The sequence below is a fragment of the Lottia gigantea genome (genome assembly GCF_000327385.1).
Source record: "Lottia gigantea unplaced genomic scaffold LOTGIsca_120, whole genome shotgun sequence".
Classification (NCBI taxonomy): domain Eukaryota; kingdom Metazoa; phylum Mollusca; class Gastropoda; family Lottiidae; genus Lottia; species Lottia gigantea.
Genome location: NW_008707226.1, coordinates 801,941 through 874,029, shown reverse-complemented (window position 1 = coordinate 874,029; position 72,089 = coordinate 801,941). Strand labels below are relative to the sequence as shown.

At 34.5% G+C, this 72,089-nt stretch overlaps 6 protein-coding genes across 6 annotated transcripts; 4 read left to right on the top strand and 2 right to left on the bottom strand.

Moving 5' to 3' along the window:
• The first annotated feature begins 2,301 nt into the window (after window positions 1–2,301).
• LOTGIDRAFT_224684 (hypothetical protein) lies at window positions 2,302–9,330 on the top strand. Its single transcript, XM_009048377.1, has 15 exons — window positions 2,302–2,846; window positions 3,377–3,421; window positions 3,864–3,992; window positions 4,402–4,499; window positions 5,123–5,255; window positions 5,515–5,610; window positions 5,838–5,934; window positions 6,231–6,348; window positions 6,571–6,663; window positions 6,973–7,033; window positions 7,295–7,400; window positions 7,732–7,823; window positions 8,169–8,342; window positions 8,686–8,849; window positions 9,184–9,330. The coding sequence occupies exons 1-15, from the start codon at window positions 2,352–2,354 to the stop codon at window positions 9,296–9,298; spliced, it is 2,016 nt and encodes a 671-aa protein (XP_009046625.1). The 5' UTR covers window positions 2,302–2,351; the 3' UTR covers window positions 9,299–9,330.
• A 3,395-nt stretch (window positions 9,331–12,725) lies between these two features.
• On the bottom strand, window positions 12,726–21,032 carry LOTGIDRAFT_137999 (hypothetical protein; the record flags this gene model as incomplete). The annotated part of the gene is made up of 14 exons (XM_009048376.1): window positions 12,726–12,840; window positions 13,221–13,384; window positions 13,907–14,080; window positions 14,417–14,496; window positions 14,907–15,012; window positions 15,219–15,279; window positions 15,598–15,690; window positions 16,505–16,622; window positions 17,016–17,112; window positions 17,332–17,427; window positions 17,914–18,046; window positions 18,332–18,429; window positions 18,882–19,010; window positions 20,562–21,032. The coding sequence occupies 14 exons, from the start codon at window positions 21,030–21,032 to the stop codon at window positions 12,726–12,728; spliced, it is 1,935 nt and encodes a 644-aa protein (XP_009046624.1).
• A 4,891-nt stretch (window positions 21,033–25,923) lies between these two features.
• On the top strand, window positions 25,924–41,863 carry LOTGIDRAFT_171808 (hypothetical protein; the record flags this gene model as incomplete). The annotated part of the gene is made up of 13 exons (XM_009048375.1): window positions 25,924–26,406; window positions 30,001–30,129; window positions 32,106–32,203; window positions 32,454–32,724; window positions 33,046–33,142; window positions 33,668–33,785; window positions 34,127–34,219; window positions 39,383–39,443; window positions 39,747–39,852; window positions 40,078–40,169; window positions 40,567–40,740; window positions 41,026–41,189; window positions 41,749–41,863. 13 exons carry the CDS (start codon window positions 25,924–25,926, stop codon window positions 41,861–41,863), a joined length of 2,001 nt encoding a protein of 666 aa, XP_009046623.1.
• Window positions 41,864–44,356: 2,493 nt separating this feature from the next.
• Window positions 44,357–47,943, top strand: LOTGIDRAFT_171807 (hypothetical protein; the record flags this gene model as incomplete). Its single annotated transcript, XM_009048374.1, has 6 exons — window positions 44,357–44,452; window positions 45,010–45,011; window positions 45,731–46,107; window positions 46,668–46,761; window positions 47,126–47,300; window positions 47,791–47,943. The coding sequence occupies 6 exons, from the start codon at window positions 44,357–44,359 to the stop codon at window positions 47,941–47,943; spliced, it is 897 nt and encodes a 298-aa protein (XP_009046622.1).
• Window positions 47,944–52,802: 4,859 nt separating this feature from the next.
• Window positions 52,803–53,000, bottom strand: LOTGIDRAFT_60038 (hypothetical protein; the record flags this gene model as incomplete). Its single annotated transcript, XM_009048373.1, has 1 exon — window positions 52,803–53,000. A coding segment is annotated over one exon (198 nt), but the record flags the coding sequence as incomplete, so codon positions are not given.
• A 9,773-nt stretch (window positions 53,001–62,773) lies between these two features.
• Window positions 62,774–67,479, top strand: LOTGIDRAFT_171806 (hypothetical protein; the record flags this gene model as incomplete). The annotated part of the gene is made up of 5 exons (XM_009048372.1): window positions 62,774–63,272; window positions 63,350–63,827; window positions 64,351–64,556; window positions 66,045–66,286; window positions 67,408–67,479. The coding sequence occupies 5 exons, from the start codon at window positions 62,774–62,776 to the stop codon at window positions 67,477–67,479; spliced, it is 1,497 nt and encodes a 498-aa protein (XP_009046620.1).
• Between the last annotated feature and the right edge of the window lie 4,610 nt (window positions 67,480–72,089).

Genomic DNA, 72,089 nt, shown 5'->3' with positions numbered 1-72,089 from the left:
ACTTCACAATGTGCGTTTTGAAAGTTCCGAAAGCCTTGCAGTAACTGCACTATACAGAGTGCAAAGGGCTGAATACAACACCTATTTAAACTGAACAGAGTGAGATAGATGGAATTGTAATTAAAGGTACGGAACTCTATTTAATTAATGATATATTTAATTGTGTTATAGAGGATTCATGTAATCGGGATTTTCTGGTATTTTCCTTGAACAGTAATAATCAACTCGTCCCTTAATTCAAGGCGGAGGTCTACGCAGCAATACAAAACTTTCCAAGAAATCCCGATTATAATCGGGATTGCTGATATTTTCCGTAAACGGATTGGAAAACTCGACAATGTATTCAAGACAGAGGTCATTCCGAAAATTACCGAGAAATCCCGAGACCTCTGTCCACATTTTTTACCTCATTTTCCTAAAATCTGGGGTTCTGGGTGTGTGTGTGTGTGTGTGAGTTTGGGAGGGGGGTTTAGTGAGGGGGAAACTTTGCAATTTGTCGCTCTCATTGCCTGTTGAAATGCCAATGGCAACAAATACAGGCGAGATGGGATAAGAACAAAAATTACCCTTCGAAATGACAGTGTCAATGAGAAAAATTAGATAGAACTACATTTTTTACCCCAAATTTTGGACATTTGTGATATGTATGTGAATTTAAATAATTTACAATTTACCCTGAACTTCATCAATGTTTGGGGTCCTTTCCAAATTAAATATATTTAGATATATTCACTAGGACTATCTGGACATGACAGAACTGAAATATCTGCCATAGAACAGAAAATAATTTTTGACATTTTTTATGCATATTGGCCATCGAGGCAAATATGGCCTATAGCCAACTTTTTCAAATACACCTTTTTGGCTCAAGTTTAGGTCTTTTACTACTAATTAGACCCACAAGGACTTCAAAAAACACAAGAAATCAAATCAAAATTTCTAAATTTTCAAACTAGCTATATGCAGTCTGCATATTGGTGCACAAGAAGTGGTGAAACACAAATAAATTTTGTGCGTGAAAACTTACAAAGCTACAATGCTGAAATTTTACACCAATAATCACATGGACTATCATAAAAAACAAACTCAAATATCTGCAATAGAACAGAAAATAATTTTTGACATTTCTTATGCATATTGGCCATAGAGGCAAATATGGCCCATAGCCAACTTTTTCAAATACGCCTTTTTGACCTTTCGGAAATCGATGAGACAGGATGATGAAATTTACACTGCAACTAGTTTGAAATCTTAGCTTTGCAATGCCACAAACCGCGATTCCATATCTGCCATACTTTGTAGTTTTATCCATGAAAACCTGGATTTCTTGGCACTTTTCCGCCAAAAAAAAGTGCTCATAATTCACTTTTATGCACATTGGGGGGTTAATATCTATTAACAGAATTGCACTACCAAAACATAACTTATTACATTCTCATCACATAATGGCTTCTTCCATTGATAAACCATAATGCTTTCACGCCAGTGCCATTTGTTGAATGTGATGTATTGTACACTACAATAATAATTCTTCACAGTGAGATTAAAATATAACTTTTCGAGCTCAAATGTTGTTAAAAATAAAAGGAGATCAGTTTTGACTGATTGAATCCCATAGTATCACGAATACGGGTTTTGACATGGTCTTATTAACGAAGAAGTATGACGAATGGATGTGTGGTTTGGACACGATGATTGAATCCAAAGTCCTGATCTTCGGCAGTCTTCAGGCACGTTTTCATATTGGCCTATTTGAGGACCTCTCAATCCATCATCTAAAATTCAACTTCCAATACTATCATAATATACTTTTATTAATGTTATTCTCATGCCCTGCATCTCATTTTATGAATTATAGATATATATCATAATCTGATCCATTTTTCTCTGCAATTAAAGGGGTCGTAATGGAAATCTACTTTATACCCATAAAAGCACGCCCGATACACGGCATGGCTGGAAACAAATGGAATTGCTGTATAAAATTTTGTAGTGTTGAGCGTTACCATAACCAAATTAACGTCAGCGTTGTAGAAAAAAAAAAAGTTTCTTCATCGTCTTTCAATTTTGAAATTACAACCCATCGTTTATGTACTGAATTCAAACACCATGAAGTAAATGGTGTGAAATAAACGTGTTGATATACAAATTATTCGTGAAAAAGATTATCTGTAGTAATCTGATTACATTATGTAAGTTAATATACGTTATTTAATTTATTTCAATGACTTAATTTGCCTTATATAACAACATAATCTGAACGGGTAAATGTTTAAGAAAATATGTAATCATTCACTATAACAAACAGCTGGAAGGTACGATATACTTAATAACTCACAGCAGTTTTGAAAATGGGGTCCGGTTGTAGTCAACCAGATTCAGACTATATCATTTATGTCGTGACGGGGGATAAGAAAAATTCAGGAACAGATGCTAAAGTGAAAATCATCTTACATGACGAAAATGAACAACAGAGTGAAGAAATCAAATTGGATAACAAATGGTCGGACGATTTTGAAAGTGGTAAAGAGGACGTGTTTCATGTGCCGCATAAACAATCCGCAATGCTCCATGGCAGTATCTCTAAAATTGAATTCTGGAGAGACGATGATGGTATTAGAAGTGATTGGTTCGTGAACATAATTTCAGTGAAATGTTGTAAGAGTAAAGAAATTTACATTTTCCCAGTATTTAAATGGATTAAAGCTCTACAACATTACAGAATTATTCATTTAGACACATCGCTTCCTCAGTTGGACGAACATTGGAAACAGAGACAGTTTGAAATGGAAGAGATTAAAGATGTTTATGAATATGGACAAAAGCAACCTGGAATGCCTGTTCAGGTGAGTCTTGAATAAAAAATCTGTCAATCAAAATCTCGTCCAAAGCATGGCAAACTCGGGGTAAAAATCGAATAGTTGTGTATCCTGCAAGAGTAAGCATGGTCCGCTTCGCTAGCGACACCCGCCACTACTAATAACAATGAAGCCAGTACACGCCTTACTTATTTCCCATATTGTAGTTTGGAATTGGAAGAAAATGAAATAAGCTTGTTACTTTGTCTTAGACAGACCATTTAGATCTTGAATTTTGCCGCAACATTGGATTGACCTTTTTCCTAAAAGTGCATCCTGTATTCAGAAAAAAAGTAAATGTTTGCGTTCATCACTCGAAAAATTGTCCATTATTTAAGCTTTTTCTTACTTTTTTGGCGGTGATTTTGATGAAAATACGAATTAAAAGTGATTCTTCTTTGAAAATCACCATTGTATTAATTCTCTTTGATTCACTTTGCCAAAGAAAAGTTAAAATATCATTGTCAACTTAAATAGAAGATCATAAGTATTGTTCACGATGGTAATTTCTCTTTAAGATCAAAAATATTCCAGACGATGAGCAGTTTTCATTCGACTACCTGGTAAGATTAATCAAAGTTTATATACTACGCCGTCTATATTCACGCTGTTGACAAAGAAAAAAGTGAATAAGTTATTGGTTGAGTATGTGTTTGGAAAATAGCCACTGCACATCCAAGAATTGAAATGTGTTAGCCTATACTAAATCCCGATTATTGTAATGGTTGTTATTGATTTAATTTGACAACACTTGGTAGCTCACATGGAGAATGATATGTAAAATTGAAACCGTAGAGTTTCATAACATATGGTACTGGTATATCATATAAGATTTGAACGACATATTATGTGCCCAACCTTATTAAAAAAGTGTGTTATATAATATTGTTTTTTTGTTATACTGGTATATCATGTAAGGACAAAATCTGGCGATATAATGAAAATCTTGCATGTTTTTTTTTTAAAATTACGCTGCTAAACACGTCTTCTTTCTTCCATTTACAGTGGGACATAGTAGTTACGAAATCTAAACTTATTGCCAAATCAAAACTGTCTGCTCTAACGGCAGGACGTTGGAAGTGTCTGGAAGATTTCAAAAAGCTCTTCGACAAAAATATTCTTCCGTTACCAAAGGTAAGTAATGGATTTAAGAATTAATATGTTGCTGCGAAGTAGTATCTTAGTAGTTGCTTATATCTGTGAATAGTATATCTCATAACCAGTTAACGCTATCACGGTGTCATGGTGTTAAGATGCTAGCTTGCAACCTGTGGATTCCAGGTTCCAGTCGGTAGGTCGTAGAGGCTGACAGTGTATTTCGGATAGGAAAAGATGGCATAGAAAAAATGAATATGCCATTGCGCTGTCCTGGTACATTTCCCTCAGCCTCAGTTATTGTTTGCCATATTTAACGTAGAAAAATAGGAGGCACGTCTCGAATCTCCCTTGTATTTCATTTTGAAGGCAAAGTTTTAATCCAATATTGTGTATTTTACTGGCTATTTTTTCATATCAACTAAATCCTTGCTATTGTATTTTGAAGGCTGCAAACACATGGAAAGATGACGTTCATTTTGGACGACAAAGGCTTACTGGCTGTAACCATTCCCTGATTAAGTTGTGCACAGTTATTCCGGACAAGTAAGATATAATTATTGTCATCGTATATTGTCGAGACTCGATTTTAATTTCATAATTCTAAAACACTTGAGGGAATTGTATTTTTCAATTAGCATATACAATGCCAGGAATGCAAATAACCAATTTACTATGGCAGTTTTAGGCCACACGGAGATGGTCAAAGGAAACATTAGACACAACAATATCTTGGTAGCAGTTATTTTGTCTAAGGGTAAACTTGTCACAGGCACTCTTATCGCAATGTCACAAAGTATGATACAGGTAGTAGGTTTCGTTGTAATTTGGTATGCAACAAACGTCACATTAATATGTCACATGGTAGATTGGTCGCAGTGATATAATCATGATGGTCATGTTACTTAGTGATAAGGTTTAGTGAACATTTTACATGTTGATCTTGTTATTATGACCAATGTACATTGATCATGTTGCTGTGGTCAAATCGCGTTTCGATCATGTTATTGTAACCAATGTACCTTTCCACCATACAATTTTGATAAATTTACCTTGTGATCAAATTTTTGTGATCATTTAACCATGCAATTATGTGGCCATATTACTGAAAACTTGGTAATGGGCGACATACTATGCTTTGATTGTGTTTTGTTTGTATATTTATTTAGGTTGACAGTTACAGATGAAATGTTAAATCCGATATTGGAAGGCAACAGTTTACAGTATTTGTTGGACAACAATCGCATTTTCATATGTGATTTCAATGTTCTAGAGAAAGCGGAATCTAAAGAAGGTTATTGTGTAGGTATACTCGAGCAGCTAAATCTTTGAACCGGTTATTCGAATAATCTTTCGTCTGAATACTTACTTAACGTGTATTTAACGGACCTTTCGTTAATGATTTCAGATTTGTAAAACCCGCTTGAAAAATAGTTATGATACATAATTCTTGAAATTAACATTTGTGTATCCTATATCATAAATTGTAGATATGTCTTGTTACTGTGTATTCATTATATATTGCTATAAGTTTTAAAACCTCTTAACAACTATGTTGTAGGTATGTGCGCCCATAGCACTGTTCATGATTGATAAAAACCAGGATTTAAGACCAATAGCCATTCAGTTATATCAAGATCCAGATCCTGATAATCCGGTAAGTAGTGCTTAGGTAGTGATATTGCCATGACGTCCACCGAATCAAATTCGAAATCCCAAGGCGACTTTGGTATTACGACTTAAAATATATTCCAAACAGCCTCAGAACAAACTGGTCTTTCGGTTGATAGAGCCATTTAAACCAAAATTGATGATACATGGTAGAAAGGGGAGGGCTGTCTCGACAAAATCAAAAGATTCAACATTTTTGTTGGATTATTTCAGATCTTTTTACCATCTGATGATCCCAATTTATGGAACTTGGCTAAAATGTGGTTTAATAATGCTGACGCGGCTCATCATCAATCTCAGACACATTTAGGTATGAATGAATATTTCCTCAAATAAGTTTGATCTCCAAAGATTTCAAAAGTTTCCTGCTGCGAAATAAACAAGAATTTCTAAAATCTACTAATTAATATAACATGCAATCGATCCCGTAATATATTTCCACGATTGTGATAGTGGCGTCTGCCAGAAAGCCGGATGGTGCAAATAGGAACTTAAGTGTGCCAAATTTAACGACTAGAAAACCTCTTTGGAATACCTATAAATCTACTTTGAACGCCTGTAATTTCCTGAACAATATTCAGTATTTCCCATGCTATCTGATTTCAGGGTTTACTCATCTGCTGATGGAAGGTGTGTGTATCGCAGTTCACAGATGTCTTTCACAATCTCACCCATTGTTCAAACTGTTGGCTCCACATTTCCTTTTTCTCATTGCTATTAACACGTAAGTATGTCTACCTTAATTGCCGACGTCAAAATAGTTATCGGAAGCACGAATATCTACATAATATAAGATACTTGTCGATTATTTTAGTTTGCAAAATTCTTTTTTCAAGTTCTGGCATGTGTTGAAATAATGGCTTAGGCGCTATCGTTCTTACATTAAACAGTATTTTCTGAACATATTTTAAAAAAGGATGATTCATTTTATCGAATTTCATTTCAGACGAGGTCTAGACGTTCTTATATCCGAAGGTGGCTGGGTTGATAAGGTTATGAATATTGGTGCTAAAGGAATGTTCAAACTAATTGAAAAAGGGTGAGGCTATGTTTGAAATACAGCTAAACACTTAAAAAGGCTCTGGATAATGACATTTTAATTCGCATAGACTATGTAAAACATGCTCATGCTAAACAAAATAGCATAGACGTCGCATAAAGTGATTTGGCAGTGCTTTTATAAGTTCTTATTGAAAAATGCTTATATGTCGAAAGGCGTCTGGTAATAAATCTATATTGTACCAAGCCTGCTTATACAGAAATATTGTCCTTGTGGGATACACTGTTGCAATCCTTGTTTACACTTGTTTGCGCTCTTTAGTCAGACTGAATTATTCACTTATTGCAGATTAGATGAATGGAGAATTGATCTCCATGGTACCTTACCAAACGATTTTAAATCAAGAGGGGTAAGATATATTTTGTGTATATACTACTTCTCGTATCAGTTAAACGTTTAGAAGTCAATCGTTACCGTTGAATTATTACTGCAATAAGATAAACGTACAGTTTTGAGTAATGTGCATTTAAGCTTTTTATATTATAATGTATCTGACAAAAGGACCATCATTCTTTTGGTATCTTCATATTTATGAAATATGACACACATAAAATAACATGGAAAAAACTTTTATTTTCGGTCTTGCTTTAAACTATTAATGTATTTCCAGGTTTTGAACCAAGACATTTTACCAGGGTATCATTTTAGAGACGACAGTTTACTTCTTTATCATGCAATACAGAAATACGTTGAAAATTACGTCTCTTTGTATTATGGTGAGTTACTTGTGAACAAACAAAGAGAACTTTAAAAGCGTCAACAAGGTTTAGTTTTTTATGATACAAAGCACATTGTTCGAGCAAAGATTTTCATTAGTGCGATCGCCACATTTATTGATACACTTCAGTTAACATGATACACATATTGCAGCTTGTAGAGGACTTTTATGTTAATTTGGACGTCTTAAAATTTGTACTGCAGTTTGACCATCTACATATGCAAAAATAAAAGTTAATAAGAGGTAGTAAGTTTATTTAACAGTGGTGTCTTGAAACAATTCGAATCTGAATCTGATAAATTAATATTTGTATTTTTTTTAAAAACCAGATTCTGAAGATAAAATTACAGGCGATTGGGAATTGCAGAATCTTGGCAAAGAGCTGTCAATGCCAAAATCACAAGGTGGAGTTGGTGTTCTTGTGAGTAGCTTTGATGTTATTTTTACAATAGACCGACTGTTTGGTTGTTCCTTACAAAAAATGAGAGTAAATAAACAGACCTAAGGCCATATTTTCATTATAATTTATTTCCGGTAAGAGGTACACATGTTAATGATATGTTTCAACTTCATATACTTACGGAATTGTAGTACATGTATCCAGTTGGTTTGATGCAGTAGTTTATGTAATTGATTTCCAAGATAGATCTATTGCGAGATAAGCCGAATATTTAACAATAATAATTGCAGATCATACTGCGTGTACATTTTGCAGGGAAGCCTAGTTTTTATGAGTAACTCTTAAGGCACTTAATATTTATTATAGGGTGTGCCAAATGACGGGGAGCTGAAGACCAAAGAAGATATCAGTTTGTTGTTTACAAGTGTAATAGTAACTTGCAGTGTGATGCATTGCGCAACAAACTTTCCAATATATCAAAACTATGCATTTCCTCCGAACTATCCAGCTACAATGAGAGGTGTACCCCCATCAACCAAGGTAGGAGACATTGGGGTTGCAAGTAAAATGCTCTCTCATCATCCCATCATAGGACGATTACAAACCGTCTCCCAGTGATGTAGATTGGAGGGGCTGAAACGCAAAAAGAAGAATCTTGGGCAGTTGAAAAGAAGAGCAGGCTCATACCGCTGTCTTAACAAATTGCCCTTCAATGCAGCACATTAGGTTTCAGGCCACGCTTCAATCTTATTTCATTTCTTTTTGTGAAAGCAAGAGACCGTGATGTGTCATGATAACAGCTAATACACAGCAATCAAATATATATTCATGAACATTTGTCACCAAAATCAATCCATTAATTAATTATTTATACCAACAACAGGATCCGATTCGAGAAGATTTTATAATGGATTCTCTACCAAACAAAAGCATCACCAGAGATATTTTAGTGGTATCCAAAATACTAAGCTTACAGGGTACCAAAAGTCTTGGAGACTTTGAAGTTCAGTATATATACGATCCCAGTGCTTTAAAGATTGTGGAAGAGTAAGTATTATTTGAATTCTAATGAAAAGCCATTGAAACCCAAAGCAAAATGTAAATGAAAATAAAAACGGGAAAAAAAAGAAAATGACAGCGGAATATAATATAGTAATAAAAACCGATCAAATGCCACCAGTTGCAAGCAACTTGAAAATCGAGTTGTTCCGAAATTTTGTTAGTCACCAGGTTGACCATCGCGCCCTTTGGTGAACATTACTAAAAAAAAAACAACACAAGTAAAGATTGGAAGAAGGATGAAGTCAGTGCCTATAACTTTCTTTTTTTTCATTCCATGTTACTAGTCACTAATACTAATCCAGTCCCTTTCATATTTCAGGTTTCGTTCGGATTTGAGAAAGATCAGCTTGGAAATAAAGGAAAGGAATAAGACAAGGAAGACACCCTACACTAATCTAGACCCTGAATATATCCCAAACTCGATCAGTATATAAAATGTTAACAAATAAATAGTGTGAAAGGAAAATGTTCTTTTTTTCTTGGACACATTTCGGATAATACAGACAAACGTTGTAGTTGAACTATTGTATTGGTAACGAGAATAAAAATAGAGGTTTCCTAGCATATGTTTTCGATCCTGATGTAGTGGGGTCTTTCTAGGTCGGATGTTCTAGATTGTTTCTTCTCAATTTAGTTAATGGTGATCTAAGCACCAGTTTTCCTCTACTTAATCACACCCACTCTCCGACCATTCTGAGCTCATAATTAAATTCTTTCTGTCATTTCACAAATATTCAAAAGAAAATTTTCGATTGCTCCTATATCTTCGAATATTAAATCCTTAGAAGTATAAGTAATATATATATATATCACTGTTCTTACGAGTCAAAATACATAAATAGAATGATTGACAGTATTACGGCATTGATTACGTTACCGTTTTATCCGATGTATAGAAGCTCGTGCAAGTCACGAGTTTTGATTAAAAAGAGCGATTTGTTGTAGCACACGTTAGCTCCGCCTACTTTCCTCTTAGGTCAGGCACACACACGAGAAATCAGCTCAGACAAAATTCATTCGTGCACTTCTCCTGAAGGCGATAGCTTCAGAATGCGGGTTAATTGGTGTAAGATTTTGGTCATTCGTGACGAAAAGTTAAAAATCAGACGTGTTTGATAATTATTTTCCCTTTATTGGACGTCATGGTATTCCTGATATAAATGGTCCACAGTTAACTGCTCTGGAATTTTTTCATTTCGCTTCTACTTATGGGTTTGAACATTCAAGTCCATCACATCATCACAGTCAATCAAATGAAAAGGCTGAGTCTGCTGTTACGATTGCAAGGAATCTTATCAAAAAAAGCGAAGAAAGATAATCAAGATATAAACTTGAGGATACTAGATTGGGGAAACACTTCTGCAGAAGGAATGTACAGCAGTCCGGTCCAACGACTTGTGTTACGAAGAACCAAGACGCAGCTTCCGACAGCAGCTCCTCTGCTCAAACCCAGTGTTGTAGATAAAGTAGCAGAGAACATAGCGTCAAAAATTAAAGATGTTATTCATAAATCAAAAACTTGAAAGCTTGGTACATGTGTACGCCAACTCAGTTCCAGATCGTATGTGGTAGACATCGATGGTCACGAATACAGATGTAATAGAAAGTTCGTGCGAAACAAGAACTGAACCAGGCATAGAGTCAACTCGTGGTATAGAATAACTACAGTTACCACTGGAAGACACATCAAATAATATGAAAGATGTAACTCACAAAGCTAACAATGCCAACGCTGATCACCAGATATTAGCCAACCATTACAAATACCTACTAAAGTATCTCTAAAACAAAATGGATGTAGTTAGTAAAACACACACGAGGGATGTTCGCAGACCTGCTCGTTTTACTGACTTTGCTACCTAAATCTCAAGATAAGACTTTTTTGTGCTCAGTAAAGAACCAGACATTTAAGCCTAGCCAAGGCACCTTAAATTAAGTTCAGTGACTTCTACTACTATTTTCGTTAATTTTACTTTTCTTTATGAAAAGGGGGTTGTTACGATATAGGACATTCAGTGCTTGGCTTGAGAACGACGAATGCCTTTGTTGATTATTAAGCCAACTGACCACGACCTTTGACCTATTGTTCTAAATATCCAATCATTGATTATCTCAATTGTCAGTAAACCTATAGGCAATGTATCTGCATGCCGCCATTCATGTAAACAAGCACCGCTAATAAAACTATATTTTATTCTCAAAATAAACCCCCCAAAACATCCGTCATAGCTACTGAACATACCACAGGCCCTTGAAGTTCTGTCAATATTATTAAAATATGGGCGATGTGGAGAAAATAGTGTCAACGTATATTAAAAAAAAGATAAGGCTTCCAATGGGCACAACTGTAAACAAAGCTGTTTATCTGTTCGTGAAAGGTTTCTGCTTTTCATTTTTGGTGTTTTTGAAAAAAGGACTGCTTACTTATGTCTCCGATGTACTTTTTATTGGTAATCAATCAATTAGTACTCGACAAAAGCTGGAAAATAGTCAACTTCCATGAGCAAAACGCCATTACACTTGTGTAAATCTTTTGTGTGGCACTGCAGTGTTATGGCGTTTTGCTCATGGAAGTTAACTAAGTTAACTAACCACAAATAAGAACGAGCATTCAACAGAAAAAAGGGACTTGGCGACAATTAAGGGACGTAACTGGTGACAATATATTTCTCCAATTTCAATTGTGAACTGTGAATCTATAAGTAAGTATTTAATGATGAAAAGTGGCATCAAGTGACTAGAAGAGAACAGTACGCATACCCTTGCTGGAACCCCCACCTGTCATTGCTGCTAAATACTACATGTAAAATAGGGAGGCGAAAACAAACTTAGTGTTTATGTAAAAGCACAGTTTCATGTGGTATTTAAGGCTTGGGTGTAGGTTTTTTTTTTTCGTTCATAGGTTGATGAAGGCAGAATTTATAATGTTCAATAATCACAGTACTTTTTAGAAAAAATCATAATAATAATATAGTCAGTTATTGTAAGAAAAGTTGAGACAAAACCGGCAAGACAACTCCTGTTAATTAACATTAAGTCCCGCTTCCAAGTTGCCAGGCTAGCGAAATAAAATAATGCGAGGTTAATTGAGACTTGTTATTAACAAGAGAACCTTAACCAAAAATATGAGACGATCAGATGAACAAAAATCCAACATAATCACACAGACAGATGTGGTGCATCGTCTTGTCATTTTTTTTATATACATTATCAGCGGAGATCACATCACTACGTTATCGGTGATATAGGAAATTTGAAACGTAAATGAATGTAAATTTTTCAAAAGGGACACTGACGCACAAGACAATAGAATGTAGGTATGATTACTTGAAGGACAAAAAGGGTGTAGAATATAGATAGATTTAATATAATTAATCAAAACAATTGCAAGGAATATACAGATTAAGATAAATATATATAAATACCATCAATAGCAACTGTAAGGCACATATAGTAAACTTGCACCAACGTATATAAGATATCGCATAGAGTGACACAGAGTTACAACATGTTTTTTTAGGTTACGTTTTAATATTTCTATTTTTATTATGGAGTACATGTAGATAATTTCTTTTTTCTTTTTTTTATCAAATTTTTAATGTTATCAGTGGTATCATAATATGTTGAATTTATTCTGAAATTACAAGAACCACAGACGTCCAACAGGAAATCAGAATCATGCAAGAAGCAGCTTCGAGACTCTCCGTTATAAATTAAATTACAAAAAAACTTTTTCGAATCTCTTAAAGTAAATGCAATTTTCGGTGTTTCCGCACAAGATTACCATTAAAAATATTTGGAAGCGATTGTCAGTGATAGAGACGAACATGCACCAAAAAAACAATTGACACCAATTTTTTTTTAAATACCAATGGAATTTGGAATAGATTCTGGATCAAGGTAATCATATTTAAACTCTCTGGTTTTATTTCTATCTTTGATCGTCTGACTGATTTTCTTCAATTCTTGTCGAAATCTGAAACAGTTGTAAAAGGAAGACTCGGTTAGTGAATTATACGCATCAGTTTTTGAAATCTAAAATACTCTTGCTGACGAAACAAAGTCATGCCATAAAGAAATATTGATCTAACTTCAAGAAAATAATGATCTGTTTTCCATCCGTTTTTTGTGATGATGATGACAGCACAGGATGCTTGATACTTAGAAAGCAACAGTAACATCTTTACAGTAGTTATGCTACATCATTAACTTTTGGTAGATCTAAAGGAGGTATTGGCGGCAGTTCACATGAGTTTTCTGTCTCCGTAACATCCACTACCCAGGTTTAAGATATTGGTTATTAATACGTATAAGTGTTAGATAATATTGTAAAGATATGACCAGGTAACTACTTACTCGGAAACCAGTTTTAATGCATTTGGGTCGAATATGTATTGCACCTCGAAATCACCCAAACTCTGAGTACCCCTATTACTCAAAAGTTTAGTAACAATCATGATATCTAGTGTAATATCTTTGTCGGCTTGTGTCTTCAACATAAAATCAGCATCAACCGGATCCTGACAAAAGCATTAAAACATAAGGTAAGGCTAAAATATCTTAAATCAACATGTTGTGAATTGAATGGTGTTTTAGAACTAGATATCAAATTATTGGGATAAAAATATTTTGCTTCAAACGAGATAATATGCAACATTGGATGAACCACAATGAATTAGTCTCGCTGTCGGCATCTACCATTTCGAGTTTACATTTAGCTCAAACTTTTTTTTTTGGCTATTGGACATATCAGCTGAAAGCTTTTTGATAGAAAGAGAGGACCATTAAATAATAAAACAGGCGCTGATTTCTCCTGTCGGTCATTGAGGATCCAGTCGTTCTGAACAATATACCTTGGGTCTGTGCACATTAGGTATCCATTTGAATAAAAAAATTCAAAAGAGATTTTTGCGACATCGCGAGTCTAGTTTTCGTTACATAGCTGAATAAAGAGTAGAAAAAGAACTAAAACTATTTCATTAATTTAGAAATCTGTGTATTTTTTTAGCTACAGAATTGTGTTTATGACTTAATAGTATTACCTTAGTTTTTGGTGGTGTGCCATTCATAGTAACAGGACAATTAGGCGGAAAGGAATAAAAATGATATTGTGGAAAGTTGGCAGCAGCATGAGAGACGCTACATGTATATATAACACACGACACCACATCTACTATATCTTTCTTAGTTTTCAGCACACCATTATTAGGCACACCCTACAAAATAATAATAGAAATTTAGTTAAAAAGAAAATATGTATTGTTTTCCCTTACCCTTTACAGAAAAGAACCTTTGAAATTAGTTGATTATTTAGCTATAACCATCCACTCAAAGGTAATTTTAATGGAAATGCATCACCTACAGAAGTAGTAATGGAAAAAAAGTATATATGTGTCGCCGATACACATACACAACCGAGAAAACCTCCTTTAAAAGTTCACGTTATTTGGACATTATGAAGATTTATCAAGATTAAAAAGATTTAAAAAGATGGTTCCCCTCAAGTAAGCAGTAAACAGGATATCCCGAAAAATACTTACAATTATACCGACACCACCTTTTTCTATTTCTAAGGCCATTTCTTTAGCAAAGCTTTGCAGTTCATCGTCACCAGCAATCGTCTCTTCTGAGTCTGAAAATTAGTCGGTAAATTAGTAACATTTGGTGCTAAAAGATGTTCCTTGGTTAAATCCAAGCGCCGGAGAGACGGTTCGATACATTATAAAAAAAAATGTTTGTAGAAACAGATTGAAGAGGCCTTTTAAAGGAATTGTCGCTTTTGTCTCTTGCTGATCGATTATCAATTAATACTCAAAAATAGGGGGTATTCGGTTTGTCAGATAGGAAAAAACAGTCATTTCTATTGACACACAAATTTCTCAGTTGACTTCACTCAAAAAACAATTAGTTTGTTAAATTATATCACAAATTCCCAAAAAGGGGAAACCAATTAAAACTTTATTATTGTCCTGTTATTTGACGTTTCGGCTTACTGCCTTCTTCAGAAACACCCTAAAGTTAAATTAGTTTGTTGTTACCTACCATAGTATAAATCTACATATTTGGATGTGTAATTTTGTATTGCATCGTAAAGGAGTAAGGCATCATCTCTGTAGTGATAGCCTGGTAGAACATTTGGATCATCTACCTGAAAAAATAGTGTTAATCAAATTACAGATACCGACTTACCTAACTAGGATTGATTGATTGATATCTCAGTCATATAATTATTAATATTACGTTGACTCGTTAAAAGCAAAACTTGTACATATACATATATCAATAACTTTTTGTTATCTTTAAATTCATAAACAAAGGACATGAGTTATAGACCACAAATAACATATGACTTACACCTCTCTTTTTCAGATCTTCTTTAAGATTTCCATCAATTACCATGGACCAATTTTTCACACTATAACATGAGTTCACAACATGATTTTTTTTAAAGTTATAAACTATTAAATTACATGTCTTAATAAAAAAAATATCATAAATAATTTTTATTGAAAACCTCAATAGCAATAAGTATTCCGAAACAGTGATCATGCCATAATAGTCATGTGATGCTTATGAATTAGTTGTTTACAAAAAAGAATCCCCTGTGAAAACATTTCATTTAATAATTACTATATTTAAATCATAGTCATTGGAATCGATGAAATGACAATACAAAAAGATCCTCTCTGACCAATGGGTAGTTAGATTTTGCAGGAAGAAGGGAAACACTCACCCTTTAGTCATAAGATTAACTAAACCTTTAGCTCCACAATTCATAGTCTTATCAACCCAACCTCCCACGGAGACCAGCAATTGTAACGCACGACTACAAAAAATTAAATGAACAAAGATAATAGATTAATAAGTATACCTCAGACAAATGTTTTTGATGACTGTATAAGTGTGTCAGACCGTTGACAAAATGACAACACATAAATGATTCAGGACTAAATACGTATAATGTCATTTGTTTGATCATTTGACAATAAGCGTATGCTTCATCAGCATAGACATAGGTTTCAGTCGTGTGGCAATATCACAACATCTATGTTATTCATTGAGCAGTAGTGGCTATGTCATAATCATTAGGCGATACATGAATAAGTGAACATGATAACTGTGTTAGTTTAATTCAGTGGTGTGCCAATTAAAAAATATGTTATTTAATATAGAGTATCCTGGTTATTCTGGATTTCCCATTGCCCTTATTATGTAGGCATTTGGACATAGTGTGATAATACTAAATAAAGAATACAGAGCAAGGAACCAGGCCTGGTTTTCTCGAAACGATCTTAGGGTCAATGTTAGAAGATAAGAACTCAGGACATCCTAGCACTAGGATACGTGGCCTGATCCCTATACTTATATGTTTCCACCATAATACCTCGCCACAGAATTGTGTTGCTTGCTGCGAAAACAACTGGCCAAGCATTTTGGCATTTCAGTGAGAAACAAAGGTTTCATCGAAAAACAATAATGTTGCATAACTTAGTATTACAGTTTAAAAAAAAAAAATCCCCATTATCAAGTCACGTGATATGATGCAATTGGATCTTCAATTGATCTTTGCGTTTTAATCTAGTGCCAATGCAATGATATTCAGATGATATAAAATAACTTTTTTGTATAAGAATACTCACTTATTTATTGCAATCAAGAAGAGAAAATGTGGAGCCAAAAGTTTAAATATGGGGTGTGACAAGGACAAGTTTCTATTTCCACAGATACAAATACCTTCCATTATTAAATGAGTATACCCTATAATAAAAAGAAAACTATTATTTCGTACCAAACATAAAATTTGTAGAACCTTCACGAAGGCATAGCTAAATACAAGTGTTAATCCACGATGAAGATGAAATAATATGTATATGGGGGCCTATAGTTAATTTGACACCAATCCAAAATGGCCCTATGAAAAAGTCAAAATGATACCAAAATAATATTTTATATATTTGATTTCATTGAACAACTTGACAAAAAATAACACTATTTCAATATGTTATATTGACTTTGGGCCATTTCGGTTAAGTGTCAAATTGACTATAACCCTGTATATATACCTAAATTATTTTGTAATCCGGAAAAAATAAATGCCCAGAGCTTGCGGAACAAGCACGTCAGCTCTCATTAATTTCGGGATTTACCTACCAAGATGAGTTAGTGATTGATGGTAAGTGCTATCTGCATTATTAAACCACATCTTTACTACAATCCATAAATTAGGATCATCAGTTGGTAGAAATACCTGAATAATACAAAACAATATCATAATTTCGCAACTTTTGAGACAGAAAAAGCGACATTACTGTCATGTCTAGATAGCTTGCATCTCGTATCGGATTCCATCCCACGCATACGTCTAGACACCCTAGAAATGCTCTATCAATTTCAACCTGTCGATACGCCAGAAGGAAACCGGATTTAAAAACAAACTTTAATGAGACAATTTAATACTAATTCTCACCGGGTTATCTGTACCAGGCTGTTGAAATAGCTGTATGGCTATTGGTCTCAGTTGTTTCTTGTTATCTACCATAAAAAGAGCTATTGGGCTACACATCTGAAATGGTCAGTTCAACAGCAAGTGTAAAGTTCCAGCCAAAGCTGTAAAGCAGTATTTGGATGTGTCCCAAATCGTATTAAGCATGAAAATAATGTTCCCAGATCACGACAGAAAGTGAAATCAGGATTGGATACCAGACACAGTCTCGGGTAGTATGGAGTAGAATATGCTATAAATAATTCTCTGAGTACTCAGAAACAATGTAAGCCCAGGTCGTGTATTGTGAAGACACATGATATATTGTATATATTGTAGTTGGATAATGAAACATCAATTGAGGACATGTTCCCGTGGCTGAAAACATACGCTTGAATCAAACGTATACATCGATTTGCACATACACTAAAACGGAAAGGAAAATACTTCAAACAAGCAAACGAATGAGCATCAATTTATCCGACTTGCCAGTGTGAAGATATTGTTCGAATTTCGGCTATTTGGAGAGTTTGCATTTCGATGCAATAACTGTCTAGCAATACTTACAATGGCTCCATCTTTACAGTCTAAATCCTCAAGAATATCAAGGTCTACTATAAATAAACGTTTATCATCTATCAAAGACTGAAGACTGTTTCCCTCAAGCAAAGGTTTTAACATGTCTTCTGTTACAGCCAATCTGAAATAAAGATTTACAGTTTCCCTCATAGTATGGAATACTAGCTCTGCGAGAAAAGTTATGACGTGAAAATCCTGTAAAAACGTAAAATTTCCTTCATTGCACACAGGAAATTATATTGACTGACGAGATTAGCTGGAGAAAAGTTAAAATTAAGATTGAAGATTTTTTGAAATATTAGAATCATCCAGCTCACAATTAAAACTAAACGAAAATACAAAATTTCACATTTACATGTATTGTGAAATTACAAATATAAACTATGAATTTAAAAATGTATATTACTTTTCTGGAATTGATGTGCATAATTTGATTAAAGTACTGTTTTGGCTGGCCAGTCTCTGATTGCCAAAATATACATCGTCCTTCCATCCATTAGCATGCTGGAAAAAAATTTAAATTTACCATTTAGTAGGGTAATTTCAGCTCATTCGACACTTTTGGGTGTAAATTCCAAATAATTTTGTGGGTTTTTTTTAAACAAGTTTAAAATTTGATCACATTTTCCTATGGGTCTCGTAATAAGGCTAAATAGCGTAGATCTTCTATCCATTGAAATCTCTAGAACTTAATCAAAATTTTTGTGAAGCCAATCTTGGGCATGGCAAAAGCAAGTTTTGATAGGATACTAAAACACCGCGATATGCTAATCTCCTTTCACTTTTCAGAATAGGATACTACTCAAACTTCACACTTCCATGAGTCATGGATGCACAGAAAAACAGGTCACAGAAAAACACTGTTGAACTCTGGTCAGAATCTAGGTCAGGTTGACTCTGAAATAACTTCAAATAAATCAGTCAAACAGCAATGAAGATGTAAAATAAAAACCTACCTTCGGCGGAGGGAAATCATTTTTATCATACACATTGATTAGATCGTCCAGTGTATTCCAGCGCCCAGAGGTCAATGCCACAAATTTACTTTTGGCTTTCAGGTTAATTTTACTCTTTAACAGATCCCACTATATATAAATATAAATCAATAAATATACATAAGAATCTTCCGTGCTCTTCTCTCCCTCAACATAAAAAAGCATTTTTTGTATAAATTTCACTCGGTTAAAGCGGAAATCTTGATTGCACTTATGCATAATTATTTTGGTGATGCGTGTCTTGATAAACTTGTCGAATAATGTAGTTGAATGTCGCATGAAAGAATTCATACATCGCACTTGAGTTAGCTACGTGCCTGAGCAAACTAGACGTTTAATAATCAAAGCAAAATATTTCCATTTCCGGTTGGATCAGAGAAAGATGATATGATTGGCACAGGTTCCAGAATATCAATATTTCTTAACTACAATCTAGACATAATTGTGAATTTGACCCGTGCTCTATTTAAACAGATAACAATAATAATATGCGAATATATCTTACCTTATAATCAAAAGAGAAATGCTCATCAGCTGGTAATGTTTTAACCTGTAAAACACAAACATGCATAGTATTGACATGATGTCGTGCAAATGATAACAAGCCAAATATTGGCACTTGAAATTTTCATGTAGATTGTATTGTCTTTCGGATACGCTTCTGTGATTTTTCTTTTTATTGGTGGCAATTTTAAACCAATGTTGATATTGTGACTTGGGTTTCGTAAGTCACAAATTTGTATGTAACCTACGTAACAAGATGATAAAAAAATTGGATCATATGTTCATAACATCTTCCATATTTTGTTTTATTTAATTTGAATGATCATTATTGAATATTTTCATATTATTGGCCTCCTCCGTTGTGGTGTATCGTGGCATATTTGTCTTGTACATTTTTGCAGAACATAATAGAGAGATATAGAGAATTTAATTATACGTGTTTAGAAGCAGACTGTAGGCAATTATTTTCTACTCGTATGAGCGAGCAGTACAATAAATGGAAGATAGTTGTTGATTTAATACTTACCATACCTATGCTATGTTCATGACTCAGGTAATTGGCAGAATATATCCCACTCGGAAACGAAATAGAATCAGATTTTCACTTTCTGTATATATGTCCTATTTATGAGGCTTTAGTGTTAACTATTAAGCTCCCTGTATCAATATTTCATCTCATCAAGATTTTTATTAATATATTGTCAAATAATTTCCCTGTTGTTTTAGAATCTTTATCAAAGTAGGTATATTTCTTGCAGTTAAACTATGTGTGACTCTAAAAAGTAATCTTTGTAATGTATTTTATATTATCTATCATCCGGCTTTATATTTTTGTAAATAATTTCATATCTATAAATATTTATGTAATATGGTTCTTTGGCTTCGGCCCGAAACTTATTAAACTGTTATTATTTATCATTATTATTGTTCTAGTGATGATTTACAGGCTTAGCTCTTTACGAAGCAAGATCCCTCGACAGTTGGAAATCGAAAAAGAGCAGGCTAATGACGCTGTCCTGGCAAAATTTCCCTCATCGCATCCTGCATGGTGCATAAAAGTAGGACGTAAAACTCCATTCATGTCATTTCATTTAAAGCTAAAATTCTGATTTTACGATGGTTGAACTCACTACATACCTGAACCGGCATTCCAGGAGCTTTCTGTGTATACTCATACGCCTTCTTCTTCTCGGCCAATTCAAAGGCCCGCTGTTCTCGGTATGTGTCAAATTGAGGTAAGGATGTATCCAAGTGGTTAATAATGTAATGCCTGTTTGGTTGAATCCAACGAAAAACAGGGAACGCAAATGTCGTATTGACTAATCTGTTCTCCACTAGAATCCTGTCCACAAACCAGTGACTTCCAGCACCAGAATTGTCCCGCCAAAATTCTATCTTCGCAATATTTCCCAGTCGAAGATTTACTATTTTATCCACAGGAAACACATCTAGTTTTCCAGCTTCAAAATCATTTTTCAGGAAATTGTCCAATTCAATTTCACCAGTCCTCTGTCCTTCTTCGTCCTCAAGAATAATTTTAACATTGGCGTCAGTACCTGCATTTTTCTTATCACCAGTTCCAACATAGATCAAATAGTCAGCTTTCATACGACTTATAAAGGATCCCATTGTGATATAGAACAGTCAGTGCGCGTATGTTTTATTCAATGGTTTTGGATCAATATCCTGAAAGAACAAATTAACATAAACTGCCGTGATGAATTTGTGTAATATCAAAAAGTAGAAAAGTCTACATTTAGTAAATCCAATTTTGTTTTTTTGTCTATTTAGTTTATCATTTGACATAACCGGTGAAACAGTTCAGCATGAATAAAAATGGAAAGTCGTCTTTGTACACTATTTGGTAGAAAATACCGGACACACTTTCAGACAACTTTTCGGTGCTAACAAAAAGAAAACGTAAGAATCGGGACTACATCATTTTCATATATTGTATTTAATTTCATTAAAATGGACGTCAAAAAATAACTTTTTCTAAAATTATATAATATTATTTACATTTTATTGTCACGTGCAACATGCTACCGATGAACTACAAATTTCCTTAGTGATCACTGATGGCGAAACCATTCATCGAATTAACGCGTGAAAATTTTGCGTTCATCAACCAATGAACCAATGAGATCTCAAAGAATATAGGGAATGTAAGATGGTCTTCTGAATGTCAACAGATTTTTATTCACTACTTGAATTAATTCAGGGAGGATAAATCTTACAGTCTTAATGCGGGTCATATTCATTTCTTTTCCGCGAAAGTGTTCTTATTTAAAATGCAAACTCATAAAAAAATTACTTCAACTAACCAACTTAACTAACATTTTTATAAAAGTGACAGACTTTACCTTCAGCAATATTGTGAAAGGACAGATAGCACAATGACCGTGAGTAGGCAACATTAATCAAACACAGTAACATTAGATTTGATATTATGTCGTTCATCTATTGACAACATTCTACTACTTTCTCAAATTTCACAAATACCTCTTAGTAAGTTATATCCCACGTACACTCGAAAACACATCACTATAGCGGTTATCGAATAAATTTAACTGAAATGGATAAATGCAGTTGAGCGTTCTATTTTCGACCACCTAACTCTAACGCAACATTTCTCTCTAACGTACATTTGTGACATACGGTCTTACGCGTCTGATGCGGCTTCGCAGGGCAGAAACTCTCGAGTAAATTGTAATGAAATGAATTGGAAGTCACTCACTTCAGGTGGTGTGTTAAAGCGTTAAAATAGGTTTTCAAGCAAGCCACCACTGAGCCACAATAATAACTACTGCAATTATTAATCAAATTAAGATACAAAAGAAAGCATATCTTTATGTCACTGTTAAAAAACTGGTAAAAAGAAATATCATACCTTAGAGTTATGAAACTGTCCTCAAAATCACTTTCTTATTATGAATAATTATAAGAATCAAGAGAAGACAAACTATCAAAATGTCTATTTTTTGTAAATGAATTGCACGAAGTCATCCGCGATATTTAAACTCTTTTATGGTAAATAGGTTTTAAGCTAAGTAATCAAGTTCGAAACTGCAATAATTTTATAATCCGAATATTTTCATTACGGATTAGTTGCTAAACATCAAGCAGCTATAAACATAACGCAATCCTTTTCATTAGTAGAAAACACAAAGAAAGCCTGTCAATAACAAACAATATTATATAATCTGTAATAAAGCCTAAAACAAATGAAAATAATTTTTCTATAATCTAGAAGTTGGCGATAGATTATCTGCAAATGAATAAAGCTTAGTAATCGAGTCTACTCCTGTGGCTTTGTCACTCTCCTAACAGGATGTAAAAAGTCTCGAGAATTGAATCATTATGATCCCAAATTAAACTGAAGTCTATCGTATATATAAAAAGTTGTTGTTTGAGGAGGTCTGGGCCGACAGTTCTCCGAACTGTTAAAAACTTAAATTTTCTTAATCGGATCTAACTTTCTCTCCTATAGATATGAATCACTTACCTTCTTTCTAGATATTAATTTCTTGATTTATACAAATAAGTCGTTTAACATTCTTACTAGATGAATATATGAACGGATGACCGAGCAATATTATTATATTCAACGCGTACTACATATTTATAATAGTTGACCTTGATACTGCTAAATGCAGTTGCGACGATTTTCTTGTTCATATTATATATATATAGATATACATGTATGTTAAATTTATTATGTTCTATAGTTTTGAACCTGTCAGATGACAAGAAAACAGGTTAACGCTGATATTGGTAGTTGGAAAGCAATTTTTATTATGCGCTCACATTATGAAGTGGTCGTATATTCTAGTCGGTCCGTCGGTTCGTCCGTCCGTTCACATTTGACTCGTGCTCACTCTACAGGCTACAATCCTTTACAATTCTTTTGTGGGTTAATGTCATTATGAAGATGATCCCTATCGATTTTCGTGTTGATTGGTAATTTTGCACCGAAATATCGTGTCCGAATTTGCGTTTTCACTCTATTGTGCAACTGTTGCTCACTCTACAGATAATTTTTTTATGGATTCTTTTGATTTTTATTTTGTGGGTTAATGTCATAATGAAAATGATCCCTCTCGATTTTCATGATGACCAAAATAATATTTCCAGCTTAGTGTAATCACTCTATTAGCCATATAGTGCAAATTTTGCTCACTCTTCAAGCAACGATTCTTTATGGATTTTTATATGCCCTCACGTAATATGGAAGCATATTGTTGTTGACGTCGACAAAAGATCAAAACCCTCTTAACAGCAGTAACATAATTCTGCATTGTCTTAAAGTTGTATGATATAATGATGTATTAGGAATACTGATTGGGCTGTATGCAGCGCTCGGACTTAACTCTATGTCAGACTTTACGTTAAGTCAGACTTTGTGAAGATTCGTCTGATTTCGACCTTTTCACTTACTCACTTTGGTAGCCATGGCTTCAACTTGAACTTATATTTTCTAAGTTTGACTACCTCTGTGTACGTACAATAAAAACAATGAATATTTAACGATTTCATTTCAAATAAATGGGATCAATGAATAGATTAATTGATTAAAACAATTTTGAACTAATATTTCAATGGTTTGTTCCCACTTTCCCTGCAGATTATCCGGATAACATTTTTCTAATCCGGATTAGACAGCAATAATTTCGGGTGTTTCTCATACTTCATGTGCTTTTCCGTCGGCTATTTACTATATATACCCAAGGCGAACTCTTACGATTGATTAAATTGACAACAACAAAAAATATTTGTAAACAACATTTTAGTTCGAACTTGACCATCCACAATTACATGCCAAGTTTCATTGAAATCGGATGAAAACCTTAGCTTCCATCGTGCTAACAAACTGACTGACCGCGTTTTGGGCAATACTCAAACATAGTTCATCGAAACGTTGTCAGTTTCGAACCTATATATGGAAAACGGAGGGAAACTGTAGTCTCAATTGCATTAGCGATTGAGATTGCAGGAAGTTGATTTGCTGGTGTTATCGAACGGATAATTGTTCAAGAGGTCCGTCTTTAGACACTAACTGTAGTGGCTAAATAAAAAAAAAAGGAACGTAAGTTTGGTCTCATTTTAGTAAGACTGGTGATATGATCGAAGAAGATTTGCAGGATGCCATATGTTTACTTTATACTCACTCAGAAAACTGTTTCGAGATGTAATTCGGCTTAGTTTTCATGGTTTAATTCAGCTTTAGCTTGTTTTTCCTACGCGCTTTGTATTTGTGATTTCGCCCAGTAATATCCCAAAGAAATCATTAATGGTACACGTTAAAACTCAGTTCAAATTTGAGAAAAAAATAAGTAACAAATAGGTCAAGCTTGACGTGGGGATATTAAAAAACACGCCAAGAAAACAGATCATAAGGTGAATACTTGCTCAAATCACGAATAACACTACAGAAGGTATGTTCTCACTGAATACGTACAGCTGGTGGATCAGAATTACTCCGTAGCAGTCGAAAATGAAGTCATAGGTGATTTTGTATAAAAAAAATTATTGATAATCCCATTTTAACAACTACATAATTGTGTTATTATGCCTCCAAATCAGAAATGACGTTCCTATTACGTGATATGAAGTTTTCGGTAGGCATCTTGTAATAAAAATTAACAGAAACGATTATATCATTAAAAATGATTTCAAATTACATTCTCTGTTTACACTCTCATCTGAGATGCAACATAAGATTCACAACTGTGAGATATGACTTTGCTAACAATTGTACTTCTAGTAACTAATGACTAAAATAATAAGGACACTTTTGAGAGAAAGAAATGAAGCAGACGAGCTATATCATCCTATCATAAAATCAGCTTTATCTTTATACACAACCATAGTTCGAGATGATACCTTCGGATTTTTCAACACGGTTTCTCCCTGTCAGTGATGCAGGTAAGAGGGGCGGACATGGAAAAGGCGTCTAGGCGTTCGGATTGGACAATAAACCGAGGCTGTGCACGTTAAAGATCCCTCGACAGTTGGAAATCGAAAAAGAACAGGCTAATGCCGCTATCCTGGCAAAATTTCCCTTATTGTACCCTGCATGCCGTTGCCTGTCTTCATTAGCTCACATGGCGCAGAAAAGTAGGATGTAAAACTCCATTCATTTTATCATTATACACGTCTGTGGTGTTTTGAACCAAATTATAATCTTTATTAAAGTAACAGGTATGGTGGAGCAAACAAGTGATTTTCAGTGTGGTCGTTGCCACTTTAGCTACCACTTAATAAACTGTACCCAAATGTACATTTATATCATAACTGTCTTGATCGAATATGATATATCTTCTAGAAAGAGTTAAAAAAAAAGAATAAATATACTTGACCTGATTATATGGATGAGTGAATCGGTTGACTGAATTTATTTTTTAGAATTTATACACAGACGTAAATAATTCTTGTAAATTATATTATCATAGATAAGAAGTCACAAAGTGAATGTACTAGCCCACGAACAGAGTTAATCATGGAGCATAAGGAACTTCGTGATCTGTATATCAACGTTTCGACGGGGGATAAAAAGTACGCTGGAACTGATGCCAGCGTGAAAATAATCCTGCACGATAATCAAGGCCGATGTACAAAGGATATAGTTTTGGATAATTTTTTTCGGAATGATTTTGAACGGGGTCGAATGGATGTGTTTCACATAAGAAAGAAAAAGTTGGCACCACTAGGGAAAATAGATAAGATTGAAATCTGGCGCGATGATGCAGGATTATTGAGTGATTGGTATGTAGATAGAATTGTCATTGAAGACAGAGAAAATATTCAAGTATATGAATTTCCAATATTCCGATGGATTAAGGCTAAACTTAGATATAAAATCAAACATTTAGATACTTCACTTCCCCAACTTGACGAACATTTGGACCAGAGAAAAATGGAATTGGAAGACAAAAGAAAACAATATGAAATTTGTCAGAAAGAAAAGGGGTTGCCAGTGCAGGTAAAGAAACATTATTTTTCTTGTTCCCTTAAAGTAGTGCATGCAAATTAAATAGTTTTGATCGTTGTTATGTGAATTGGACGGCGTGTGGACCACCGGACAATTGCTCACTAAGGAAATGAGAAAAAGGACAGTTGCACACCACAAATTTAATATTCAATGTTTAGCGCTTATCTAAAATAGGGAATTATTCATACCAAGAGATCGTCACATTTTTAATGACCTTATCGCGTCTGTGCTGTCAAAGAACGACAGCAAAGAATCCAAACCGAGCTCATCTGTTGTGCTTTCTCGAACGTTCCTTCATTACCACATGATCCGGAAAATCATTCCAGCAAAAATAAATGCAGCATTAGTTGCCGTGTCAGCAACGATTGCTGCCTCCTCGAAGTCTGATGACGGTAGTTGAATCTGGATTGATCACCTTCATTAAACACCACTTGTGAAAAGAAACCATGCACCGATTCACTCCAGTGAGCAGTGAGGTTTCAAAATTGAATATGAACAGAAAAGAAATATGTTATAAAATTGGTAATTAGGACGATTCTTATAAAGCTGGGTGAGCAATTGTCCGTTATTTCATTTCGTTGGTGAGCAATTGTCCGGTGAGCAACAGCTTTACATTTGAGGACTGCCAACCTCATAATCTCATAATAGTTCTGGTATTCATAAAAAACACCTTTGTGCTTGCTTTTAAGAACGCGTTTGTTTATATTTGACTTAACTGACCACCTGTAATCCACATATTATAATAACAATTTACAAAATAAAATTTACTTGCCTATAAAAGCAGGAAGTTCAGGAAAAAAATGTAAAGAGCGCGTTTTCTGGTTATGATTCAATAATTTTTCAACATGCAACTATCTACTGTTAAATTAAAGGATAACATATCAATTGATTCTGAAAGAATAGCATATCAATTGATTCTGAAAGAATAGCATATCAATTGATTCTGAAAGGATAACATATCAATTGATTCTGAAAGGATAACATATCAATTGATTCTGAAAGAATAGCATATCAATTGATTCTGAAAGGATAACATATCAGTTGATTCTGAAAGGATAACATATCAATTGATTCTGAAAGGATAACATATCAGTTGATTCTGAAAGAATAGCATATCAATTGATTCTGAAAGAATAACATATCAATTGATTCTGAAAGAATAGCATATCAATTGATTCTGAAAGGATAACATATCAATTGATTATGAAATGGCAGCATATCAGTTGTGATTGTTTCTGAAAGGATAGCATATCAGTTGTGATTGTTTCTGAAAGGATAGCATATCAGTTGTGATTGTTTCTGAAAGGATAGCATATCAGTTGTGATTGTTTCTGAAAGGATAGCATATCAATTGATTATGAAAGGGAGGCATATCAATTGATTATGAAAGGATGGCATATCAATTGATTATGAAAGGGGGGCATATCAATTGATTATGAAAGGGAGGCATATCAATTGATTATGAAAGGGAGGCATATCAATTGATTATGAAAGGATGGCATATCAATTGATTATGAAAGGGAGGCATATCAATTGATTATGAAAGGATGGCATATCAATTGATTCTGAGAGGGAGGCATATCCATTGATTCTGAAAGGGAGGCATATCATTAATTCTGAAAGGGTAGCATATCAATTTGTTCTGAAAGGATAGCATATCAATTGTAATTGTTTCTACAAGAAGGCATATCAAGTGATTCTGGAAAGGAGGAAGTCACTATCGTTATTATTCATGAACATGTATTTACTTAGTTTTGCATTGTAAAGCCTAATATTTGACTCCCAATAAACAACGCGTACATGCACAGTTTCGTTGAACTGTTGTTCACCATTGAATTAACTTTATATTAATGTGTTTATTAATATATTTACCTTAATACACTAATAAATTTAATTGGATTTTCCTATAAAGCGAGTTGTAAAGGTCATTTCAACCATGAACAAATTTCGTCGCTTCACTTCTTTGTACGAAAAATAGCGCATTTATTCAAAACACTCTGAAATGGCTATAAAACAACTGACCCATATCAATCATGTTGTACAAATAACTGAAATGAAAAACAACTTCATTTCGCCACCATATCACATTATAACTTGTCAGGCATGGTAAATACATCCACAATATCAATCAGACATCTATATTAAAAGATTGTTGTAACTGAACCATCTGAGTCAGTATTATTAGAAGACAAACTGTCTCTCTCCCGAAATAAAACACATCATCGATGAACAAAAATTCAGACAAAAATTGAAGACTTTAATACGTCCATCATCTAATTTTGACCGGTTTTGGCCAAGCCAAGCATGAAATATGGCTCATGAGATCATCCATTTCTACTTGGATTAAATGCAAGTAGAATAATAATCGCAGGTTATCAGAAGCAGTAGTGGCTCATTGAGTAAGACGCTTTGCTTCGTAAACTGAAGGTTCAGGATTCAATCCAGGCATGTTACCTTCGGAATTTTCAACACGGTTTCCCCCTATCAGTAATGCAGGTAAGTGGGGCTGACATAGAAAAAGCGTCTAGAAGTTCGGATTGGACAATAAATCTAGGCGACCATGTGGGCTAAAGCTTGCGCGCGTTAAAGATCCCTCGACAGATGGAAATCGAAAAGGAGCAGACAAATGCCAATGTCCTCGCTTTTCCCTCAATGCACCCTGCATGGTGTTACCCGTATTCATTAGCCAACATTGTGCAGAAAAGGACGTAAAACTCCATTCATTTCATGTAAAACATTTAATAATATATATAATAACAAGTTATAATAACTGGCATTTGACCTGGAAATGTGTTGTGCCATGTATCAGTTTTAACCTCATTAAAAAATCAAAACATTAATGAAAATAAAAAATGTTTTAATTTATTTCAGGTCAAGATTGTTCCTCCAGATGAGCAATTTTCATTTGATTATAAGGTACGTTGTAACTCTGTGACATATTCGAGTAATTCTGTAAGGCTTTACGTTTCTTTTTTGAAATACAAGTGTTTTTATGTCAAATATTAATGATAGTGTGTTGTGCCTAAATTAAATTTTGGCAGCAATTCTGCTCCGATCTTAAGCTACAGTCTGCCATATATGAACGCCATCCAAGGGTACAGCTTACATGGTTCTCTCTCTCTCTATCTGCAGAAAATGTGACCAGTGGGGTCTTACGAAGTACACTATCGTATTCTTTGATACCTACCCTAGGGATAGTTTTAACCTAATGATAACAACTTTGTTTTAAACGTATCCTCTTCGGCGATATTCTTTTAAGACCGACTTGTATGTAGACAGATTGTGTACTTTTTCGTTTCTATATTTTAAAATTGTTATGGGTAAATTGTAAAATGTGGCAACTCGCATGTATTCAAGGTGCCCAAATCTAGTATTCATGGAAATTGTCATACAGGTTGAATCAAATTTAAGTATTTGATTACCGGTCTGGATGATAACCGGTACCGAATATATAACCATGTAAAAATTTGAAAAAACTAAAATCTACGTAATCTATGTAACTCATAACTGATATATCTCGACTAACTTTTATATATCTCTCTTACTTTTGTTTCATGTGTATTTAATAACCACTATCTATTTCAGTGGGATATTGTTAGTACGAAAGCAGATCTCTTGACTAAAAGTAAAATTGTCAAGTTCTTTTCTGGACCGTGGGACCAGGTTGAAGATGTCAAAAATCTTTACAGCGATTGCGTTTTTCATCTACCAAGGGTGAGTAACTAAGATGTATAGAATATATTTTTGACTCGAATGTGCCGGACACTCCATAGATGCTAGCCTGAAGTTGTTTTTTCTCTATAATATCAGAACAGAAACATTCCAAAAAATTGTATTTGTATACGAAAAAATCAAGTACTTATCAAAAATAACAGTTTGACAATATATATTAGTATGACCTATTCAAAATAAAAAGTGGAATCAGGTGTCAGGTGTCAGGTGCCACTCCTGTCATCGCGACTTAATATTACACATCTAATAAGAAGGTAAACATTCACATGCACAAACAACAATTCACTGTTTTCAATATAATGACTAAGTTAAAAGCTTCAGTGCATTTATGTCATAAAGCGAAAAGGAAGCCTATAGTTGATTCATGACATATCTTCACATTCATGTCACATATATAATTTACTTTTAAAGTCCACTCAGTGTAATACGAGTTAAAGATCCCTCGTCAGATGACAATCAAAAAAGAGTATAGTTCTTAAAAAAATGCATGGCGTTATCCGTTTTCATTAGCTAAATTAGGTGCAGAAAAGCACGACGTAAACCACCAGTTCATTTCCTTTCATTGTCTCGCCAATCTGGGAAGGCTTGGGTAATCATAATATTTTATTGACCAGGATCTTTGGTTAGTGTATCCCTTTTATGTCCCAATAATAAAATACAAAATGATATGGAATATATTTTTCTAGGTTCAATGCACGTCATTCATAGATTAGAAATACGCTTTAAGTGTGCCCCGGGTATGATGGACGTCGACGTTCTTTGACTTATACAAAACTTACCCATGGCGTATTATATCGACAAATTCTTCATACGTTGGGATAACGCTTGCATAATCGTCGATGTGTGACAGGGCCTTTAAAGATATATTTTTAAATTGTCTTCCCTAAAATTGTTAACACTGCTCGGATAACAAGAAGCAATGTTTAAATTTTCATCAAGCAGTTAACTGCTATTTCAACTCAATGATATCATAACTAGCATGGTTGTGCGGTTGTAATAACCCCTTTTTTATTCAAAATTTTACTCGCCATCTAAACAACAAACAAAACACTCATCCAATGTAATAGTGTCATAGTGCGATTAGAATAAGGAATTATTCAAAGAGTCCTTAGAAAACATGATACCTTTATTCTCGTCTCAAGATCGAGTGTTTATATCATAATCGTAATGAAATGTGAGAAATATTGTCAATGGCGAACAAATTTTAGAATTGAACTGTTCATTAAAGGGTTAAATCCGAATAATGTGAGGTTCTATAGCACAGTCATTGGTTATCTACAAGACGTCGTTTACTCAGTTACGTCGAACAAATGGCGGTTGTGGGTTTTAATCTCGATCGGGCAAATCTCGAGCAAAATCCGACGATCTTGATTCATCTTCACTCATAATTCCAGAATACTCAGCTGTATTGTATATGGCTCTAATAATGGATAATCTAAACAGATCAATGCCAAGAGGTTTGCCCAGGGGCAACTGGTAGAAAGGATCCTTAGTTGTTATTATCCTTTTAAAAAAGTTGTTTCTTCCATTCTTTCTCACTTCCACTATTGACACTAATAGAAAAAATAAAACTATATTGACAATATTTACACCATATATTGTTAAACACTGGGAGAAAAAAAAATTAGTCATAGTTCTATCAGCCGGGCACATCTTGGAGTAATGACTCCAAGGACACATATACCCCCTTTAAAACCTTCTCATTTTCGAATACATCACAGATCTGATCATTGAAAATGAACATCACGCGTTCTAATCAAAATCAAATTATCCTACGTAATGCTGAAATAATTTTTTGAAAAAGGCATATATCCATGTTCTGCATGAAAAAAACTATAAAAATGCATTTATGCCCGTATAAACTCTATAAGTGATATCATGTGCGGGTAGCATCAAGAAGTGCTGCAATAGCGACTCAGTAATTAAATAACGAGGTTTAAAAAAAAATATATTTTCAGGGAGCTGATGGCTGGAAAGATGACCTGTATTTTGCCAATCAAAGAATTGCAAGTGTCAACAGTGGTGTGATAGAATTGTGTACAGCCATACCAGAAAAGTAACTTTTTTTATTTTTGATATGTTCAGAAGTGATCTTAATTTATTACCCATACGAAATGGCTATATTTTGAAAAAATACGAAAAAAACCCAAAATATTTAGCTTATTCAAACTTTTAGCATAAACCTCGAAAATTTGTCATATTTCTGTCGTGTTTTATTGTGGCTGTTTTTTTTCTTTCAAGAATGAGGTAGTAAACAATCATCCTTTACAATCAATCCGCAAACGCAATAAATTCGATTATTTCAGATTGGCAGTTACTGAAGAGATGCTGAAACCGATTCTCGAAGGCAACAGTCTTCAGTACCTATTAGACAACAAGCGTCTATTTATCATCGATTTTGAAATTCTAGAAGGAATCCACACAAAACCAGACCAATTCGTCCGTAAAGAGAAAAATCAAAATGTATATGATCATTTTAACGTCTGTGCACCCATTGCGTTGTTTATGGTGGACAACAATCAGCAACTACGACCAATAGCCATACAATTATACCAACAACCTAGCTCAAAGAATCCGGTAAGAGAACAGGCAAAGAAGTGTTTCCCTTTTTCATTTTTTTTTTATTGATAATGTGTAGATTTATAGACGCAACAAATTAATCTTGATGCACAGAAATAAATCGCGATGTAGTTTTGACGCACAGAGATGGAACGAAAAAAATAAATTTAGGGTCCTTTCAGTCTAATTACGATAAGGCCAAACTTTTGTTCCGTTTTTTTAATTTGCCTTTTGTTATATATATATATGACCACTTAAGTTAGGATCTAACGACAGCCCTTTTGATCTTATAATCAAGTTTTTCTGACAACAGTCCCCTTTTATTTTACCATTTTTAAGGTGTTTTTACCATCTGATCACCCGAATACTTGGTTACTGGCTAAAATGTGGTTTAACAATGCCGACAGTACTTATCATCAAGCTCTAGCTCATCTGGGTATGTTCTTAACTTAATTATCCTAAAGCACAATGTCCCAGAACAAGTTCTTAGTCCCATAGCTAAAGGGAGTGTTTGTACAAGCTCGGGTACAGGTCTCTATCGCATACAACATATTAAGATCTGCCATTCCTTGACACCTTAGGTCGTTGGATTTGGCATCTGTGTTCAGTAATTATTTTGCCAGTTGTTAATGGGTAAGGGTAATTCGGGAAAGATCAATCAAGGGCTTTGACCGAGGTCCAGCTGTTATCCTTATACACTGGATTGTTTCTTTCTTTCTTCTATTGCATCTCTTTAGCAGGAAGTAGCCAATTGTCAGATTTCACAGCTGGATTGATAGTGAGATAACACCGTAAATAAGACCTATCTGCCATTTAATAGGGTATAGAAATTTCCTAGAACATCTTAAAAATAAGAAATACACATCAGGGAGATGTAGTACCTATTCCTAATATCATGATGAGCACTCTCACTTTAACGGCATTTTATTCTGAAGAACTCTTTTAATTATCGTCATTCCAGGTTATACTCATTTGTTAATGGAAGGAGTAACAGTAGCAACTCATCGCAATCTATCTGGATCGCATCCATTGTTTAAACTCTTGGCTCCTCACTTTCTTTACATTATAGCTATCAATGCGTAAGTATTTTACTAACAGACCAAAACATATACAATATTACATGCTATCTTGACGAACTCAGTTCTTTGGACAATGAATTTATGTTATTTTTGCGGACACCTGACTCAACATTCTTTAAGATTGAAAAAAATGAGTTGATTTGGTGCATTCTGACACGTATTTTTGGGAAAGGGGTGGGGTGGGAATACCCCTTGTACCTCCACTATTCAATCACGTACTCACTAAATGAATTAAACACACACCCGATGTTTTGACCGACCCGTTGATCTTGAATATCGCCCCCTTAAAATATTTCAGTTCTTATGGAATTCTCTGGAGTATTTGTTATTTATTTATTCAGACGAGGTATAGTCAAATTGTTGGCACCTGGTGGTTGGGTTGATGCAGTAATGAACTGCGGTTCAAGAGGAGTATTTGATCTCATTAAAAAGGGGTAAATATTATTTATATTATCTGACTAAATTGGTTTGGTGCATATTTTTTAATTGGCGACTCACTTCATCATCCATGATCTATGAACATTATTCGGTACCATTTCTAGGTCACTTAAGCCTGTCGTAGAAGAGAGGACATAGCTGAGCTGCCTGCCTCTAGAGGCTGTCAGCTGAGCAACATTCTCATTACGTATTTCACCGCAGACGAGCGCTCTCGCCCGAGCTATTGTCTCACTAGAAAATCTTCGACGAATTCCGAAAACACCCGAAGAAGGTTCGGACTGCAGCCATGTCACGTAAGTGATCAAAATGGTCTCATTTTGCTGTTTCGGAATTCTGTAGAAAAACAGCGTATAGACACGGATAGTCATGTTCAGCAAGTTGATCTTCTAAAATTGCATCATTACCATTATGATACCATGTGAACGCGTTTCTATTGGTTAGCTACTTTTTCTAGCTCAGCTGGCAGCTTAGACGCCCGCACACGGTGAATTTCTGGCCTGTTGAGGCAGAAAATATCAAACAAGATAGATATTTTCCTCACCACCTCTCGAGGCAGAAATTTCACTAAAAATTCAGCGCACACGGGAGAAACAGCTCAGCTCCCAACCTCTTGAGGCAGCTCAGCTGGTTCCTCTCGTTTGCGGCAGACAGGTTTACTTAATTTTACTTCTTGAAGTGAAATATTCCATTGTTTTGGACATGATGTCTTTGATGTAAATCTGGAACTGATGAAATCTTGAATGGCTGGTAGTGGGCAAGTTCATCCCTTCCCTCCTGGACATCCACAATACTGGCTTTCCATCATCTTTAACCCTTTGAACCCTGAGTGTAAATGAAAACTTTAAATCACTATGTGTTACTGTCAATCAAAATCTCTCATGGACTCTTCAAGTAAAATCCGTTGCAAAAATTTGAAAGTTATTTCAATTGCGCCAGTTAAGAAAGATTTTACCTGAAAAGTTTAGAGCTTCTGTTTTTACAAATGCTTCTCTATAATCTATGTTCCCATAATCTGGATTACTGTTCTACAATTTGGTATTCGCATGCTATTGCATCGGCCGACATGTAACATAGGCAACAAAAGATATCTTTTAAATTAATTCTTAGCTCTAAGTATAATACTGAATTGGCACTGAATCTTGAAAGGTTTAATACTGACATTAGAACCAGACATAACTTTAATTCGTATGAATTTATTTATAAAACTCTAACAGAGTATCAAATACAATTTTATGGAATGATCTAGTGGATAATTACAAAACAGCATCAGAATTTAATACTTTTCAAAGGATAATCTAAAGTATAAGAATACTTCCTTGCCATACCGGTATTTATTTCGTAACTAAGACTCTGTTACCATACCATTTTAATCATATTACCTAATTATCGCTTTTGTATCTCTCAGTGTTACATCCACTTTGAGAACGTGGTGTGTTCAAAAAAACATGTAATGATCTTTACTCAGGAATTAGTTTTAAGACTTTAGGAAAAACATATTTATTTCAAAATCAACAAAATCATAGTATAATTCACGTATAATTCACAATATTGCAAGTAATAACAGCAAAATAAAAAAAATAGATATGAGTCCAAACATTGCTAATGATGGCACGTCATATATTATATGTGAGAGTTTTTTTTTTTTAACTGTTAACTAGCATAGTCAATGGCCTTCTGTGTATTACTCAAACACGTAATGCCTATACACAAATGTCACCACAATTAAGAATGAATTAACCGAGGTGTTGCTGGGTGAGTGACCGCTATCGGGTTTGTTATTGTTTTTAAAGGTAAAATAGTAGTTTGGAAGTTGGTAATATCCACATCTTTGAAAGCAACCACCGTTTCATATTTTAAAAGCGGTCGCTTCATGAAACCTCTTTCTTGATAAATTTTGATTTGGATAGAACACGTTTCTAGTTGACCTATAGATAATTTAGTGAACACAAAATCTTCTTCCCATTTCTTAGTATTCGCTATATTGATTAGTTTTCCCTTCTTTTTCTGAATGTTGTTAGGTAGGATACACAATTTTGCGAAAATTTGTCTATCTTTTGGGAAAGTCAATCTTGCTCGATGGAGAGATACACAGAGTAAATTTGTTTTCTGTTCATGGTTGATGGTAATTTGAACCTGATCGGTGCCCAGCCTCACGTCGGATATGGAATCTTTATGTTTTGGGAATAAAAGTTCCTTAAACATTGATTCGTTTTCAAAACCAGAGTCGTCGGAACCAACTGACATAAGCTCTCGGCGTCCAAATGCCTTTTCACTACAATCAATATTGTCTGTAGTAAAACTTGAGTTGTCTCTTGTTCTGCGGTACAGCTGTGGTGACTGAGAATGACAATGTCTTGGTGAGTTGCTTCGTTCTATCATCTTTTTTGGCGACAAATAATTGTGCCCAAATCTGTCAAATTTATTAATTAAACCTGAAAAGTTTTCTCTTTTTTGTCTTAAGGCTGCTGCTCTTTTCTTTGATTGCTTGAAATAATATTCGTCATACAAGGCTGTTTTGCATTTTAATGCTTCTCTACGGCTAGACTGTGACGAACGAATTGATCTGACGAGTGATCTGGAGAAGTCTACGGACTCTTGAAATATACTGCTGATTTGACTTGCAACCTGGTTGAAGTCCGGAAAGTCTACAGAAACTTTCTTTTCCATTTGTTGATGCAAGTTCATATCTGAAAAATAGGCAAATCGATCATATTTAATTTGTTGTTTTTTTTAAATTATTAAATTTGAATGTCAATATGAAATTTTAGTAAGGTAAAATAGCAATCTATTATCAGGAAAGATAATAAATCTTATGAAATCAAAATTCGAGATTATATAGACTTACCGCACACTTTGAAATGTTTTTCCAAGCTTTCTCCCTGTGATGATTACTGCTGCTGTGCTGTCCGTGTAGCGAGGCATATGATTTAATGTGAATATAAAACTAAACCAATTTCTATTTATATAGTGTATCTTCGTATACGTAAAAGATGCAGAGGTGATTATATAAATTTACATCGGACTTCTTGACCCAGTTACGGTGTTAATTCTCGATCGAATCTTCGCAACCTTGATGTAATTTATCGGTTAACTATATTTGCGTCATTGGATTTAGTTTGAAGACATTGTACTTAAAAGTTGACCTCATTCACTTGATCTCTGTATTAAACGATGTATGACCTGAATCAACCCTAAAGTATTGTTATAATGATCTGGAAAAAATCCGTTATTCCAGATATAACATATACGTTTTTGTGCCCCACCTTATTAAAGAAGTGTGTTATATTCCATAATATTGTCTTGTGTTTTGTTATAGAACAATACGATTCAGCAAAAAAAAAAATCAAATCTCATACCTCAACCCAGTTATTAAAAGTACTTTTAAAAATACGCTTGAATTGTAACTTCTTGCTGTTCAGTGTAATGTTTTACAAGGAACAAAACGATGTATTATAATTTATTATGTTATATTAATGCCATTGGTGAAAATAGACCCGGTAACAGTATGAAAATATTAAAAACGTAGGAATTGAGAGACACCTACCAATAATTGCTCTACCACTGGTTTTTAACTCTGCTGCAAGTCTTTTATTAAACTAATATCCGTAAAATTACCATGTAATAGATTATAGAATGAACTTCAAACGCATACTTCTGATTGATTGTCAACCCTAATCAACCAATCCAAGTCTTATCAAACATCAAATATTGTCTTACTGGACCAAAATTTAAGTGAACGCCATTGAAGGAATAATTTATTCAGATCATGGGAATGAATGTCGTCGTCGCCCCTGTCTGCCCACACGTTTGCATTTATTGTAGATATGATAGAAAAAGTGTTTTATCTGATCTTCATAAAAGTTGATGTACATGCTTGTAAGTTTCCAAGTCGTTTCTGATCGGTTCATGTTTTTGTAAATACGGAAAAATTCAGTAAATTTGTAAATTCAGGAAAACCGCAACATATTTGGATTGTAGATACAACATATGTTTCGGTTTTCCTCGGATCTTTTTTAAAATTTGGCAATAAATGAATGCACAGTTTTGTGTTTTTCCTTTGATTATTAACAAAACCTGTCAAATTCGCTTACTAATCGAAATATGTGCAACACTTAAATACGATCTTAAGAAACTTGTTATGAATTATGAGATCTCGGCCAAGTAAAATAGTCAACCATTTCATGTTTTTTTTTTTTTTTTAATTATTGCCTTTTTTATACCTTAATTTTGCATGTAGACCCAATAAAAGCTACAGTTTTTATCCGATATTGATGGAATATGATTTGCATGTAAATATAGATGACATCTCGGTAAAATGCGACATTGGTTATAATTTGTTGAATTTTGTATATAATTGGGGCCCCAGCGCGTCTTATTTAGCTTGAAGCACGATAGACTCAACACTTATTATCCGAACTTGATGAACTCGCTACACATATTGATTTTCATTCAAGTAAGAAATTGTTTTTTTTTTCAGTTAAATAATTTTGAGTTATTCCCCTTCAATATGTGATATAAGCGTATGTTTTTGTGCATTGGAGTTGTAGTAGCTTTATATACACAGGTATATATAAATATATTGATGATATCGCAGTCACACTCGAAATATTTTGTTTAACATTAACATGGTCATTTTTATAGCTCTATTGCTTTATTAAAAGGTTATCAAATGTGACCTACACTATCGAGATAACAGTGCTCTATACAGTTTTGATGAAATTGAGTATGATGTGTACGATTCAAGTGTGAAATACATTATTAATGAACTGTTTGTGAGTTATTGGGCTTGGCCTTTCGCTTTTCATTTTTCGGAAAATCACAGTATATATTACCCGTAAATAGATGAATTCTTAATACATTCGAACTAAATATGTAATGTGAAGTTGCGACACAGACAACCAAATAGTTGGGAGGCAGAATTGTATTTTTGAACAAGATTAGGGTACATATATTTATAAAAGGCGGAGGGGGTCATCCGCGTATATCAGCCCGCGTCTACTTTAAAATTGCATTTAGATTTGTGTTTTAGTTACTTAAACGGCTGCCAGTTTTGCTTTGTAAGAGCATCTAATGCTACTGTGCGACTGTGTTGGTCACCTGCTGTTGGATTTATGTTATTATTCATGTTTTATTGTATTTCTGTGGGTTTTTTTTAATAGAATAGACAAGTGGAGATTAGATAAAGAAGGATGTTTACCGGACGATTTAAAAAGCCGAGGAGTAAGTACCTAACATTAAATGAGCCATTCTTTTTGACCAATAATATTTTGGTCTCAGAAACGTGAATTTTTGTTTAGCTTAGCAAATCAGTAAAAGTGTTCACAGCTCTTCGTCGAAATGTGGCCCTTCAAATCCATGTTTGTCCAGAAATATCCGCGTTTGAATGTTAAAATGACTCAAATCAACGCCTAATCAAAACCCTCTTTTACGTATAGTCACACAAAGGAGATATACAGTCATTTATCCTGTATCAATTATAAATGAAAAAATCCATATCCCATAATACTTGATGTCTCTTTTCAGTTAGACGATCCAAATGTTCTACCAGGCTACCATTTCAGAGACGATGCTTTATTGTTATATAATGCTATCCAGAAATATGCTAGCGAATACGTGAATCTGTACTATGGTAATGTATGATAATATTCTCAATAAAATGTAATAATTTTCATAGCAAGAACAATATTCATTATTCATATATAAACTCGGCATAGAACGTCTTGATTTTTGGGATTTTCTTTTAGACGACGCCCTTTTTCAACGAACCGCTCAAAAGCGTTCTGTTCTTAACCATTCACATGAAAGTGAAAGAGTTTCGTCAGTGACTGAAGTATAAATTGAATTTTTTTTTCAGATGGCGGAGATAAAATTGCTGACGATTGGGAACTTCAGGGCTGGGGAAGAGAATTAGTTATGGAAAGAGAAAGTGGAGGAGTTGGTCTCAAGGTAATAAAAATCAACCATTCCTCGCAATAATAAGCAATCTTGTTATTCAATACTATGCATTAAACCAGTATATTATGAGGTATTTATTTATCAAATCACTGGTCATATCCGCCCTATATTTGAAGATTTCATCATTTCCAGGGGTTGATATCTTTGCCAATAAGGTGTACAATTTAATAATTCAACCTTTATGGATGTAATTTGGTTTCAAAACAAGCGTGACTACTACAGGATCCGGCACCAAAAGAGAGATAGCTCAAGATTCAGTTCTATGCTTTTGGCACGCGCACAGAATCTTCCAGTGAGACCCAATTATAGACTTCAACTTTTTTCTTATATAGTTTTCTTTTTCTTTGGTTTTTTTTCACCTTTTTTTTAAATTTCTTCTTCATCTTAGGGTTTACCACATAACGGCACATTTCGAACTCAAGATGATATAGTTAAAGTTGTTACGTGTGTTATATATACATGTAGTGTCGTACATGCAGCTACCAACTTTCCACAATATGAAGAATATGGGTTTCCACCAAACTATCCAGCTACTTTCAAGGGAACACCGCCGACGACGAAGGTTTGCTACAGCAAGTTTAAACTTCGCAGCCATTTCAGTCTATCTAACCGTAAATGAGTATAGATAATCTGAAAAAAGATCAATTCCAAGAGGGTTGGTAAAGGAGAGCTGGTAGGAAACCCTCGAACCTGAGATGTTTTGAAAATAATGTTCATTCTGGTTAAAAAAAAAAATATAGCGGATCTCTTTCGAAGGTGGACTTGCATACATTTCAGACGACAAAATCAGAATAATATCTACATTACAATGTCGACAGGTTATAAAAATGATTTTTTTTTTTTCAAGGACCATGTTGATGAAAAACAAATCCTAAGTTGCTTGCCCAGCAAAGAAAATTCTTTAGACGTTATGGTCGTTACTAAAGTTTTGAGTGCTAAAGGGACCAATAGTTTAGGAGATTTTGAATTGATGTACATTGCTGATCCGAATGCCAAGAGAGTTGTTGAAGCGTAAGTACAGGCCTGATTATGAATTTGTGGTTATAAGGGGTGGGGGGGGGGGGGGTTCATTTGTCCAAGAAAAGTAGTTTGCATCCCAATATTGTACCCCAACTTTATTCTAAGAAATATGATTTTTAACATCTTGCCTCAAACTATGTGTCAGAATGCACATACACCTCCCAGCTGTACCGCTTTTTGGTCACTCTGCTCCCTATTTGTACCCCCAGTCACGGGGTGGCTGGCGCCGCAACTCTCGGTAACGCCTTACAACCAAGTACACTTTTTCGAGCTTTTGTACTTTGGAGAGTGTTATTGCTTCTATTTACATCATTCATTCCAACGTCTGTGGTCTCTGTAATTCCTGGCAGGGATTTTGCGACAGTTGCGACACGCATCTAAGCCAAGAGGATATAGATCTTTATAGGTGTTTTATTTGCAATTTTCTTTCATTTATGCAGTCTTTTGTGGTTCCCCGTTACTGTTTGAAAATTGAAAACGCACGATACATAATATCAAGTGAAATCCGCAGTTGGTCAGTCTACCATGATATTTTGTCTTCTTTTTACAGATTCCGGGCAGATCTGAAAAAAATCAGTGGTATCATCAAAGAGAGAAATATCACTAGAAGAATTCCTTATATCTATCTGGACCCGGAAATAATACCTAATTCTATCAGTATATAGATTTCTTATCTTACATGTAACCTAACACCTGTGCTTAGTTTGAAACGAAAAGCGTTTCGTCTTTCCTTTAAAACAGTCTTAAAAAGTACTAGAAATGTACGAAAATCACATAATTTCTTTTTGATACTTCAAACTAGGAATTTTACTTACTATTTATATATATATATCTTTCCTGTATATTACAGACTATCTTAAAATGTCGTTTTAACATTCAAACGCTGATAATTCTGGTCACACATGGATTTGAAGGTTCAAATTTCGACTTTGAGCTGTAAACACTTAAGCTTAGTTTCAAAAAAATTCCAGTATCTGAGACTAAAGTATGATTGGTGAAAAAATGGCCTACTTGTCCCTTGAAAGGACTATTCTTTACGTATTAGGTTATCCAGATATTCATCTCGGTATTCAAATCTCGGTGGATGACCTTTCTTGAATAAGTCGATTTTCAAGTCTACCCAACGGGTATCGATAAGCCGGGAAAGATCAATTTGATGTTTTTCCATGGACCAGTAGGTAGACCTAATCCTCTTGAACCCATGTTGGTATCATTGTAAACATTGATGGTTTCTTTTTTTCTTATATTAATTTATTCCTGCTATAATAAGAGTATCACAGCTCTTTATTAAATAAAAGTTTTGTCATCTCAGGGCCAATTATGCGAATAGATAGTCTTAGTGATTAATTGAAAGATAGGTTTCCTTATTTTTTTAGAGTGAAATTGAGCAAATATTTGGTTAATTGGTATTTCTAATGAATTATGTATTCTTAATCATATCATTATGTTCTTATTGCATATAATTAAGAGTTTTCACCAGTCATAAATGTCCATGTATGTACAGTCTGGATAAACAAAAAAGGACTTTTTGACCTATCTTGATCGGTCCCACTTTGAATCTCTGCTGGTAATTCTCTTCTTATTTAGATAATTATGAATTAATTATGGACATGTGAGACAAACTGGTATTTTTTAAGTCATTAAAACACCTCCACTTTCTATTCATATGGTATTAGCATTTCATTTTCATAATTAAAATTAAGGCAACCCATCTTTAATAACATAATTTCTTGTGTAGTATTTTTCTAATAAACAAATAAAAAAATATCTTAAATGTTGTTCATTATTATAAAGATTTTTGCAGAAAATATACAATGAAATGCAATATTTGTTTTACATCAGGGGTTTTCAACCTTTTACTTTTTAATAGCCTTTTCAGTATCGTTGATCTATTGCATTATGCCCTTCCCATCATAAATTCTTACTATTACCCCTTTCCCCTCCAAATCCTTACTATTTCGTGGTTGGATAATATAGTCTTATTGAACAGGACAGCTTTAGTCATAACTTTCTTAAAATTTTATTTCGGGGAAGGGAGGATTTGATCTCCAATCCCGTCGGTCCGTCTATCCCCAATTACTGTCTTTGCACATTTTCAGGGCGATTATTTTGATACTCTTACAATGGCTTTATATTGATCAAAATGTGTGGATGTTAACGTTTAATCAAGATACAAACACTACCCTTCCAGAAATTTAAATCGAAAACGTCCCTGATCTGAAAATTACGACAGTCTTATTTTATAAGGTATATTTTGGTCTAATTGCAGAATTATTGTCGAATCTAAAGCTGAAATTTAGTTCTATAAGCTGGTAGGGAGTAGAGCAAATATTTAAAAGACTATATTACGGTGGTTGTTAGCTCTTTGACCTTACACAATAAGCTAGCTCAAAAGCGTGTATTATGCCTTGTAGAACAATTAAGTAGGACTATTTCGGGCTATCTTTTTAATACGAAACGACTCCAGTATTGAAGCAGATTATATTACGAAACATCCAGGAAGTACGTCATTCACAACACGTCGATGGCCGATGAAATCGACCATTTTCACACCAAAATCAGTAAATTGTGAGTAAGACAGCAATATTATTATACAGCATTGTTGAATTTAACAAAATTATCATTTCTAGATGCGATATGCACTATAGTAGGAGATTCAGACATACCGCCTTCGGGCTTACTCGCAATGCTTGCAAGATAATCAATCGGCCAGTCTTAAGCATTTCAACCAGAATCGGTGAATGTTGCACTTGTTGTGTTATTGTAGATGAAAGCCTAGACACTTATTTAATGGGGGCACAATGACTTCAGTTTCATTTTTAATGACGCTTGTATTGAGCTGAACTTATTGGCCATATTACTTTATTTAAGCTTAAGAAATTTTGTTAATCTAGGCCAACAGATTTGGACCTTTTGGAGATTTATGCTTGGTAAGCTCAAGCTCAAAGGCAGAGTAAATAATCAATTTGTAAACAGTGCATATCTTGGCCTCTTGAATCGTGATGTAAGCTTATCAATTCCCTGATAATGATATTTTTTTTTGTCAGCAACAACAAAATAATAACATAGTACCATTATTGTATCATATTGTTGATATAAGCTTTAAATAGTTCATCAAAAACTTATTTGCAGTAGAATAAACCACACCATACTTAATCATGGCAGAAGACAGGACTCAGAGTCAAATGTCCAATGGAAATACTGATGATACATTTGAAAGAGATTTGGAAGAAATGCTGGAAGATGGTCCAAATGTAAATGAAGCCAGTTCAACAGTACTTGGTGGAACTCCAAATAGGATGTCGTCATCTTATCCAGGCTCTAGTAGTTCGTATGGTTCTAGTGATAAACCACAAATGACACGTTCCTACACAATGCCTCCTGGTCTGTCCCTTTTATCTTCTACTTTCCTTGTTTTAACATTATTTTCATGCTCTTTTCCATTAATATTTCATTTTGCAAGGTGATGATGATGCATAATTCTGTGGCTTGGAAGAACAATTGTTTAAAAATTGTATCAACTGTTAACAACAAAAAACAATTCAAGTTATCACTACCGGTATACTTTAACTTAAAACTTTATAACTTCAACATTTATTGATATTGGATTCTTTTGTCAGAGCTTTGAATAAGGCCTGTTCAGTTCTTTGCTGCAAGCCGCTGTGCTTTGTATTTATAAATTGTTCCAAGCGCTTGGTACCGGTACCGGTACCAATAAAAATCATTGATAAAATGGGTTAGGCCCAAAAGCTCAGAAATTTCGTCTTTCTGCCTATACAAAGCTTGTAACGAGCTTAAACAGTATCTACAGAGGTATGCTTATCATCACCTAAGCTTATTCATTTTAGTAAGCTTAATTCGTAATTATGTTAGTAGCTCATTAATATACCTTTACATCATTTTTTATCTAAAAAATATCAGCTTAAATAAAGAACAACCAAGGCTTAAGCTTGATCTCATTACATTTGTATCAGATATGTACCAATGCTTAATTCTATTCATTTCGAAAAAGATTAAGCTTATCTTTTTTAAATCCATAATTTAGTCCATATTCTATAATTAATCTTCAAAAACCTTTTCAAAATTTTACTGTAAGCTTAAGCTTATTTAAAGTAACATGAACGAGTACATGTATTTTCAAACATGTTAAATTTCCTAATGAGCTTATTAGCTCTATCAGCTCCAACTTACAGTCATCTCATCAATCTTGCATGTTTTTTTAATATCATAGCTTATAATGCCGTGGAATGGATATTTGAGAAAACCTGCATATTATGTCTTGCAAGAGATTAAACATTAGAAATGAATATGGAAGACCAAATAGGCCATTAATTATCTAGGGTGATTTGAGACCTAAAAGCCTTGTATTGACTCTTTATCAACTACCAAAGTACATGCAGGGTTGCATTTTTACAGAGCAAGTTGTTCCTTGCCTTTTTGGAAATTTTGAATGTGAGCAACATTCTGTATCGATTTGCTTTTTATGTTTCAGCCACAAGTAATGTTCCATTGTCAAATAATCACAATTCAAGTAATACCAATGACTTTGTTCCTAAAACCATGACACATTCGGCTCATTCTAAATTTGAAACTATTAAAGAATGGAGCTTGAATACTTACAAATGCACACGTCAATTTCTGTCGGAACGTCTGGGAAAAGGATCCAAAACAGTTGACGTGGAAATGGAAGGACAGATTGAAGCTTTAAGGGATACACAGCGGAAATACTCAAGAATTCTATTACTAGCCAGAGCAATGACCAATCATTTTTATCATGTGGTTCAGACACAGCGTGCAATGGGGGACACATTCTCAGAATTGGCCCAGAAATCGCCGGAGTTGCAGGAAGAGTTTACCACCAATTGTGAATCTCAGCGAGCTTTGGTAAAAAATGGAGAAACTCTTTTAGGTAGGATTTGAAGCTCGGTTAGATTCATTTGCTAACTGTTAATTATGAAATTTGGGTTAATATTGTTTTTTTGCATGAATTTTTCAAAAACACTTATAATTGTCAAAAACTGAAGTAACCTTACACTATCAAAATATAATGAACCAGTTTACCATTAGTGTTGTTATTTAGGACTTTTAGAACTAGACTTTAGCTGTGTAACTTTTATATGCCAACATGAAATGTGGAGCATATATTGGTGTTGCACATTTTAAGCATCACAATTGTATACATTCTGGAAGTGACAATTATTGATGGATTTTAACAAATCTTGATGAAATTGCTTTTTATCACCCCAAGATGAACACTATTGAAAATCCAAAATATTGAAAATAATTTGATATGAATTATTGCCCTTGCTCTTAAAAATATATTGAAATTTTAGTTCGTAAACGTTCCAAAGGGCAAAATTCTTGACCGATTTTGACGGAACTTATTGAAATTGTTTATAACGCAGGGATGAACTCTATTAATAAAAATGAAAAATATTTAATATGTAATGTTAATTAATTGTATTTCAGGCGCTTTAAATTTTTTCACCTCTTCCATCAACACATTATGTAATAAAACAATGGAGGATACTTTACAGACTGTCAAACATTATGAAGTAGCAAGGTAGGCTTTTAATTTTTATATTATTATCTGAGACCCTAATCAATGTGTGCTTAAATATTTCATAATGGAATATCTAGTAGGCCAGTACAAATGTCTTGGCGCTTCTCTAATTGCACACAATTAGGTGCAGAAGAGAAGAGCACGATTTCTCTCCTTAACAGTACATTAAGGCTTTGCACTCTTTTCTTCATTGCACACAGCATGGTTTCACCTATGAGCAGAAGAGTAGGACAGTGAACGTCATACCTTTCAAATGGTTTCCTGAACCAGGTACAGAAAGTACCACCATTTTCTGTGAAATGGATGCACCTTAACTTGAAAAATGCAAAAAAAAATCAGAATTCTTTTGTCTTTGTTGATGTAGATTAGAATATGATGCATATAGAAGTGATATGGATTACCTGTCTCAGTCCCCTAAAGATTCCGCCATGGTCCAGAAATTAGATGATTCCAGAAGAAAATTTGAAGAACACAAGTTAAAGTTTGAACGATTAAGAGGAGATGTAAACATTAAACTGAAATTTTTAGAAGAAAATAAGGTAAACTTCTTCTCATTGCATTCTCATTCATTAAAGGAAGGAATTTGCACTCGCTTCACAATTCAAAATTCTGGAATACTTATATGGAAATTTTACCTGAAATATTTAAATGGAAATTTTATTTGAAATATTTACAGGAAAATTTTATCTGGAATATTTATATGATCATTTTATCTGAAATATTTACATTATTTACAGGAAAATTTTATCAGAAATTTTATCTGAAATATTTACAGGAAAATTTTATCGGAAATATTTACAGGAAAATTTTATCTGAAACATTTGCATGAAAATTTTTTCTGAAGTTTATACAGGAATATTTTTTCTGAAGTTTATACAGGAATATTTTTTCTGAAGTTTATACAGGAATATTTTTTCTGAAGTTTATACAGGAAAATTTCATCTGAAATATGGTTATTTGCATGACAAAAGTTATCATAAAATTTTCTTCTACACAAAAATTCATATGAAAACTCTATATATTTTGCAGGTTAAAGTCATGCATAAACAGTTACTATTATTTCATAATGCAATATCAGCTTATTTTAGTGGCAATGAAGCAGCTCTAGAGAATACCCTGAAGCAGTTTAACATTTCCCTTAAAAGACCCAATGCTGAAAAGCCATCCTGGATCGAGCAATAGTTAAGTTTTTATGTATAATATTTCACTGCATTTCAGGTGCTGACATTTTCATTAAGTTAAATTCCCACTGTCAAACAAACTGCTGACATAGACAATTCTCTGACAACATTGTTACTTTGACCATCATTGATGCACTCTGCCAATTGTTGCACTCTGACATTATTGTCTGATAATTGTGATAATGATGTTGCTCTGACAATGATGATGCTTTGACAATATTGATGCACTCTGACATTATTGTCTGATAATTATTGTTTTGACAACTATGTTGCTCTGACAATGATGATGTTTTTACAATATTGATGCACTCTGACATTTTTGTCTGATAATTATTGTTTTGACAACAATGTTGCTCTGACATGACGTGTTGCTCTGAAAAAATTGTTGCCATGACTAATATGACTTTTATAGTTGCTATATGGTGTAATGATGTGGATTGCTGACAAAAAGACCACTGTTTGCAATTACCTAGGTAAAAAATCTAGCTCAATATTTAGGGAATGTATTATGCAATTTTTGTTTGTCTTTTATATTTCTTTGTTAATGTCAGCACCTTTGTGTATTCCATGAAATCCAATTTCATTATTGTATTTATATGGCACTGACAAATTGACCAACAATGTATCTTAATATATTCCCCTGGGTCAGGTCATCAAGTTTGCATCATGAGCATCATTACTCCATGCTAAATGATCAACTTTGATTGAATTTGAATTTCTTGAACATTGTTTTCTAAAAAAAAAATTGAATGTATGAATTGGCCCAGGGGGATATGTATTAAGGTGGTTAAAATGGCTAGAAGGGTAAAGCCATGTACTTGTATTTTACTACTAGAAAAATTTGTTTAGAAGTGATCCACATTAAGTAAAAAACTGAAAAATAAATTCTTCCTGAGTATACAGGAATTGACTTTTTTTTTGACCCAGTTGAAATTAAAGTGGATTAGGTAGGTTTATCATATTTATGCTTGTCAAAGAGTACCAGCACTGAAATAAAGAGGTGTAAAAGGGGTATATCAGTGATCAATTTTGTCATAATATAAACTATTAAATTGTAAGATATATTTAGCCTGTTTTCTAGGTTTGTATTTTCATCTTTTATCATTAGTAATGATTTTAGTCATTGCTTCTGTAGTCCCTTTAATGGCTGGGATAGTTTCATATACTTGATAAGCATTGAAAAAGGACCATGCTTTTCAAGTTCTTTTAGCCTTTGTTAACTATGAAAGTGTAATAACGATATCTTTCGTAGAAATGCTGTTTGACAGAATAATTAGGTTTCTTGATATTTGCTGATGGTCTTAAAACCATGACTTGAAATGATAGTGACTTGAAATTGAGTTTTATCACCAGCTTTTAAGAACCCTTGGGAATCTTTGATTCAAGGATTACAAAGAAAATTTCTATGCCAAGAAAAGAATATGTCTTGAATAGTCACATCATAATCTGATCAAGTAGAAACTGCATATGTTAGACTGGAACTGCAGACGGAAGCTATAATCTTTCTTGATATGCATTCAAACACTGGACAACTCTTTTGGGATCCCTAATTCAGAAATTTGGGAATCAGACCTATCATAACCATTGCATTGACTAAATATATTGGCATTATTGACATTAGTAAACCTATATTTGTTGTAATAAGATGGGGTTTTGTTAAGATTTTTTAATGAATTGTATAATTTTATGTTGTGGCTTATTTAGCTCCTATTTTGTTGTGAATATATATGTATTAATTAGTTTTAGAGATTCAACACTATTATTTAAAGGGTTAAAAAAAATGAATAATCTTTGGTGGGCACATATAAATAATTTTTAGTTAAATAAACAATATATGTGATCCTGCACATCGTATCAGGTATTAAGATGCACTGCCCAGTAAGAAGCTGGCAGTGAAGTATTAAAGGGGACTCAAATCTGGATATTAAATTCACTATATCTTCTATAACGGAGAAAGCTATTGAGATGGAATTGGTATCAAGATGTAGCTGATGATGTCAGGAATCCAAATATACTAATAGCTCTACACACACCAAATGCTACTTAATACCTGGTTTGATGTGCGGGGTCTCATATTTAACCTTTGCTAAAAAAAATTCTAGTCTCAGTTCTACGTTCAGTTTCTCTTTTTCCTGTTCTGTTAAGGAAAAAGTGTAGTATAAATGCTAATCAATTTATCACAATAAAATCAAATTTAAGGCTATCATATAACCTCATTACTAACTTGAATATGTTTTTTCAATATATTCACATTCCAATCTGTACATTTATTTACCATTCTAAATTATGTACAGTTAATTTGCAATTAATGTCATGTACTAATAAAAACAAAGAACTTTTTTTTAGTGTTACATGCTTAAATTTTTTTTCATGTGTCCATATCAATTTTCATCTTCACAATGTCATGCTGTGTCGTATACCTTGACTTCAATAGTCACCTATTTGTATACGTTGGATCAGAGCACTGGAATAGAGAGAAATATGGCATGACTTTTAGTCACGGACTCTTAATTGGCTGTATTTGCTTGTGTACAAACCAACAAATGACCTAGATTTACAAACTTCTGTGATATAAGAAAGGTGGCCGATGCAGCCAAGGTATAAGACACAGTTTGTAATAACTTGATTTTGTGAAGGTGCTTCCAAGGTGTTAATATTCTCGGTGCAGTTTTTACAAAGAATAAACAGCATAATATCAGTTATACGTATGTTGGTCAATAAGGCCTGGGGGCTATGACAGTTTAAAATGTGGACATTGTGTATTTACCATCTCTTTAAATTTTAATTTAAAAAGTGCTTTGAATAGCTGAAATTTAAGCCTATTCGTTTGAGAAGCAAGTATTCATCTCTATCAATTTATTAAACCACCTTTTTTTATTGTAATACTTATTTGATTTAAAATATGATTTGTTTTTGTGTATGAACTTTTATAACCATTTTTTGTTTTCGCTAATTGTTTTTAATTATTATTAAATAAATTATCTTAATGTTTCTGCTAATAGAATAAGTGAAAAGCCATATTGTATTATTGTATCTATATGACTATTAGTCAGTCAATCCCAAATTCCATCAATTTTTAAAAATTGAATTAAATTTTTTAATTATTTGTGAATATGCAGAAAACATTTTTGTCGAAATTGTATTCTTTTTATAAGAAAGTGGACTGTTTGTTTGGAAAACCCTGACAGATGCATCTTAAGAGTGAAAAGCAATAACTATTCTCAAACACTATTAATTCTGATTAGAATTTTTTTTTATATTTCATTTCACAAAAATTCAATAAATTTTCAATTATGTGTTATTGGTCTTGGAATATTCATGCGTCCTTAGAAATAGAGGGTTATACAAGAAAAACACTTCTCTCCATGAAATGCGGCTAACTTTTTGAACAGAAAATTCCACTCTATCATGCCAATTACTTACTGTATAACAAATGAAATTTTCATCAATACTGTGATAATTCTTGTGAAATTGATTAGCACCTTGTAATTCAGTTAATTCTTGTAAAATTGATTAGCACTTTGTAAATCAGTTAATTCTTGTGAAATTGATTAGCACTTTGTAAATCAGTTAATTCTTGTAAAATTGAAAGCACAATTATTTTAGCCAAGGTTATATATGTGCACAAATAAATGAAGAAGGCATAATATATCTGCAAAACTACCAAGTATTAAGGTTCTAGTCCTCAGTATTATGGTTATATTGTTAAGTTATCCCTCACTGTTGTACTGCTACAGTTTGTACATATTTCTATTTATGACCACATCTTTCTGTGAAATTTCTTAACTTGTTTCTTAATTTTGTTTATCTTTAATTTTTTTTTTAATATATGTTATCTCATTGCTGTATATTTACTAAACAATAATTGAGCAATTAAAAACTTTCAAGTCATTCCTTGGTGTTTCCCATCTTCACATTGGTCAAGGTATTGCAAACTATGACTGGTCAAGGTATTACAAACTATGACTGGTCAAGGTATTACAAACTATGACTGGTCAAGGTATTACAAACTATGACTGGTCAAGATATTACAAACTATGACTGGTCAAGGTATTACAAACTATGACTGGTCAAGATATTACTAACTATGACTGGTCAAGGTATTACTAACTATGACTGGTCAAGGTATTACAAACTATGACTGGTCAAGGTATTACAAACTATGACTGGTCAAGGTATTACAAAAGTCAATGTTCGTGTATCACAGAATGCAGTGATTTGATTGGATTTCAAGCCAGCGAATACAGCCAGAGCCATTGACGGAAAGACTGTAAATAAACATTTTGTCTTATCATTCACATATGTTCTGTCCAGGGTTTTGATGGGCTGTATCCAACAGAGTACAATCCAATCAAATTAGAATTTTGGTAGATAAGTTTGCTGTCAATAGTATCTATATGACTATATGAAATTACGGACAGTGCCTTTAATTATGTCTACAATAATGAATATATTTATAACTTTTCTTCATCCTAATTCCGGACACCATGCATGAATTCTTATATCCTTCGCTTATTGATCGAGTTCAACTTGAACCATAGATTTTCAGATAATATTATTGATGAAATATATACAGATTAAAATTTTGTATCTATAATAGTTCAGGAAACATTTTATTTTTGAAGATTTCCAATTTTATTATTGTTATTTGCCAATGATGGTTAGTCTAGCTGGATGTGCCTAGCCTAAAATAGATCATTTGTGTCAATGCCGCTTAAAATTGTGTTTTTCCATAAAAATAAAAGTTTTCATTTTACACACAATGTCAAAAATGATGTGTATACACACACTTTCATTCATGGCAACTCTTCATGAGAACTCAGATCCAGATGAACTAAATTTAGTAGAACTGAAATTACTCATTCTGTTGACAATGAAATTAGAGGTATCGATAAAACGATCCACACAATTTTTCAAGCAGGATTCGCTTCTACTGTCCAATCTTTGGCCAGGTTTGTCTATACATAAATTAAAACACAGATCATTCACTTGATGTATAGCTTGCTGCAATTTCTGTTGTTCACCAACTTCTTGAATGAAACGTTGAACTTTAGGATCTTTCAATGCTGACTGATCCATTTTAATACCTGTTTACTTTCTAAATTAATGTTATTCGATGATTTCTTTTAAATACAATGCTAAACTCTGAAACAAATAAAAAAATTAGTGAATGAATATTAACTAGGACCTAAGCCGAGCCCCTACTCTGACTTCATTGAGCTTTGAATTGAATTTTTTCTCTCATTTCATAAATATATTCAAATAAAAATTTCAGCTGTAAGATAGCATTGGTCTTAGAATGTCTTTGGGTCTATAGAAATATAAGATTGAATGATTTTACGTTTAAAATAGACACACTTCTCTCCCAGTAAATTCACTGAAAATGACCTAGTTTTCAGACTGAAATTTCCCTCTGTAAAATAATTTTCAGAAATAGATCTAATAACTTTTCATCAACCCAAACACAATCTAAGACTCCCAGTAGTATTTTGTTGCTGATATTTCAAGTTCAAAAGAGTACCGGTACCTGACATTTTAGAATATTCTACTAGTAAGGTCTAGTAGTCTTAGTTTGGAAAGGAAAATCTTAAAGGGATACTACGTCTTAGAATAAACATTAAAATAAAAATTTCAAACTTGGCCAATAAGAGCATATATTTATCAGTAGATATACCTGTTGTCATAAATAACATAACAGTATCCTTATCATATAACCTGATAAATCCAAAAAACTTAATAAATATGCAATTAAATATTGAAAAACGCTTAATATTATGATTTATGAATTTTCCAATTTCTAGATTTTACAGGGATTCTGTTGTAACTTTATGACACCAGGTAAGTTCACTGATGAATATATACTCATATTGACCATTCTTGAGAACTTAAATTTTATGTTCATTCTAAGACGTAGTATCACTTTAAGTTTTAAATAGTGACAGCGTTGACCTATATAATATATGTTGTTGACACTATATTCTCCACATTTGCCATATTTTTATTAATATTGACTGAACTTCAAGGACCTGTGGCCTAGTTGACTTCAGAGTAGGCCTAAGACATAAGAGTAGGCCTAAATCTACCAAGGGTGAGAGTAAGCATAAATTAACTGATAACCAGAAATTTCAATTTTATGTAGGCCTACTTAATGTTTAACAGAGAGCCTGAAATACAGAATTAAATAAGTTTCAAAACTTTACTTACAGCCAAAACTATCATCAAACTACCGCTGTCGGTCAAATCAACAACAGGAACATGATGCCATTCACAACTTCCGGGTCGTTTCGTGACTTTGTATGGAAGAGTTGTTTAGTAACAACTGGGTATTTTACATGTTGCGAGCTTTGATATTCGATATCAACATTATAACGTCTGCGTTTACTAGCAAGGGTTACAGATTTGACGTAGATGAAGATTAATATCTACATCTACCAATAACTTTCAATTGTTTCTCCGTTACACGTCAGTACGCCAGTCAACACGTTAAACACGTCACACGTCAATGCTACCTTTAAATGTAAGAGATGGACACTACATTGTGTTCTTACTTCTTAGCAAGACGAGAGTTTTGTCCCTTGCTAAATTTTAATCTAATTATTTTTATTAAGCAAAATTATTTCAATGTAAGGTATTTACCTCTAGTAATTTTCAATTTAAGTAATGTTGATTAACTTTAATCACTTTTTATATTTTGACATTTGATGTCTTATGATTTTGCTCTGAGGCTATGTTGTGCCAGGTCATCCGCCATTTTGGGTTGTTTGTCAGATCAAAAGCCTTGATACTTTTTCATCCCTGTTAAGATATGTTATTCAGTATTTGTTAGCCCGCCTGCCAGTAATTTTAAGATACTGAACTGTTAACTCTACGGTGTAGTTGAGGTGGTTTTTCTTTTCTTTTTTGGTTATGTTACAAATCTCAGCATTGTAAGCCATATTCTAATAAATATACAGTCAAGTTTCGTGGAAACCTATTATTCGTGGATTTCCGGAAATGATTAATAATTTTACATGAGCGACCTTGCGCGACCTCCGCATTAGTTTGTTTTAATAAACATGGGTTTTCTGTACAATATCATCGAGAAGAATCAATCCAGTATTTTCAAGCAAAGTAAAATGTATTAATGTATACTTTGACAAATACAAAATGGCGGATTTCACTTATTACCAAACGTCACCATTTTTTATCGGCCGAATTTCCTTATAATCCCAAGCGCTAATCGGAATTCCAAGTGTCGTCTGCTAGAATGTAGTCCAACGAATGAAGTCACATGATCAACTAGCGGATTCCGTGTCAGCAGAAAATTTCTATGGAACACAAAGTGGACCATATTTTTATGTTGTTTCAGTGACTTTTAGCAATAAATCACGCTACGTATCTTATTTTGTCAGTCGCTATTTTTTTTTAAATCGTTCTTCTTTGAAGGAATTGTCACTAGTTATAATGAATTAATATTTAAGATAAATACTAAGAGAAGTTAATTATACCACCCGGTATCCATACAACACGTTTTTCTCGACTTATTTATAGATCAAACATTGTACACGAAAATAGGTGACGCATTCTGCCGCCGTTGCCGAGTTGGTTGCTCATGAAATATGGGTCAAAGTGAAGGATTCATAAAGAAAATCGAAATAAACCAATTTTAATTATTTTGTAGAATATCTGAGGAAACATGTAAGACATAAAATTTTTTTTTCGTTTTTTTAACTTTGACGAAATTCGGTTTTGAATCCTTATATCCACGAAAATAGGTTACACCACTGTATCAAGGAACAACTCTTGTGTCGTCTCCGTTAATTACATGGTGTCAAAAGTGGAATATGGCAAGAATGACAAGCGGATTCTTCAAGAATAGGCCCCTCTACTAGAACACTACAACTAGAATGGCAGAACACAACAGTTTGGAAGATAAGACTTTCCACGATATGGCTCAAGAACTGGATAGGCTCAAGAACCAGATTTAAGAACAAGATCTGTTGATCAGGCAACAACGACCACAGCAACCAGTCTTTGTATCAACTAGTCGTCGCATCGACAGATTCCGGGGTTAAACAACATTCTTAGGGAATGGATTAGTGATGTCAAAGCACGTTCATTAAGATTTCCACATCGAATGCTATGGACATTTCTTACATCGGCTATGTGGAATTTGACATTTCAGTATCCAATCGGACATTCAAAGCAGCCTTTCTAATAGTGAAAGATCCAACGACAAAGACAATGTGTGAAAGAAAAAGACATATTCCAGGTGTAATCGGCTCAAATGTATTTAGGGACGTTTGTAGTTTTGTTAATAACAATCATACAAGTATTAATTTTTCAAATGTTTGGAAAAGTGTATTAGCTTTGTATGAGGAAACTAGAGTTTCCAAATCTAAATGTAACTTTATTTGAGAACTTGTTCGAGTAGCTGATAATATACCTGTATTGATACCTGCTCGTTCTCTTCAAGTTATTCAAGGAAGTGTAATGAAGTCCAAGACACCATTCACAGCAATAACAGAACAGTTGGTGACAAATCCATTGGAGAAAGGACTCCATGTAGGACCAGCAGTGGTAACAGTAAACTCAGATGGTGTAATTCCTGTTCTACTAGGAAATTTTTTAGAGAATGACATCTACATTCCTCCAAGAACTCCCGTTGCAGCTATCTCTACAGGAACACTTGAACCTATGTTTGATGTAGTCAACGTCAGTTCAGAGGAAGTTAAGATAATAGTACAAGTACCAATATTACTGAAGATCTCCTGAAGAAAATGGAAATTGGTAATGGACTTTCCAGAGAGGGAAGAACGAAATTGGGTGTTATTATCAACAAACATCAATCTGCTTTCAGCAAATCGGAAGACGATATAGGATATGGTGATCTTGTGAAGCACAGAATCCTCACTACAGACAATATTACAGTCAACGTACCACATCGCCGCATACCACCTCAACATTGGGAAGAAGTTAGAGAGTACCTCGCCAAGAATCTAGAAGCTGGATAGATCCGTGTATCTTCAAGCCCCTATGCCTCACCAGTTGTTCTTGCTCGGAAACGTTCTGGAAAACTTTGCGGATGCTGTGATTACAGATTGCTGAACGCCAAATCCCAAAAGGATGCTTCTCCTTTACCCAGGATAGAAGAAGCCTTGGATGTTCTAAAAGGATCACAGTACTTTTGCATTTTGGATCTTGCCCATGGATTCAACCAATTACCTGTTGCAGAGGAAGACATTGAGAAGACAGCCTTTCGTGTTGGTACAGGAGGACTCTATGAATACACCAGGATGCCTTTTGGTCTCACAGGAGCTCCTGCGACATTTATGCGTCTCATGGATAAAATCTTCGGAGATCAGAATTTCCAAAATACTTATTGTATTCATGAACGACATCCTTGTATTTGGATCAACTGAGGAAGAGACATCGAAACATCTAGACATGGTACTCTCAAGATTGTCAAACTTCAACCTTAAGGTGAATCCTGAAAAGTGTCACATGTTTAAGGAAACGGACACATGATCTTGAGACATGGACTCCTACCAGACCCAGAGAAGATAAGTGCTGTAACTCCGAAAACAGAGACAGATTTGAGAGGATTCCTCGGCTTGGCCGGCTATTACCGGCGTTTAATTAAAGACTTTGCTAGAATAGCAGCACCATTACATGGACTCGTGCAAGGCACAGGCAAAAAATGCAAGAATACTACCGGTCTGGGTATGAAAGCATGGAATGGTGAGTGTGACAAAGCTTTTGAACTGCTTAAGGAAAAACTTACTACTTCTCCAATCTTTGGATATCCAGACTTCACAAAGCCCTACATCTTAGAAGTTGATGCAAGTCATCTGGGATTAGGTGCTATACTATCACAGGAACAGGATGGCAAGAAGGTGGTGTTGAGCTACTCGAGTCGATCACTACGCCCCAACGAAAAGAACATGGACCACTACGGTAGTATGAAGCTAGAGCTACTTGCTCTAAAGTGGGCAGTAACAGACAAGTATAGGGACTTGCAATTAGGATCAGAATGCATCGTATACACTGGTTTAAACAATATTTTATTTCTTTATTAAATGAAATTTTACAGAAAATAAGTAAGGGTTCGGAAACAAGCTTAAGCTTATGCTAATCCGGCACGTATACACTGACAACAGTCCCCTGAGTTACCTGCGGACTAAGACAAAACTTGGAGCTACAGATATGAGATGGGCAGGAGAACTTGCTCAATTCAACCTCAAACTTCTATAAATATTGGAAGAATGGGACTAAACCAACACGTCGTCAACTTCAACGCGAAGACGGGGAAGTCAGGAAACTCCTACGCTTTGGAAAGCAAGTCTTTGAAGAGGACAAAGTACTCTATAGACAAGTTAACTTGAATGGGAAAATGGTGAAACAGATTATACTCCCAAGAGCTCTCAAAGAAGCAGTGTTAAACTTTTGAAATACTGCAGTCTAGATGTATATGGCCTTTCATGGCCAAGGAAGTCAAGGAGTACTGTGATAAATGCCAAAGATGTCGACTTGGTAAACATGTAGAATGTTTCAAACCAGACTATGGATCAATTATTGCTAAGAAACCTTTAGAAAGGCTAGCCATTGATTTTACTCTCTTAGAACCTGGTGGACCAAACCGAATAGAGAATGTGTTGGTCATGGCAGATGTGTACACTCATTTCAACCAAGCTACCCCATTGAAAGATCAAAGTGCTAAAAGAGTTGCAAAAACACTGGTGAAAGACTGGTTCGTTCGTTTCGGTGTCCCATTAAGATTACACAGCGATCAATGCCATAACTTTGAAAGGAAGATCATTTAAGAACTTTGTAAAATTTATGGAGTGCAGAAAACAAGGACAACACCGTATCACTCAGAGGGTAACGCACACCCTGAAAGATTCAACAGGACACTTCACAATTTACTACGAACTCTACCACAGGAAAAGAAGAGGAACTGGCCAGATCATTTCCCAGAACTAAAGGAAACTGAAAGAAGTGTACAGACTAGTCAGTGAGAGAACAGAGAGAGAAGCACTGAAGCGACAAGATAGGATCAACAGCAATTCTCGAAATAAACCAATTCAAGTTTTATCAAGAGTTTTCTTAAGAAATCACATCCAGGACAGACATAAATTCAAGATATATGGAATCCTACACCATATAGAGTCATTGAGAAGAAAGACTTCAACGAATATGTTGTAGAACCACTTAAAGGAGGACCACCCAAAACAGTCCACAGGAAAGAGATGTTAGACTCAAAATCTTTAGCAAACGGCATTCATGTGGGCGAAGAAAGCGATATTCATTTGAGGGACAGAAGAGACAGTCTACTAGAATCAAGTTCAAGTAGCGATGAAGAAAATATCATTATGGAGAGGCAATTACCGGTACAAGGAGTATAGGCGGTGGTTGAGGATGTAGGACAGGTACCACCTACAGATAGGGTCGAGGACATCGACAAGGAGCAGTCTGTACAAAAGGTAAATCTCCCAGAAGATGATGATGAAGAAGATGATCCAGAAATGCAATGTCTAACCTCAGAGTAGAGTACACCGGAGGTTGAAAGTACAAGTTTACATAAAGCAGGGGAGCCCTGCAAAGAAAATGGAGATGCCTATCCTCGGAGGACAACTCGTACCAATGCAGGTGTACACTCCAATCCCAACAGACTTCCACGCAGTGTTTTCAACCATGAACTTTCTGCAAAGAAATGAAAACACGTCAGACGCGTCAAAGAACTGTTCTAATGTAACTATTTCAGGATTATTTCATATGTTGGTTAAGCCTATAATCCTATATTGAATTATATCTAGTCTAAAAGGGTATAAATTATCACCCACTTCAAGCAAACCCACTTTAAAAAAAACCTAGTTAAATCTGTCCCATAGCCTAAGTAGGCCACCAGTCTATTTTCTTGCAATTTGGTATGAATGCATATAATCATGAAAATCCAGCAAGAAATGTGCCTTCTAGAGTGATTACGAGCTAAAAATTTAACGTTTTTTCAAGAGCAAGGGCAATAATTCATACTAAATATTTTTCGATTCTTCTGATTTTCAATAGGGTTTATCCTTGGGTGATAACAAACACTCATGCCAAGTTTCGTCAAAATCTGTCAAGAATTGTCTCTTCTAGAGTGTTTACAAGCTAAAAATTGAACGCGTTTTCAAGAACAACTGCAATAACTCATACTAAATAAAGAATTTCAATATATTTCAACGAAAAACGAAAGATCATTTAGAAAATTCTGTTATGAAAACAAACACGTCAAAACAGTAGGAATTGCCAATATTATTCGTTCTTTACAGAGTTTTTGTAAAAAACGCATGAACAATATGAACTTTCTCAAAGGGCTGCTTTTTTTGAAAAACTCAAAATCTGTGTGGCATCCGGTATTCTAGAAAGGTTAAGTGTGATTCAATATGTTTGGGCCGAAATTTCATCACACGATCGGAACATCAAAACTTCCGTCAGTAAGCAAGTCAAAGAACTGGTTTTCGTCACACGTCAAACGTCAAAGAAATGCGATGCGTCAAAGAAATGAAAACACGTCAGACGCGTCAAAGAAATGTTCTAATGTAACTATTTCAGGATTATTTCATATCATGTTGGTTAAGCCTATAATCCTATATTGAATTATATCTAGTCTAAAAGGGTATAAATTATCACCCACTTCAAGCACACCCACTTTAAAAAAAACCTAGTTAAATCTGTCCCATAGCCTAAGTAGGCCACCAGTCTATTTTCTTGCAATTTGGTATGAATGCATATAATCCGAAATTAATATAGACAAGTAACCTAATTTCGTGCTAACCTAGTTTTTCTCGACTTAATTATAGATCAAACATTGTACACGAAAATAGGTGACGCATTTTGCCGAGTTGGTTACTTATGAAATATGGGTCAAAGTGAAGGATTCATAAAGAAAATCAAAACAAACCAATTTTGATCATTTTGTAGAATATCTGAGGAAACATCTAAGACATAAAAAAAATTCCATTTTTTTAACTTTGACGAAATTCGGTGTTGAATCCTTATATGCACGAAAATAGGTTACACGGCTGTAGTAATTATAGCGGCTTTTCATGTCAATGCATGAACTTACAACCTAAAATTGTGTTGTGTTTGATTTTGAACACATTGCGGTGGACTCCGAATAGTATTAAATGTTATAGCTCCGTATGCTTCTTACCAATATTCTTAGAACTTGATTTGAAACACGAGAGGACCTATGGCCAGTCTGCTACGATCGAGATGTTTCAGTCCTACATATGTGCTTTCAATTTTGATTCCATTTAATAAGCTGTTAATTTTAATGAGTCGACGTGAGAAATACAGGCTGTGATATTTGTCAAGTTAATGTTGTCATCTGGCTACAAACTGTTCTTAAATGTTATTTCGTGGTTTAGGCAGTTACAGTTTGTATAGTGGATTGAGAAATGTTTTGTAGTAGGTGTCCACCATTCTTTCAAATTGGCCTCACGTAGGCCTACGATCTGATTATAATACAGATCTAGATATATCGTTCTGTGCTCTTATTGTGCAGGTTACTACATCCATCCTTGCTTTGACAAAGTTCTTCTTTTAATCATGTACAGTCAAATTTTAATGTGTATATTACAGGGCTTTCTATATATAGAGGAACTCCTCTATTATTCTGGTCTGTGCTATTTTTTTTTATTTTGGAACAAAACCATTTGGTTTAAAGGGTGTTAGGTTGATTTTAGTTGATTTTTGATATGTAAATAGTCTTCAGAAGTACCAGAAATATGTCTTTTCTATGTATCACAAAGTATCTTAAATTGAAGAAACGCAGATAATTCTGAACACATATGGATTTGAAGGTTCACGGTTCACGGTGAGCTGATTAGCTCAGCTAAAAAAAATCCAGTTTTTGAGACTAAAGTATGATTGGCCCAAATGTCTAAGTGTCGCAGCTACACGCCCCTAGGCAAGATGGAATCTGGGACTCGCCACGTATTTGGGTCGAAGGATGGAATTACAGATTACAGTTTCTTACATTTATTACACACATTACATCTAAGAAATACACCACATGAAAGTCGGTTAGTCGCGGATATGTGGATATGTGCTAAATACCAATACGGAGGCTTCCAATGCATTCCGCCATTACTAATTAGATCTACACCATCATACCATTAGTAAAAAAGGTGTCTAAGGACTAGTGCTAAAGTACCACCGACCAAAATAAATAGCCCAGTTTGTGGAATAGGACCACAGAAGTTAGTAGCGCACCCAACTATCTCACATGTGGGTACTGGGCCACTGTAGCCAATTCAAGCTTTATACCAGCAGGTATCCAGATCCAACCAATAGAAAAATGCACGAGCTTTATTAAAAACCAACCACCGAGCAAATGATTAAACCATGTGATATACAACCTGGTTAGACAGTACAATCAAATACATTACTTACTAACCGATATACAATAAAACACAAATTGGTTTATATAATTTAGTAATTGTTGTAATTATGTAACGTTCGTTATTTTAGTTTTCTGAGATTATATCGACTTACATCATAGTTTTGAAATTTAGTTGATGTGCACAAAAAAGACTTGCGTTCTAGTTATAAACCAATATAACCAGTATAAAATATACTTTTGTATTTTCTTTTCCAGACTTAGCACGTTTTCCTCTGTCTCGCATGTGGTTCTTGTGGTTGTACCGTTCCATGTATGCTCTGTAAAATTTGGTTCAGATCTGGCCATGTCAGTTTAATAGGATTTAGTTGCATTCTGAAGTATTTCAATTTGCTGGTTTTTTAGTTTTATGTTGGTTTCTTATATTTAATTTGCATTATGGATAAGTTAAAAGAGAAAGGCCATCATGAGGAAGATGATATTGTTGGTGTTTGCAACAAAAGATGTGCATACTGCAGATGGTGTAACGTCTTGGATGAGTGAGACATTAAAAGCTCAAGGTAAGTGGCCAAATAAGTCGGAAGAAACTGAACGAAGTACCGGAAGACCTAGTAATCAGATTCCAAAACTATCAATATTTTACGGTGAGTCTGGAAAAGGAGAGGTAAGTTATGACCTGTGGAAATATGAAGCTGACTGTTTGATATCTGAGCATGTGTACCCCGATCACATCATTTTACTGGCTATTCGACGTTCATTAAAGGGGGAAGCTGGTAAGGTTATTATGCGTCTTGGAACAAAAGCGACCATTAAAGAAATATTAGCTAAACTAAAAAGCGTGTTCGGTATTTGTGAAGAATCAGAATCATTGATTGCTCATTTCTATAGTGCTCGACAGAAAGAGGCTGAATCTGTCACTTCTTGGGCATGTAGAGTCGAAAATTTGTTCGCCGAAGCAACTGAAAGTGAGCATTCGAATTCCTATGAAGCTGGCAATGCAATCCGTCGAGTATTTTGGCATGGATTATTACCTCATTTGAAGGATTATCTTCGCATAAATACGATCAACCTACAACTTTCGATGAACTAAGAGTTGAGGTAAGACGTATCGAGTTCGATTTGAATAGTCGAAAATCAACTACTGATGTAAAACCTAAACAGTCTAATATGGTTAGTTTTGGTCGTTCATATAACTCAGAGTTACAGGAACTTCAGAGCATAGTGAAGACGTTGTCTACTGAAATGGGGGAATTGAAGGAGACTGTATCTCAGTTTGTTCAACCTGTCCAATCATCTTCCGGTAGCACATCTCGAAAGGACGGAAATAGAAGGTTTGGAACGTCTACGAATTTTCGTAATAGTTATCACACAGGACCAGTGTGTTGGAGATGTGGTAAACCTGGGCATTTACAGATGAATTGTAGGTCACCAACACAGCATAGCAATTGGTCGGAAAACGATCAAAGCCTCGGGTCACGGGAAGCGTCACGGGGTTGGAGAAATCGAGACTTCCCTCGTCGGTAGGTTTATGTTTGGTGGGTGAGCCAAACGAGGTTTCTGTTAAAATTGAAGGCTTGACTTGTTCTGCATTATTAGATACGGGTTCTACGGTATCGACTATCAACGAGGAATATTTCTACTATCATTTATCTCATTTAAAGTTGTATCCTTTAGAAAACATTTTAGATATTGAATGTGCTGGTGGTAATTCTTTGCCGTATTCTGGGTATATTTAAGCAACACTGGAAACTCCAGATTTATTAGATAATTCTGGCTTGCAGTGTTTATTATTGGTAGTTCCGGTAAGTAGATATAATTCGCAAGTCCCTGTTCTCCTAGGTACAAATATTTTATATACGCTCATGAATGAATGCCAGGGACAGCAAGGCATGTCGTTTCATCAGAGATTGAAATCCCACACATCTTGGTATTTAACGTTTCGCAGTATAGCATTATACGATAAAGAGTTTTTGAAACGGAATTATTCTGTGGGAATAGTTAAAGTGCAGAATCCCATAATGTATCCCTTCATCCAAATTCAAGTGCGACACTTAAAGGTTTCGTAGACAAGAAGTTGTATTGTCCAAAAACTACAGTAATGGCTCATCCTTGTAATGGTGCTGTAGATTCGGTTTTAGATATTTCACCAACCATTATGTTATTTGATTATGACAAATCTGATATTATCCCTATTCATATTTCTAATGTATCTACCAGAACTGTCGTCATTTTACCTAAAGCTATTATGTGTGAGTTACAACTTGTTAACGTTGAAGATCAGCAATTTGTTGATAAGGTAGAAGAGTTTGATGTCCTTGGTAAAGTAGAAATTGACCCTAGTGATTTGACAACCGATGAAATAGCTAAAGGTAATGAACTTTTATTGAGTTTTAGTGTTATATTTGCAAGAAATGATTTGGATTTAGGTCATACTTCGCGAGTTAATCATAGGATTGAACTCATGGATGAGCGACCTTTCAAACAACGTTCTAGACGAGTACCCCCAGCAATGTTCAACGAAGTGAAAGAGCATTTAAAACAGTTGATGGCATGTGGAGTAATTCGTCATTCACATAGTCCGTGGACGTCTAACGTTGTCTTGTGTAGGAGGAAAAATGGTAAGCTTCGCATGTGTACTGATTTTCGTCAATTGAATGATAGGACAATTAAAGATTCATATGCTCTGCCTCGAATTGATGAGGTATTAGATTATTTAGCAGGAAAAGCTTTCTACAGTAAGTTAGACATGAAATCTGGTTATTATCAAGTAGAGTTATTAGAGGAACACAAGGAACGTACAGCGTTCACTGTTGGTCCTTTAGGCTTCTACGCATATAATAGACTTCCTTTTGGATTATCTAATTCTCCAGCTACCTTTCAAAGGTTGATGGAAAATTGTCTAGGAGATCTTCATTTAAGTATATGTGTCGTATCAGTATATTTTAGTCATAACTGATCTGTTAACAAAATATGCTGTAGCAGTACCAACGAGAAACATGACGGCACATACTACTGCAGATGCATTCTTTAATAATTTTGTAGTTCATTATGGTCTTCCTGCTAGGATACATTCGGATCAAGGTGCAAATTTTGAAAGTAGTATAATTAAGGAATTGTGTGGTTTAACTGGAATAGCAAAATCCAGAACGACGCCATATCACCCGATGGGTAATGGACAATGTGAGCGTATGAATCGCACACTTTTAGATATGTTGGGAACGCTTCCAGTTGATAAAAAGAGCAATTGGAAATCTCAAGTGGCACCGTTAATTCATGCTTATAATTGCACAAAGCATGAGACAACTGGATTTTCGCCGTATTATTTAATGTTTGGGCGTCATCCAAGGTTAGCAGTTGACCTTGCATTTGGGTTAAAAACTGACGAATCGTTTATGTCTTTACATGCCTATACTAAAGCTTTAAAGGAACGATTAAAGCAATCTTACGAGTCGGCAATTTCTGTGTCGCAGAAAAGTAAAGAGAAACAGAAGAGGAATTATGATCAAAAGGTTCGATGTGCCAAACTGGAAATGGGTGATTCCGTATTGGTCCAGAAGTTGGCTTTCGAAGGTAAGCATAAAATAGCTGATCGATGGGAAAGCGAAAGGTATGTTGTTGAAGATCAGCCTAACGTTGATATACCGGTTTTGTTGTTCGTTCGGACGATGGTAAGCGTCGAACATTACATCGCAACCATTTATTACCTGTTAATTATATTGATTCAGATGTTTCTTTAGCTACTTTACCAATACCCAAACCAAGGAAAATCAAGTCAGTTATTGTTCCTGAAGCTGTAGTAGAAAGTGGAAGTTCCGATGAAGAAGTATTTATAGATTATCCTTACCGTTTAGAAGAGATGGTTACACAGTCTGATTCTAGCCAGGAGGCTAATTCGCCAAGAGGGGGTGAGAAGAGATCTATGAGCGATGATATCGTAGATGAATCTAAGGCTGAAGATGGATCGTGTAGTTCTACAATAGTAAGTAATAGTCCGAGTCTAGTTGCCATACTTAGTTAAGTGTGAGAAGACTGAGTCCTATTTCTGGTGAATCAGAGCGACCAAGGCGAACTACACGTAAGCCAAAATGGATGAAATCTGGTGAATATGTTATGTCTCAGGTCAATTCTGAGTGGGAGAAAAGGCTAAATATATTCATTCTTTACATTTAGATGGTTCATTTGATAGTATGCCCGCTGCTGTTTGCGAGGCATTGATGTCAGTTATCACTGGTAATATTAATACGTAGTATGCGGTTATAGGTTATAAAATCTATATTGGTAAACTATTTCTGGTTTTGCTATATTTGGTTTATATAATTTAGTAATTGTTGTAATTATGTTACGTTCGTTATTTTATTTTTCTGAGATTATATCGACTTACATCATAGTTTTGAAATTTAGTTGATGTGCACAGAAAAAACTTGTGTTCTAGTTATAAACCAATTTGTGTTTAATTGTATATCGGTTAGTAAGTAATGCATTTGATTGTACTGTCTAACGAGGTTGTATATCACATGGTGTAATTATTTGTTTGGTGGTTGGTTTTTTAATAAGCTAGTGCATTTTTCTATTGGTTGGATCTGGATACCTGCTGGTATGAAGCTTGAATTGGCTTCAGTGGCCCAGTACCCACATGTGAGATAGTTGGAGTGCGCTGTTAACTTCTGTTGTCTATTCCACAAACTGGGCTATTTATTTTGGTCGGTGGTACTTAAGCACTAGTCCTTAGACACCTTTTTTACTAATGGTATGATGGTGTAGATCTAATTAGTAATGGCGGAATGGCGGAATGCATTGGAAGCCTCCGTATTGGTATTTAGCACATATCCACATATCCGCGACTATCCGACTTTCATGTGGTGTATTTCTTAGATGTAATGTGTGTAATAAATGTATGAAACTGTAATCTGTAATTCCATCCTTCGACCCAAATACGTGGCGAGTCCCAGATTCCATCTTGCATAGGGGCGTGTAGCTGCGACATAAGGGGTGAAAGGATTTTAAGTAAAAAAAAGCATCTTAAAATGGTAAAATCCCACCTGTACACCAACATTGAAGCCTGTGGCCTCATTGACTCTCAGCTGATCTTATTTTTTTTAGATATTTTTGGGGGATCCCGGATATTGTATGAACCAGAACATGAGAACATCGATGGAAGTCAAACGCAGATAAAACACGAAACCAAAGTCCAGGTTTCCATTAGAAATAGACCAGAGAACAAAACCATTATTGTCAACATAATATATTTTACGAATAAATATAGCATCTTTTTTATAATATAACGGTAACGAACAATATAGTACAACATAACAATTTCATTATAATAACAGACTTTCTTTATAACATTCGTTGTATAAGTTAATTTTTTTCGTAGGTCCATCCATCCATTTTACACTAGATGGTTGAAGTAAACCAGGTCTTGGTTATGGATGCAATAAGTTGCTTCTCAATTTTGCAATGAAAATGCCCGTTTCAGTGTGTGACTGAAAAAAGTTTCATTCTTCCATTCATTCCGTTTATAGTCACCTAGCGCAATGCTGTTTTGTTTTGCACGAACCATGGCGTTATAGAAGGCAGTTTTTGTAGAAACAGTTTCAGAAATTGAATTAGTTGAAGAAGTTGAATTAAGGTGAATTGAAAAAGTAAGTCAATGGCATTAAATTTTCATCGGTCATAATATTTTCGACATGGAGAGAGGCACCGGCTGAAATTATTCAAGAACCCAAAAATCTCATGAATCTGAAGTATCAATAATCGGAACTGACATTTTTTATTGGTGCTGGGCGACTAAAACGCTACATCAGCTGAAATAAAGTTGAGCCTGTGTCAGTAAAGCGAGCAGGCCCTATGACATACCTATGATACATGTATTCCCATTTGCGAAAACAGTTAAGTAATCATTATATTCCATCATTACACACCTTTTATATTGTATAATAAATATCATTCATTTCTACATTCACACTTGAAGCCTACTAGGCACATTAAATATTACATAAATAAGCCAGTTCATTTCTATAAGGCGATATTTAACAGGTAATAATGCACACATTGGAAATCAAGCATTATTTTTTAAATAAATAATCGTGACTTTTGCTAGAATCGCTACGTACGTTTGCACTTAAAATGTAACAGACAAATGATCAAAATAGATTTAGTTTTCGATCAAACTAAAATAGGGCTAAAATTATTCCTTGATGAATGCTTATTTTAATAGCGACCCCATATGGACACCGATTGTTTAAGATAGCTTGCCAGGCAAGGTAATATACGCCCACTGGCAGCTTTGATTTTGAATAAAAATATTTAGCAGTTCAGTAACAATCACCAGTATGAAATATTCAACCTTCAGTAATACACTTCTTTTGAACTCTTTAGGGCGATAATGAATAATATTGAGTAAGAGTTATTGCCCTTGTTCTTGAAAACGATTTCAATTTTTAGCTCGTGAAAACTTTAGAAGGCAAATATTCAATCTTCAGTGCGGGACTAAATAATAAAATCAAGTTTTGTCAAAATCCAGCAAGAATCATGCCTTATAGTGTTTAAGAGCTAAATTCGAAAGCGTTTTCAAGAACAAGGGCAATAACTCATACTAAATATTTTTCGATTTTTCTGATTTTCAATAGGGTTTAACCTTGGTTGATAACAAACACTCATGCCAAGTTTCGTCAAAATCCGTCAAGAATTATGCCTTCTAGAGTTTTTGCAAGCTAAAAATTGAACGCGTTTCAAGAACAAGGGCAATAACTCATACTAAATATTTTTTCGATTCTTTTGATTTTCAATAGGGTTCATCCTTGGGTGATTACAAAACACCAAGTTTTGTCAAGAATTGTGTCTTGTAGAGTGTTTACGAGCAATTGTGGACGGACCGACCGACGGACATGGGTGTCGGCAATATACGCCCCCATTTCATGTGGGCGTATAAAAATGAACAGTTACGTAGAGCAAAGGCATCCATTAAGATTTCGTTCGACCGGTTCACGACTTAGCTGTTGAAACTGACTCGCATACTCTTGACATATTTCTATAGAAGGTGCTTATCAAAATATGTAGACACACCTGTTAAAAACGGTCGAGCTTGATTTTAACAATTTCCTTTGCAGCCAACCGAAAAGGTCGCAGGTACCTCCAATACAGAAGACGGACACAATCGATTCATAAAATAACCAATAGCCCCATATTAACTACAAAATGGAACAGGCTAAACTCCAGAGTGTCAATCTAATTGGTATATTAAGAAATCATTGAGGTCCGATTGACTATGACTTGACATCAGAACATCACCATGGTTTGAATTCGCTAATAAGTCACCACTTTGGGATTGTCCTGATAAGAGTAAATCATTTTGATTTGGATCATTCATCAAAGTGTCGGATTGGCCATCTAATAAGTCTGATGAACTTGATAGCATTGTGTCTGATTGTCCTGATATCATAGCATCACTGCGACCAGATGGTGTATCAGTAGTCTGATTTGACATTATCACACGAGTCTGATTTTGGACATTCACATTACTCATATTTGAATTTGGCATCATAACAGATTGATTTGGTCTCACTATTCTGTCTGTCGATCGTTGTTCCTGAACTATAACACCACGCTGTATCTGATTAGGTACCATCACATATAGATTGTTTCGATTAGAGCTTAAATCACTTTGCTGGGACACATCCATACCATCAACTTGATTCTGAGTCAAGTAATCATTATAATTTTGTCCCGAAATCATCACGTCAGACTGTCGAGTAAGGTAGTCCTGAGTTTGTGGAGATAGCCGATTAGTCATTGTCGAATGGTTGCGACTGTTGACTAAACTTGGGGATCCACCAACAGAAAACGTTCCCGAGTTTTGATTAGACATCAGGGAGCTTGACTGCTGACTGATTATTGCGTCAGAAAGTCTTTGTGATTGAATATTTGCATTCGGCGAAGCCGACATAACGACATTTGTCATTCGCGAGACTGGCGAAATCGAGTCTGCCGGACGAGGGGACGTCATCATTGAATGTGCCGATGGTTGACCTGATTGAAAAATATCTTGTCTGTTTTGCTGTTTCATGGCGATGTCATGTGCCGATCCCAGCTGGTTGTGGTCGTATAACATATACCCTTCTGGTGAAAGTTGACGATTGGGAACGACTACTGGACTTTGCTGAAATGTCTGACGCTGATTTTGACCTGGAACTATAACTCTTCGCTGTTGACTCTGCAAAGACTGTTGGGAATGTCGAGCTGCCAGAAAATTCGTATGTCGTGGAGTTGGCATTATGACACCCGAAGAGCATTGAGAAGGCTGGCCCGTGGTCTGTAAGTTATGCATCATCGAGTTCGTAACATTTTCACCCCCTGAACCTGCAAATTCCAAGTCCAATAGATTGTAAGAACAAAACGTTTATAATAACACAATTCTAAACGAATTCATTAACTAAACATGAGCAAAGCCTCAATTTATCATAATAGACAGATAAAATGTGCGGCCTTGCAATTCCTTTGTGCATTAATGTTTTTAAATATCCGCAGCATTTCTGTTTTAGTATTTTGAGAATCCGAAATTAGGAAAACTCCTATCCGGACATTCTTCCAATGCTCATTAAAAAATCAGTCATCAAGGGCAGCTTAACACGGGTATTATCTAGAGGGCAAAAAATGAAGGAAAAAACATACCTCTCAACTGGCAGACATTCACTGGCCTCCTCTTAGACATAGCAAGCTGTTGAGTTATAGCATGAAGTTCATCTTGCTGTTTTTGAATGGCTTTCTGTAACATATCAGACTTCATCAAGAGTTGTTCTTGTAAACTTTTCTGAATCTGCGACATTGCCGGTTCTGATCTGGTCTGTAAAGTAATTTAACGAAGTTTGAGATACGGGACCCAGAATTTTTATCAGTTTGAAATTATAAGACTCTATTGAGGTTTGTACACTCTGATGACAAATTGTTTTGAGATTGGGAAGTTGGGAACACTCTAGAAGGCACAATTCTTGCTCAATTTTGCCTAAACTTGGTGAAATTGTTTATCATCACCTTATTCAAAATCCGAAAAATATTTTATATGAGTTATTTCTATGCAAAAAATTGTTGCTAGATTTTTAATATAATATGTTAATATTATTCAATAATTAAATCACGATTCCGTTTACACGGTACCACGCAATGTGATCGGTTAACAGTGGTCACGTGCGTTCGGTTTATTCGATACATAAGCTCCGCCCCTTATCGGACTACTTATTCATTGAGTTTGATTGACGTAGCCATTACACGATGTCGTTCCTTCGAACGTTCGCATAGTCGAAATCGACACTCCACTGAACGATAACAGTATTTTCCAAATTTCCTCGAATGTGCACACTACAAATATCAACAAAATCACGATTTCTGGACCTATTTTGAACTGGTCTTTCAATAATTGAACTTTTAATGTGACCGCTCCGTCAACTTTTATGCGATGGACAGTAATAAAAGGATGACCGACTTATTGATGATAGGTCTTTTTTTTAGTATCAGTTCATTAGCGTTATAAAATCTTACGTATTTATGCGCCAATTTAGTGCCTTAAATTTTTCCGTTTTAGATAAATACTTAAACGCGTATTCCAGTTGTTTTAATTATAAGGAATGACCTGAACATTTTTTCAGTTTATCGGTGTATAAACAGAAAAAACCTGTGTACTATGCGGATTTACACAGTTTGTTCTGTTTATACACCGATAAACTGAAAAAATGTTCAAGTCATTCCTTAATTAACATTCAAAAAGGTTTGAAAGAAGTGTATGGCTG

What these genes read in the sequence shown, in the direction of transcription:
- LOTGIDRAFT_224684 (XM_009048377.1), top strand. Translation starts at nt 2,352, where the DNA reads ATGGGGTCCGGTTGTAGTCAACCAGATTCAGACTATATCATTTATGTC. An exon ending in TGCACAGTTATTCCGGACAA is followed by an intron (nt 4,500 to 5,122) that starts GTAAGATATAAT and finishes ATATTTATTTAG; the next exon opens with GTTGACAGTTACAGATGAAA. An exon ending in ATCCAGATCCTGATAATCCG is followed by an intron (nt 5,611 to 5,837) that starts GTAAGTAGTGCT and finishes GGATTATTTCAG; the next exon opens with ATCTTTTTACCATCTGATGA.